Here is a 72,089-nt window from a genome sequence, read left to right on the forward strand (position 1 = left end):
GTAGTTGATTGTTTGCTTCAGTTGCACTACCGAGGACTGAAATGCTCCAGGAAAGACCTTTTCAAGCTGAGCTAGTAAAAATGAGCACAGCTGATCTCAGTTGAGAGTCAAATGATCTGTTGTGCCATTGAGAAGGTGATCAACACCTGATTGAGTTTACAAGTCATTTTTAGGAGGGGGGTGATCGTATTTCCAACTTTTTTTTTTATGTTGGTGTTTGTATATTTACTTGGATGCTATCTGTTGCACTAAAAAATTGTATTCAGTAAATACATTTGGATAAAACCAAAACTGTCCATCTTCATTTCAGGCTGCAAAACAGCAAAATGTGATTATATGTAACTGTGCATATGCATATACTGGTGCTATATATGTGCACAAACACACACACACATAAGCTAATTTCATATAAATCAATACATACATGTAGGTTCATATGTATCGGAAAAAAAAATTGATGGATAGACCGTTTCAGTGTTTGCAGTGAGCAGGTCCTCTGAAGTTCCTCTGAAAGTCAGCATCTGAAGATAAGTGAACGGCCTTTCATTATTTTTCATCACAAACTGTCTGCACCCTTATGAAACAAAAATATATTGGAAAATATCATGTAATATATTGGGCATATATTCTTATATATATTTATATTTTTGCAATATATTGCAATATATTAAAAGCGGCAATCATTTGTATATTTTGCAATATATTATATAATATATGTATCATCAATATATTATTAAATGTATTCAAATATATTAAATATTAGAAAATAAAAAGGGAAAATAATATATTACCATATATCACAATATATTTTAAGAAATATATTGGCAAATATATTTTCCTTTCGTAAGGGCATACTCTGCATTTGACAGTTCCCAAATAAACCATACACAAGGTTTAAACCTTGTTCAATATTTAACAAATTGTTTGTAAATGCATTTTACACATGCTAGTGTATAGCACGAGAGATGTTATGAAGTATAGATCTGACTCAATATGGATTTTACTCCAAATAAAATGTGTAAACACTAGACCTTTTATTCTAATCTACACAAGAAGCTCACAATGTCATTGTGCCTGCAAGAATGTTAAACCTCCAGCCGCTTTCTCTGGTTTTGCAATTCAGTGGTATTTCCAGATTTTAGTATGGTCTTATGTGTCAGCTGGCACAAATGGCTCTGGAGCAATGAGATCCAGCCTTTTCCTGAAAGCTGCAAGTAGTTTATAGACATTTTTACACCTCCGCTTCTATTTGTAATACATTTCAAATGGATGAAAAGCTAACTATAAAATATGTATTGTTTGTTGCTTGTGAAGTTTGAAGTAACCAGACAAAAATAAGTAAATAAAATAAAAAAAGTACAAAATTTGCATTGCTTTTTGATTATATTCAGAGCATGAAAATCATCTTGATTGCTGAGGGATGGTCACATGTGTGAATATGAGATACAAACATAGACATTTCTGCAAGCCTTTAACTCTTATTATATATTATTAGTAATGCAAAAAAAAAAAAATTGTGGATGTTAAAATCATGAAGTAGATGATGATTAATAAACTGAAGTTTGATCACAATACCAACACTGACCATAAGTACTAGTAACAGTGATATATATAGTTCAGGCATAAAACTATAGTTGTATTGTTTATTGGTTAGATTCCATATAACAATATAAGAAACCAGGCCAAAAAAGCAAACAAACAATATTTCATTTAAACTGCCATTGCGAGTGAGAGTATTGAGGAGGAATGTTCAAATGTGTGAAAATGGGAGAAAAAAAAAATCTAAAAAATCTTTATAAGGCTTCAACATACAGTAGCATTTTACAGATGCTTTTCCATTCGTATAACATTGATCCGGGCCAGTTTTGACACCAAATGGTAAGCGTGTGTGTTGCTGTTCCCAGACGTCACAATAAAGCCAAGTTTGCGGAAAAGCGAAAGAGCTGCCGTTTGCGGGGAGCTGATTTCTATGATAACTCGAGAAAGTCCCTGCTCCTTGCAAAACTCCACGGCCGTTTCGACCAGCTGGGTTCCCACACCTTTACATCTCTGGTTGAAGGACACGACCAACTGAAACACCTCTAGAGACGGTCCGTCGCCCGCATCTGCGTCCCATCCGTCTCTCTTCACCGCAGCCAGCAGCCCGACCACCTTTGACTTCCCGTTCACCTCCATCTCCACCACCCAGAATCCATTCGCCTGGCTGTCCATGAAGTTGGCCTGAATGTCAGCCATTTCTGCCTCTAGCTTCCTCCTGAGGAAAGCATCGTAAATCTCGTGGCAGCAATAGTAGACCAAACAAGCCCAGGCTCCTGCGAAGAGCACGGCCAGGAAGTACGAGGATCCTCCGAGCACATATCCAGCCACGGAGACGCTGAGGGTCATGCCGATGTGGTCCGGATGACTCATGGCTTTGAAGAAAGCTGGGTAGACGTGCTCCAGGATCCCAAAGCGGAAGAGAGAGACAATAGCTGACTTATCTGTGGGCTTGTAGGGCCTGATTATGCTCTTCACTGCAAGAGAGGTACAAAAAACAGGGATTCAATGACAACTTCAGTCATGCAGAGTTACAGGCAGGAGGAAGCAAGTACAGAAAGAATGCTTCTCATTAAAACCAGGGTTTAACTTGGACCATGACAGCAGTTTCATAATTTGACAAAATTTGAAGGAGTTTAAGGTTTGTAGAATTCTTTTTAGTTGATATTTGTTTCTGCTATTTGTTATGGCAGCATTATACATTTTCATGTAGTTTAAGTAGATGTAGTAAGAAGTTACAGCAATGCAAACTATGTAGACATTTAAAAATGAATAACAATATATAAATACAAATGACAAAGCACATAAAAAATGAAAGTGCAAATAAAAAATGTTAAATAAATAAATCTAATGCAAAATATTAACAACAAATGTTATATATAAATTAACTTTAGTAAATGAGATTAAAATAACCAAAAACTAAAGCTTAATAAACTTAATACATTATATGTAATAAAATAATAAAAAAAACATAATGACAATCCCACAACAAAATAACAAACACAAACAAAAATTAGAATGCAAACAGAAAACATAAAAATTTGATCTACTTCAAAATTGTAACAAAAGTTATAATGCTATATTAATGAAGCTAAAATAACATAGCTAAAACTTAATAAAATATGTAATAAAATAGAATAAAAAACGAAAAAAAAGAAGAGCAAATGAAGCTTTAATTTACAAAGGTGAAGCATTTCAAAACTAATCTAAATAAATAACTGGTGGTTTGTAAAAAAATTTAATATGTGAAATGTGTAAAATTGTATAAGATTTAATTGAAAAAAAATCACATATGAATAAAATCATAATATACTTAATTTAATAAGTTAAAAAAAATAAAAAATTATTTTCAATATATTATTTTTTTTTATTTTTTTTTTTTGAATGTCTGTATGTTTTATACGATCAACAAACTTCAGACATTATAATAAAAGAATGTTTCACAATTGGGAAACATGACATTCAGTGTGAACCCCTCAACAGCCTTGAATTCACAATCTGAATCTGAAAAATGATGAATTGTGCCGCAGCAAACTGCAGTTTTTAATAATACGCCATAGCATAAGCTATTCCAGTCCTAGCATGATAATTGCATTAGCACCTTTGAGACACCTTTCTCAACACATTCAGACAGAGAAAAAGTTGACTTACAGCTGCTTTTCTGTTCCATCGCTGCTGTTCAACGCCGCCTTACCTCCTCGCTCAATCTGTGAACTTTAGCACAGTATGAGACAAATACCCATTTACAGAGCAGCTTAGGGAAAGAAATGGAGCATGTTCAACACACACACACACACACACACACACACACAGAGGACCACTCATACCTGTCCCAAACACTTATTCATTTATTAGATTTCAAACTATCCATCATTTTGATGTTTTGTTTTCTTAAGATCAAAATCCACCTATTATTCATAATTACCAGAAACTGAAACATGATTATGATAAAAAAAAAAAAATCACAAATATTTGTAATTGTGAGATTTAAACTCAAAAACATTACCAATAATTTATTGCATTAGAGATTTAAAGCCACAAATATGCCAAATAAATTTCAGTTGTGAGCTATACATTCATATTGTGTAATGTTAAATAATAAAAATGAGAAATAACTTTGCAATTGCGAAATACTGTATAAGAGCATATTGTGAGATATAAACCCCAAAATAGATCAGTTAACTTTGCAGTTGTGAGATATAAAGCTTATTGCGAGTAATAAAGCCAAAAATATAACAAACAACGTTGAAATTTAGATATAAAGTCATAAATTTGAGAAGTAACTTGCAACTGAGATGTGAAATCATGAATATGAAAAATAACTTGTAAGATTTATTTACATTGCAATTAATTTAGATTGCAATTGTAAGATATAAACTCATATTCTGAAATATAAAGCTAGAATTTAAAGGAAGAGTTACAATTGTGAGATATACTGTAACAAACCTTTTTAAGAGATTACAAAACCATTTTAAGCGGGGATTGTTGACTGCATGGTCCTCACACTGTAGCTGATTGTTACATATGGATCGCCAGCCTCACACACACACTCATATTCAGCGTCTCGCTAGTATTTCATCAAATCAGCTCTATAATCTCGGCCCGACTGTGTAATGAGCTCCTCACATGCCTCGCTGGATCAGACATGGAGCTGCATATCTCCGTGACTTTGTAGGGCTGCGAAATGTGACCTGGGTTTTAATCACAAGAGTTCAGATTAACTAACTAGTGACATTTAATAAGAGCTGTTAAAGATGCATCACACCCAATACACTAGACTCAAACATATAGGCTGTGGTGCATATATATATATATATATCTGGCTTCTCGACCGAATTTATGATTTTTGATTTTTTGATTTTTTTTAATTTTTTTTTGTGTCCTATAGTAAGAATAACAATAAACAGGTTTTCAACAACATGAAGAATATTCATGTTTTTTTGGGTGAACTGTCGCTTTAAGAATAAATGATGAAATTCTGTCATTGAAAACAGTTCAGTGGAAACCCAGATGATTTTTGTGAATGATGTGGCTTCAAGGGCAGTGACAATGACTCAGAAAGCACTCTGAGGCTTCTAGGACCTTCGGGAACCTTACACGAGATTTAAATTAGAAATCCTTTAGTTCGTTCTGAGGTGCCATGGACCCATAAATTACACCTGATTGCTTGTCGCTCAATCACGCTGCATGCTACAGAGGACAGACAGCTTTCCAACCCATGCACTTCATTTAGTAACCGGCTTAGTGTGCATGTTTTACATTACAGGGGAGACCGGGGCTAGTTGTCACATAGGGAAGTTGCACCTGTGGCTGTATCTCAATAACTATAGGAGTCAAGTGATTTATGTATTTGGAATGTGCATAACAATTCCATGCATAACAAACTAATAAACGTTATGTGGTGCATGTTTTTCAATGCATAAGATTTCTGTAATAGTACTTATAAACGTAAAGTGTTTTAGATGCACAATAGCCAGATTTATCATCAGTAAATCCAAATGGTTAAACTGTATATTGCTTATTCCACATGCAGTAACTTTTTTTTTAATCACAATTAACAGATTCATGCAGATTATAGGCAATCTGAATAAATGCATTTTAATAAATGCATAGAAAATCAAATAGTTAAAACTATAATAAAACTGATTTTTGAGTGCAGAAATATATTTCTAACCTGATACATATGAAATTGAAATGTGAAATTTAATAGACATATTATGACACATAGAATCAATGTAACGAAACTTTTTATTTGTGATTTAGTCACAGCTATTACAAATAACTTTGCATTTGTAACATATAAAGTCATATTGTAAAATATAAAGACAAAAATGACGAGCAAATGTGAAGAAGTCTTATTGTGAACCTGACAAATATGCTTTGAGATTTATTAATTTATGATAAGCCTTTGTAAACTAAATGGATGTAAATATATAATGTACAATTCAAATACATTAACCCATGTAGGCCTTTTTGTGTGACAACATGCCCCAATGCACTGTTAGAAATCCCTCATTTTTACTAAACAGTTAATTTTCACTTTTTCTCGTTACATCTCTTCTGTTAATATTAGCTTAGTTTCAATTGTTCGTCAGTCTACTGTACGGTGGGCCTGAGCCTGGCCAGCAGAGTGTTAAAAGATTTAACATTACCTTTCACCTCCATTTATAAGCGCATAAAATGCACTCCGATCTCAAAATCTCACTGGAATAAATACACGCAATTGCTGTTAAGCTATGATGGCATTTCACAAACCCATGTGCTTTCTGAATATGTCCCGATATATTTATGTTCAGAAATCCAGTGACCTATTTAAGGACAACCAATTTCAACAAGAACATTGCAAATGTATCTCTTTGTGTCTGTGTGTGTGTGTGTGTGTGTGTGTGTGTGTGTGTGTGTGTGAGTGAGTGTGGTTATTTACAGAGCGTCTTAAAGCTCACTGCTGTTCTAACTATATTTTAACCTCTGATTATATGGTAATGATTTATATGAAGCGACTACACAAGGATCATCCTTTATTCCTGATCTTAACATTGTCAAGGTTTTTTATGACATTAAAGTGGTTCATTCAATGCATTGATCACCCCACGTTCATTCTGTTTGTGAAACTTGAATGAATTTCTTTCTTCTGGGGAACACAAAAGGAGAATCTTTTTCTATGCATTTACAGTGGAAGGGGACCAGTGATTTAATGCTTCAAAAAAGCAAAAGCTCCAACATAACAACGAACCAAATGACTAATGCGCTAAAGTTTTCTGTTGATGTATAACAGCTTAACAGACCTAAAGAGTCTCATTCACTGAAAGTCTTGACATTTGCATTTGCTCTACTTGATGCATAAGTTCATAATTTGTTGCTGAGACAAGTAGCAATTATTATTTTGAGTCCAAGACAATCAATGAATCATTGAATTGGACCAGTCTCAATGATTCATTCAGATTTAATGTTCCAGTCAAGGAAAGGAAACTTTAATTTAGGTGTGTCCATCACATAAGGTTTTTTTTAATAATAAAAAATTCTTACATGCAGTATGTAGCTCAGAAGTATGGGAGTTTCCGCCACAAAATAAAAAAAGGTAATTATGACCATATATATATTGTGTCAGAAGCCTGCTTCCATACAGAAGTCATATCGGCCACTTTTGATACTTTTATGGTCATTTTGCATCCTTTTGTAAGCTTGAAAGCTCCAGGCCCCATTAATTGTAATAGCATGGAAAAGAAAACATGAAAAATGTCTGTGCAGTAAAGTCAGTCATACCGGTTTGGAACAATAGGAAAAGATGACAAAATGTTATCTTTGCATGTGACTTTCTGCATCTCTTTCTAACTTTTGCTCATGATCTCTGCTGTACTGATACACACTCACAGCTGTTCACTCAGTCCATAAATATTCCCTTTTCCTCTCTCTTCTGTTTTTGACACTTAAGTTCTTAAAATACAGAGTCTCACAATAGAAAAACTAACAAAACATTGAAAGCTTAACTTTTATCCCTCTGGGGCTTCTTTTCTTTCTTTTTTTTTGCCTGTAATGCTAATTATTTTTGGGGTAGTTAATGAGTTTTGCACAGAAATCTTGGGAGATAATTAAAAGCAACTTGCTGTTTACCAAATAATGATGAAACTCAGCTCCTGTAATATAAACACATTATTTTCCACAATATCTGCCCCTAAAATAAAGAATTTAGAACTTTTTGTAAAAAAAAAAAAAGAATCTTTAGTTAAAGTAAATAATGCTACAAATAACTAAATTACCTCATTTTTAAAGAAAATGTTATGTTAATTCATGCTGTAGTGTAGAGCAATGTTAACAACAGACATTATTTTACACATAGCTATTATAAAAAGCCAGAGGAATTTCCCATGGGATCCCATGATTTGAAAATGCCAATTCTCTTCTTGATTTTAGGATTACAAACTGAATGGCTCTACAGCCAAACAAGCACTTTGTTTTCCATGTACATTTCTCATAGACATCTTTTCACAGAAAATGTTTAAACTGAAATATTAAATGCAATTTGATATTTTACTATCTAATAGCATTCAGACATGTTCAAGTGTCCAAATACTTTCTGGGGCTGTTACAGCTACCGGGATGTACAGTGATGGAGTAATATTTGTTGGCGGATGACACAATGAGACTGTGAGATGGTGAATTATGTCATTTGTTTTGATATGTGAGCAGCACAGGTTGTTGTGACAGCGTCTTGAGCAATAAACCCACCGATGTCAGGTAAGATTGAATCTCCGCCGCGGTGAGACAGCTTTTCTTACACCTGCTTAAATCAATAACGGCCCTCATGAATCGCGGAGGAAGCTGAGGGTCAAGGGACTCTTGATGTTTTGAGAATAATTTAAAGCATGTCGATGAATTTGGAATTCCTCTCCAGTGACACCCTTTTTCCGTACCTTTAATCAGATCTTGAGCAAATCGTGTTAGATTTGGTGAGAGTTGTGTTATTTTTCCCTTTGCGGGACAACTATAAAACCAGACTAAAAGTATTTTTAAAACCAGTGATTAAAAGTAGTTCTAGACTAAATTGTACTGGCCTAGATGGTTAAAATGAGAGAAGCTCTTCAATGCAATTCCATGCAATATCAATGCCATTTAAAAGAAACATTTGGGTATTGAGGTCTAATCTGTCCTGTTGGTTGAAGCACTGCCGTTTTCTGTCGTTTTATTGTAAACAATGTGATACAAAAACTGTAATAATTTTCATTTCAAAAACTGACCTGCATTCAAACCCTTTTTGATTCTCAAGCTAGAGAATAATCCCTTTCTAGGTTCTTTGATCAAGAAAATGCATTTATATTAATCTTTAAACCCTCTTTGCCCATGCAACCTTGTCATTGAACAAAGAAGCAAATTATAATAAATAATTCAGCAACCACTTTTAATATCTGCAATGTACATCTGCCATTAAATTTGATCATGTCATGATCTCATTTATTCGGAAATAAATAAATAAAGGGTTAAAAGACTTTAAATAGTGTTACAGAAATTCTTTTGCGCTATTCTATTTATTTCACTTTCCTTATAAAGAAGAGTTTGTTTCTTCACCAGAACAGATTCTGACAAAACTAGCATTATGTAACTTGCTCACCAATGGATGCTCTGCAGTGAATGGGTGCCGTCAGAATGAGGGTCCAAACAGCTGATAAAAACACAATAATCCACAGCACTCCAGTCCAACAGGTAACATCTTGTGAAGTCAAAAGCTGCGTGTTTGTAAAAGAAAAGAAAAATCCATCATTAAGGTATATTTATCTTAAAATGGTTGTTTCCGGCTAAAATACGAATGATCTATAATTTTGCTTTCTTACATAAAAAAAAAAAGTCACCTGAATAAGAAGAGAAATCATCACAGATCAAACACCGTTTACAAGGAAAAAACAGTCCAAAACAGTTCTTAACAAATATGTGGGTGGATTTTGATGTGAGAGACAATAGGAGATGGACTTTTTTACAGGAGGAAGTGTTATTATGGATCATGGAGCCAGAAGTGATGATTTACATTTAAACATATTTACATGACATTGAATAAATGTATTGATGGACTGGAGTGGTGTGGATAACTTGTGGATTATTATGATGTTTTTATCAGATGTTTGGACTCCCGTTCTGACGGCACCCATTCACTGCAGGAGGATCCATTGGTGAGCAAGGGATGCAATGCAAAATCTTTACTACTAAAACAAAATCAAAAACAATATTATTTGCATTGAAACACCAAACATTTATCTTAATAGTGACTTAACACAGAGCAGGGACAACAGCTCTGAGAAACCATTAATGACAGCATCAGACAACATCCATTGCGGTCCAACATAACCTTCACAACAATGTGAAAATACATAGTTTAACACACTGCAAAAGGTTTTTTTTTTTTTTTTTTTTTTTTTTTTAGATAGCCACCATTCACTCTTATCGTATGTGATCGGAAAAAAAAAAGATGCAATGAAAGCGATTAGTGACTAAACGTTTACCATTTACCAACAAATTACAGGTTGCTGTAGTGTTCAGTAGAAGACTCAGATTCAGAATAGTGTCTTACTCAAACAATGACATGAACAACATTGTCCAAGTTAAAAAGATTTACCCAAAGTTCAAGTATTGATATATTCCTTTTTCCTTCCTGACAATAACAATCTCTCTCTCTCTCTCTCTCTCTCTCTCTCTCTCACACACTCACACACACACACACACACACACGTGCATGCAAACACACACAAACTTAAAAGACCAAGAAAAATAATAATTATAAAACATACCTTTTGTCATAACCTGGCAGCTACGAAATAAATGTAAAAAATTAATACATACATACATACACAACGACAATAAATAACGATGGAAAAATTTACTTATGCTCTTGATTTGAATTGGAAATTTAATTAAACTATTTAAGTGATATACACAGACAAAGTTCTGTGAAAAACAATAGTATAATTTAATCCAAAAGGAAACATTCAGCACTTATAAGTGAGTAGCTGGAGGCTAAATAAGTCACAATTTGAACAGATTATAATATGCTTTAAATGTCAAACTATGGTAAAAGGTAGTGTTTTTTGTTGTTTTTTTTAACCATGTAATGATTGTACACACACACACACAGGTTGTGTCCGGGGTGAGAGGGGCCTTTGCTGATGTTACCTGCCCATTTCTTCACTCTGGAGTTGTACAACTCCTGAAGACTGGACAGGTGCACACCAATGATCCTTTCTGCGGTCCTAACAATCCACTGCAGACTTCTTATACCTGATTTGCTGTCTGACAGTTATAGAAGAACCCAGAACCGACTCTGTCTGTGCCTGGGACAGGTTGAACTTTTTCAGCAGATGAAGGAAGTACAACCTCTGAGAGATAGTGAGTGACTCCTGAATGAGTCTATGATGGTGAGTAGAGGGAGAGCAGGGGGGTTTCTCCTGAAGTCAATGATTATCTCCACTGTTTTGAGCGTGTTCAGCTCCAGGTTGTTGTGACCGCACCAGACAGCCAGCTCTTTAACCTCCTGTCTGTAATCAACCTCGTCACTGTCCTGAATGAGGCCGACGACTGTAGTGTCGTCTGCAAACTTCAGCAGCTTGACAGAGGGGTCTTTAGAGGTGCAGTCATTTGTGTAGAGGGAGAAGAGCAGTGGGGAGAGAACAGAGCCCTGAGGAGCTCCGGTGCTGATGGTGCAAGTGTGGATGTGAGTTTTCCCAGCCTCAGACTACCCTGACCTACCATGTGTATTAGCCACACAGGCACACCATATGGGAAACAATTGCATGGAAAATATGTGTATTAAATTATCCAGAGGCTACATGTGTATGGTGAAATTCCAGATACAGCACCATCATGCATATTTTTCATTTTCCAAATGGTGAAAATGGTGTAATATACGTGTCTCCATAAGTTGAGCTCACCAGCGGGTAAATTAGTGATGTGTTACATTCATTTCAGCCTAATTGAGTCCTACAGAACCTTGTGAGACTAGCCTCTATGCAGCCTCGCAAGTGGAGGAAGATAGAGCTTTACTGGGAATAATTTTGAGCAAGAAAACACGTCTAATTTATTTGAGTAATGCGAAGTAAAGCTAGCGTTGAACAATGAAGCATTGCACTTCATCTTCAATAAGCACGCGCCTCACAGGCACTATGTAGGAAGCCAATAAAAGCCTGAAACAATTGAGTCGCTGTAGATTGAGGGGAAACAAAAGCCGGCTGGAAGCATTATACTGCTATTCGATGGCGGTCTCTTCCCCTCCGGGAGAATAAGGACACAATGTGGACAGTCAAGCAGCTCCAAACTCCATCTATCATACTTAAGAAAAAAGCCAAAGGCCTATGTCTGTTCAACAACATGCAGGGATATTCGGAGGTTTACGGAAACACTCTGAAACGACACAAAGGACCAGAGCTGTCACTGTTACAGCGATCTTTCTAAAGGAGAACTGCATGTGTGTGTGTGTGTGGCACCTTGGTTTTGTTTAAGTGGAATTGTCGGCCGGGTAAACTGTCGACTTTCCGTGAACGGAGACCTCAGGTGATGCTGTATTAATAATTGATGGAGGAAAGTGAAAGTACACTCTGAGGATCAGAGTTCACAGGTGCTCACAGAAGTTTGTGAGTGGATCTTCTCCGCTAAAGCACAACAAACCTGATGTTTTTGCTATTTCTGGATACGGTAAAAGCTACAAACCTCTGCGGCTTGTGCTGAAGTGGACACTCAGCAGGACTGCACTTACACCCACCCTAAAATGCATTCAGAATCAGTTTAGTCCGTAAGGTAATTAACTTGCATGAATAGATGCAAGGGGCAGCGCTCTAGCAAGTACTGAAAAATTATGCATAATTATAGGTTATGTGTCAAAATTTGACTTAATTAAAAGTCCTAACCAAAACCATTTGGCCTACTTGAGTGAAAAGTAAAAGAGGCTCCATTTAACTGTACTTAAAAGTAAAACAGTAGGCCTAAAAAGACTGTTTTAATGCACAAACTTTGCAAAGCAGTTTTTCTCAGTGTCTTAATTATAAATACAGAAATCTGTCACCTGAAACTGCAATCATACTCAAATTAAATGTTAAACTGAGTGCTGTAGGTATGACATGTTTTTGTAGGCAAAAAGTGTATTCGAGTTCGAAAATTAATGCGTTTTTGGTTTAATGTCCATAATAAAATCTGTGGTTAGCAAGGGTGTAAAATTTAGTAGAAATGCTAGGGACATGTCCCAACCAATATTCAGCAACTACTATTGTCTGTGACGAGTGGGCCGGTGGAGTAAATGATAATGAGCGAGGAGCTCCAGAAGATTAAAAGGAGGAGTGACGACAGTGAAGGACGAGAGAGGACCAGGCCTGGGACATTTTAGTTGTGTTTTTGTTTGTTCGTGTGGCAGTCATCCGTCAGGGGCTGCTGCTTAAGGCTTGAATACACTACACAATTTTTGCCCTGATTTTCCGCCAATTTAATGTCCGGAGAAGTTGACGCTAGTTGCCGAAATTCAGGGCCAGTCGGGAGTTGAGTAGGATGCTATAACATGTCCCTACATGGTTGCATGGTTTTAAAATCGGTTAAGATTCGTGTGCAGCCAGCTTAAAATATTTACCAGTGACTGTAATGAAGTGTTAGCATGTTGACACTTGCAGCGAATGCTAATTTACAAACTCCTGATCTGTGCAGGCCCTGAAATTGTTTCCGAATAAATTCCTAGTTTCATAATTTTCCTTCAGTTCCCTAATGACCCAGAACAGGTATTATGCACTAAAAATGAATACTCACCACACACTTCTACGATCTCATCTCTGAAATGAATTATGAACATGTTTCTCTAGAGGGAATTAGGCTTGGAATATTTAGTTCAAGCTGCATTTAAAGGAAGGCATTCACTGGTAAATGAGAAATGATGCTTGGCTCTAACTACCTTCTCACTTTTAAACGCACTCAATGGGAGGCCCGTGTGAGATCCAGGCAGCTTTTTTATAAAATGCTTTGCCAATGTTGACAACAGCTCTCAGAAACTCACATTACCACCCACAACTATTGTCAGCCGGGTCTATAAGAGGTGCAACGCACGGAGACTAATAATCAGAGGCCGGGTCAAACTGGAGTGCCTATTCAAACGTTTGTTTTACTCTCGCTGGATCCATTTCTAAATGGCACAGCATGCTTTTAAAGCAACCTGGGCTTTGCATTCCTTGAACAACAGCCACAAATCAAATACTGTTTTTTAGTTAGTCAATATGCACACTTTGGTAATTACTGTGGCTGTTGCATGCATACACGTGTCATGTCTTCCTCAAACTGACATAGTCTACACAGAATTTGGTTTCTGAAGACACATTTAATCCTTAATAATCAGGTATTACACAAAGACCGAACAGTCTCTTTGAAATGCACTTTTCAGTTGCAGGTAGAAATGGCTTCTCGTTTCATTCCCTTATCAACTTAATCAACGGAAACGAAAGAACATCCAAGGTTTTACCTCTAATCAGGTTGGAAATGTATTACCGGTGGAGACTTTAGGGAGATGCGGACTTTTCTCTCTATGCAAGTCATTTGTATTTCCATTAAACTCTGTCGGCCATGCAGAAGAGAGCAGAAGTACAGGGAGACAAGTTTCAGATAGAATCACTGAATTATACAGGACAATTTCATGGAAATGAATCAATAAACTTGGCATTACAGGAATAGTTTGTCTTAAAATTAAACTTTGACTTTACTTGTTAGCTCTCGTGTCATTCCAAACTTGACAAAAAGTGAATTCTATTAAAATATCTTGGCTGCTCTTTAAAATGAATGTGAAGTAGGATGAAAAAGTGGTCCATCAGAGTGTAGAGATGATGTATTTTTGCTGGCAAAAACCCAGAAACAAGTGCATTTTAGCACTTCTGGTTCCATTGTCACAAAGGTCAGTGGGTTTTTTGATTAAATGCCTGAAATAGGCGCTCTTGCTAAACATTGTAAAAATCTCTTGTTTTCTAAAGCTTAGAGACAGTGATGTTGAAATCATGAGATTATATTTAATTTATAGCTTATATTTAGTTTTTTACTTCTAGTGATACAATAATACAGTGGGGATCGAAAGTTTGGGCACCCCTTGCAGAATCTGTGAAAATATGAGTAATTTTCAAAAAATAAGAGAGATCATACTAAATGCATGTTATTTTTTATTTAGTACTGTCCTGAGTAAGATATTGTATATAAAATATGTTAACATTTAGTCCACAAGACAAAAGAATTGCTGAAATTATAAAAATAACCTCACTCAAAAGTTTGGGAACCCTTGGTTCTTAATACTGTGTTCTGTTACCTAATGATCCTCGACTGTCTTTCTGTTTTGTGATGGTTGTGCATGAGTCCCTTGTTTGTTCTGAACAGTTAAACTGAGCAGCGTTCTTCAGAAAATCTTTAAGGTCCTGCAGATTCTTCAGTTTTCCAGCATCTTTGCATATTTGAACCCTTTCCAGCAGTGACTTTATGATTTTTGAGATACATCTTATCACACTGAGGTCATTTGAGGGACTCAAACACAACTATTTAAAAAGATTCAAACATTCACTGATGCTCCAGAAGGAAACAAGATGCATTAAGAGCTGGGGGTGAAAACTTTTGAACACGATGAAGATGGCCAAATTTTTCTTATTTTGTTGAAATATAATTGTTTTCCATTTAGTTCTGCCCTTCGTAAGCAACAGAAGATACTTGTATGTTTCCCGGTACACAAATTAAGTACAATTTACCTTGATCTTCAAATTCCAAAAGTTTTCACCCCCCAGCTCTTAATGCATATATTAATACAATATGCTTTTAATACAATATCTTACTCAGGACAGTACTAAATAAAAAATAACATGCATTTAGTATGATCTCTCTTATTTTTTTTTAAATTACTCATATTTTCACAGATTCTGCAAGGGATGCCCAAACTTTCGATCCCCACTGTACATTGTTTTGATTTATTTGTGATTGAATAATTCGTTTTCAGTCAAATCTTTTAACGAATCAATTGATCCAGTTCACAAAGCCAGTCTGAATGATTAATTCATAAATCAAACTGACCTGATTCTCAAAATCAATTCTTACTGATGAGTATTAATTAATTTTAGTGTTTTTGGTCTTTTTTGGACAAAAGGCTACTTCAAAATAAATTGAATAATGCATTATATTTTATTATTTGTCTCCTAAATTCTCTGGTCTACATTTTTTTTGTCATTGGAAAAAATTTAAATATTGAAAACGTTTTTCAAAATTTGTCCCATCTGTGAATGAATAAAACTTTAGAGGATGTTTTTTTTTTTTTTTTATCAGCAAATCAGTATCCGTTTTTAAAAGTAAATCAGTTTATAGTGCAAAGCTTAAGAACTCTGATCTACATTTATTGTTTTGGGGGGAAAACACAAATATTTAATAAAATTTATCCAATTTGTGATTGAATCATTCTTTTGAGTTAAATCTTTTCAGTGAATCAATTGATCCAGTTCACAAAGCCGGTCTGAATGTTTAGTTCACAAATCCGACTGATCTGATTCTCAAAATCAACTCTTATTCATTTAGTTTTAGTGAATTTTAGTGGTTTCAGTCTGTTTCTCACACAAAGCTACAAATGTAGCTCAAAATTCGGAAGATCTCTGTCAATATCCTTTTTGGAGTTAACAAAAAAAGTAAATGATGACTGAATTTCCTTTTATCCCTTTAAATTTCTCTGGGTATGAAATTAAATATAACTATGAATATTAGTTCAACTCTTTGTCGGTAAGCGTCCCTGAGCAATGACCTCTGTGAGATGTGACCGTAAATATTTCCGAAAACAACTCCTGAAAAAGTATGTTGCAATTGGAGTCAATTAGAGCGCTCTCTCCCAGTTCCAGGCGCGATGGGAATTGAATTAGAATGGCAAATGAGACAGCAGATGTTACAGCCGACCATCAGATGCTCAGGGATATTGGGGTGACAAACAAGTCAACCTTCTCAAAGCGGTCATCTAATACAACCGACTCTGGGATTGTGTGTTTATTAGAAGGAGTAATGCTGCTTTCCACTAGACAGAAGAAAGAAACAAATGAAAACAGAGGCCACCTTTTACACCTGACATGAACATGCCTTTGCAGGGATGCAATTTACAGTTAGAAGTCACTTGGCTATACATTAAATGGCTATAAGTATAAAAGCATTGTGATCAGATCACTGAAATGCATCGAAGTAATTGTTTAAACAAGCTGACACTTACTGGTACATGAAAATAGAATCAAATTAGACTTAAATACAACAGAAAGAAGACTTAAATTAAATATAAAATGTTAATAGATATGAAAAAATCTAATAAAATATAAAAAGACTTGAATAAATAAAATATAATAATAAAATAATATATAAAAATACAATATCAAGTTAATTTTTTTTTTTTATTTAAGAATAAAATATAAATGCAAATTGATGCAAATTGTGAATTAAAAATTAATGCCAAGTGTAAAGGGGCGCTTAATGACATCCATTTATCATGATTTATCTGTCCATTTCTAAGTAACCTACTGTGTGTCTATTGTTCCCCTGTCTTTCACATGAATACTGGATATGTCTGGGACAAATTTGGGAGTATCATGGGCATCAGAAGCAATTTTTTGATGCAAATATGGTTGCGTGTGAACGATGCCAGAGTAAATTAACAAGTTGTATTCAGAAAACAGCATTTGTTGCATATTGTTGATTACCACAATAAAGAAATAAATAAATATCAGCATTGCAACTAGAGTGAACAGAGCCGTTTTTGAAGAGTTACACACAGAAATGTGAAGCTTAGAATTTTATGCTCTTTAAAAAAACAAAGAGCAGATTTAGGGTTTTATTGTTTATTATGTTAAACTGCCATAGTGACAAAGTAGTAAACATTGACATTATTAATACATAGGAAGTGATCATCACTTAAAAGGACAGTTTGCCGCCCCCAAAAAATAAAAATTTACCCTCATGTATATCTAAACCTGTATATGCATTTTTCTTCTGTTGAACACAAAAATAATATATTTTAAAGAATGTGAGTAACTAAACATTTTCAGGTCCAACTGACTTCCATAATATGGACCAAAAATATAATGGACGTCAATGGGACCCAAAAATGTTTGGTTAACAACATTCTTCAAAATATCTTATTCTACAGTATAAATGTATAAATATGTAAGTGTATTTTAAATTGACTGATTTACTCCTTTATTTATATAGTAAGTGTAACTGTAACTCCATTCATTCATTCATTTATAAGAGAGAGGGACAACTGAAGTTTTATTTCATTTCATATTTCTTTGGTTTAAGGCTCTCATTGCTGACTAAGCAAACCTGTTCTAAATCTAAACTGAGCAGGATCTAATATTTACTTTTCCAATAAGGGGCAATATTTGCCACTGGAACTGATTTCCCAAACTGGCCAGAGTTTTCAACACTGACTAATTTAAACACCTCTGATTGGCCAGTTTTCAGGACTGACTAATCAAAAATGCCTCTGATTGGCCATCACGTTCTTATCCTCAAAAGAAAAGTGTGTGATTGGTTATTATACTCAACACATGAAAACAATGAATAAAAAAGTGATCTGATGCAATATGCACAGATCTAAATACTAAAATCACGACAGCCGTTGTAGATGTAATATAAGTGTGCATGGGCAATATTCGCCCCTTCACCTTGAATTTGTGGATCATTTTTGCCACAAGGCCCCATTACCTTCTGACTCTGATACTGAGTAACTAAACACACTCATACATCTGTAATACATTAATATGTGAAGATGAAATTCTGGGCCCATTGTGCCCTGCAGTACAAGCCGAAAACATATTTGGAGGAAGCAGTCGCCCAGGCAGCCGCCGGCCAGCTCACGGGAAGAAAGCAGTTACCACACTTACTAAAAGAAGATTAATGTTTTATCCCTCACCCAATAGTGCTCTGTCTCAGAGCGCTGCAGATGGGAGAGAACGTTCTCCGTGCTTCCCCTCTAATCAGTTTAGCCCATTTCTAATAGCAATGGATGACTGATACAAAGAGGAACTTTGATTGATTACATGCCGCAGATGTTCTCGAAATGCATTTGCTTCCTCGCTCGCAGCATCATGAGGCGCCCATGAGTCATCACAGGAGGATGAGCCGGTAAAACGGCACAGGAGAGAGGAAAACCCTCGACTCAAATTCAAGTGTGATATCAGACCTAGTCAGGCACAACTAAGTTTGGCAGGTTAACATGTAGAGGTTGTCATTCATAGAGTGTTATTACTGTTAATTAACTAAAGCTATTATTATTTCCTGATATAAACATAACATAGAAATATTAGATGAAAACTTGCTTTGGAGTCAAGATTTCAAATCTAGAACTTTGTTGATTGATTATCAAGTTGCTGAACAATGCTCAGTGGCTCTGGATTCAGCGATCCTCATTATTTAGAAGAGGGCACACAGAAAACTGTGTTTGTTGAGAAGTGGACACGAATGACAAAGTTTCCTGTTGTAGAACTCATGATGTGACTGGACTGAGTGGAAGCCGGTGTCTGTAATGTTATGCTGAGAATGAATCAAATGCGGGCGGCAGCAAATTATCAGTGACTCTGTAATCAGAGAATCTTTGGAGAGTTGCCCTTGAGAGACGGAGGGAAGGCTGGTGGGGCTCACACATGGATGTGGTCCAATCTGAAAACAATGGTCATTGATGAAGGAAGAAAGAGCCAAAAATACATTATTCAAAGCAACATTTTACAAAAAAAAAAGAAAGAAAATTCTGTGATTTGATACCATCAAATTGGTGCGATCTAAACTCAGTCTATTCATAAAATTTCTTTTTTTTCCCTAGGTTTTTTTTCTTCTTCTTTTTTTGAGTTGAAAATGTTTAGGAGAAAAAAAAAGAAATGTACAATATCAAAAACATTTTCAGGAGATCTGAAGATTATTACAAATTTGATTGGAGGAAAATAGGGTCTAAGATTATTTGACCAAAATATGGAGAAGATACATGATAATGCAATACATAAAGTGTTGTTTTTATATTTAAAGAAACCATTTACAAAAAAAAAAAAAAAAAAAAAAAAAAAAAAATCCTGTAATTAATTATTTATATAATTATATATAATTATATATTATATATTAGTATATATACATCTAGCAACTGCTTCAAAGCCACGTGGGGCACTTTATGATGGATCGATGATTTAATTTTGCTTCAAAATCTCAACAGCCATTCTCTGCCATTATAAACCATTATAAATACATTCAGTATTGTTTTTCAATTTAAAGAAATAGTTTATGCAAAAAATTTAAATTGTCATCTTTTACTCTTTTTGATCCAAATTCATTTTCATGGTGTATGTAATTTTTGTAGTGGTTTCAGGACAACGGTTTGGGATATCAAATTACTATACAATTCATTTTCATTGTGTTTTTACGTAATCTTCGGAACTTGACAAGCTTATGAATTCTTATTAAATTAAAAAAAAAAAAAAAAAAAAGGATATCCATCCTCCATGTACAGAAGAAAGAAAATAACACAAGTTTAGAGAAACACAAATGCAAGTATACTTATAAATAATGACATTATTTAAAATTGAACGGGATGAACTATCCCTTTAAAACAACACTCCCTCTCCCAAAGGCAATGAAAGAGTAATGATGAAAGGCCCGGCTCTGAAACTCTGTTTCAAACAGTTTGTTCCCTGCAAAGTTCAAACACACATTAATATGACTTCATTCAGCAAGCCCTCAGCATCCTAGCAGAGCGTCCCGAGCCACAGTGATTGAAATATAATTATTGGCAAATGAATTCATCTCCAAGTCCCTGCCAGTGATTGGTTCCTCACTGCAAGTCCATCTGGGCCAACATAGCGTCTCTTTCACGCCGAATCCTCAATGAGTTCTCTTACACGGCCCACGCTGCGCGTCGTATCACGTGTCCCTGCCCTGCCACAAATCCCCTGGTGCTCCGGTACATGTCAGGCTGTCATAATCTCTTCTACATGGGCTGTCAAGTGAAGGCGCTTGTTTTCCATCAAGTGCACGGAGGATGTTGGATTTGCCATTTGTCAGTCTGAATGTCCTAGATGCAGAGAAGTCATCTTAAGAAAGCCGAACCATGCTACACACCTGTCTGAAAATATCAAGTGTCTGTGTCAACTCACTGATGATACTACATATTTAAATGTGTATACACCGGTGATGGGAACAGTACTGAGGAGGTTTGTGCTAACAGATAGCTGGCCTTTGAACTTTGAGCTGTAATGTCAAATGCAATATAGTCCAAAAAAGTCACTTATATAACTCTCGTTACTGTTCAGATGTTTGGGGTCAGTAGGCTACAATTATTTATTTTATTTCAAATGTGATGTATTCCTGTGTATTTTCAGCATCATTCCTCCAGTCTTCAGTGTCACAAGATTCTTCAGAAGTCTTTCTAATATGCTGATTTGCTGCTCAAAACAATCTCTGATTATTAACAATGTTCTAAAACATTCTTAGAACAATTTTTTTGTAAACTGGGCTCGTACTTGATATCCTACTAGAAACAAAACTTGGCAAATGTTTTGATGATTGTTTATAAAGACGTCTCTTAGCAACTAAACTGCAGAAGATAAACAACGCTAACAACATTAGCATTTGTTAGACAGACGTACAATTAACAGCATTGAAGATGGTGTACTGTTTTACACACCTGTCTTTGCAAACATTTGCTGAACAGGTATTATCATGTGTTTGTAGAAACTTTGACTCATTGAAGCATTTTATTTGTTTAGAAGTCAGTTAGCTGTGTACATCATACATCTAGGTTTCCACATGCATTTTAAGTCAGAAAAACATTTTATTTATTTTTTTACTTTTTTTTTTTTTTTTTTTTTTGTGGAAATCCGGGAATTCCAGCACAAACTCTGCAGGGAGACGGATCTCCAGGACTTCAAACCCCTGCTGAATGCATTAGATATTTAAAAGATCAGGATCATTTTGCAGCCTATCAGATTTGGGCTTTGAGATGGATTGCTGCAGTATATCTTCCACAAAATATTTCTTATACCTAAGTGTCTGGATTTAAAAAGAATTGAAAAAGTCTGTTTCATATTTCAGAGTGAGTAATATAATACATCCAGATACCAGACAGCAGACAAGGATAGAAGGCAACACTAGGAAAGTGCAGCTTTTTCAGACCAGGGATTCTCATACTCCTAAATAATCCACAAGTAGCAGCATGCAGCATAAAAGAGCATTAAAAATTAGTGATGTTTGTTCCTGGGCAGTTGTGATTACCTCTGACACAAGAAAGAGCGAGTGTGATAGGTCTCTGTGGAGATTTATGTTTTACAGGGCTTGAGGGAGATATTGAGCGATGACTATGAGCTCCCCAGAGGAAAGGAGAGAGTACTGGGAGACAGATCTGTGCTTGTTCTCCCATGGGCGGCACAGCGCACCGTGTGTTTGCAATCTGTTTCGTAGCTAATTACACTGCATGGTGATCAAAACGTATAAACAAGACACGTTTCAGTGGCTTGTTAGAATGAGAGATTCAATCAGAAATCTTGATTTGCTGGTGGTGACCTTTCCATGCAAACCCCCATAGACGATCTGGTGTGAAAATTGGGCGGAAGTGTCTAAAGTACTGCGCCAAGCATGGAATTACTTGAGAAACAGAGACCCCTAGTGGAAGGATTGTGGAAGTGCATGTCAAGTCATGGATCATAACTATGGATCATACCTTACAGTGGACATTTGTAATTACTAATTCTGACATCACAATCGGCATCAATATGAACTTAAAAATGTGGATCCCATAAAGCAATTAAGTCTCTTTAAAGCAATAGTTAGCCCAAAATTAACATTTTCTGAAAAAGTACTCCCTATAAGACCATATAAGATGTTGATGAGTTTGTTTCTAATAAAAGAGACATGCAAAATGTTTCATAGCCAATAACACTGTGTGGTGATCAAAATGTATAAAAACGGCATGTTTCAGTGGCTTGTTAGAATGAGAGATTGAATTGAGAACCACTGTCTTAATGTACAGAAGTTTTGACCACTCAGTGAAAGTCTATGGGACTTTCCATAGATTTAGTAAAAAAAAAAAAAAAAAAAAAAAAAAAAAAAAAAAAAAAAAGATATGCATAGCCAGAGTCAGACCAGTCTGAAGATCTCACCTGAGTTTGGTGGTTGTGGCTTGAAAGCTGTGTGAAGAGACACATTTTAAAATTTAGTCTCAGAAGAAGAAGCTCAAATTGTAGATCAGTCAGTGGGCTTTCTCAAGACAATAAATGAACAGAATGAAGGATGAAAAGAAATGTAGAGATGGGGAAAAAAGGAAGGAAATAAAAGTTGAACGAGAAAATGAAGGAAAGAAAGGAAAGAAAATGAAGAAAGGAATTTAATATAATGAAGAATGTAACAACTGAAATGTAGGAACGATGGAAAAATGAAGGAAGAGAGGAAACAAGTAAAGGATTTTTTTTAAGAGTGGAAAGGATGAAGGAAGGAACAGTGGAAATTAAGAAAAAGAAATGAAATAAAGTAAGAAAAAGGAAAATTAAGGATGTGGAAGAAAATAAACAAAGGAAAGCGTGGAAGAAGCAAGGTTGGAAATGAAGAAAAAGTCAGAAGGTGTTTACTCTGTAATGATGCAATTACAAAATAATAATTATATTTCTTGCTCAGAAGAATAAACTATGAAAGTGATTACATATGATGATATCTTGTGAAAATAATGCATGAGGGTCACAGCTTTTTAACGCTCAATCTGGCTGTTTGTATTTACTCTAAAATATATAAAATACTGTCTCCCTACCAGAGTCAAGCCAATGAGTTTTTCAAAGCTTCCTGCTGAAAATCAGTACAACATATGTAGGGGCGGATCTAGAAAAATATTGATGGGGTGGCGAGAAGGGGGCAGGAATTTTTGAGGGTTGGCAACATATGGCAGACGTATACATACTGAATTTAGTCCCAGTTATCACAGTTTGATGATAAATATATATGCACACTACAAAGGGACAGGCTATCATTTACAAACTTAATCTCATGCAATCAATGTCTTGCATTTGAAACAGTTCATATAAGGAATAAGTGACCATACCCCTTAAGCACCACCACACTCACTAATGCATACAGTATGCATCGACATGTAATTAAGAGCGTTATAAAAGATTCAGTGTTATCAATATGTCAGTTTATTATAAGAAACACAAGATTTTAACAGCCAATGACATTTCCAGCTGGGGAGACTCAACTGATTTTCTACTGTTTAGTGTTAATCATCATCTAACTCAACCAGTCAAGAGCTACATTTAACCTTAGATGTTATATGAATATGGTCCCTGAAGCATAGGTTTTATTAGCTGACAATAATAATAAATAAATAAACATTATAGGCACAAATACAAATGTACTTTTAGAAATTGTTCTTGAAAAATATGGTGTTATTGTTTTGGCAAGCTTAAATTAAAACTTCTATGAAAACTTGTGTGATATTCCTTTAAAATAATGTTTTAGTATATCTTTTTTTAAAGTATAGGCTATATTTTACCAAGCAATTTCTTACATAATTTCTTTGAGTTAGACCAAACTTTTATTTTGGTGAGTTGTAGACAGAGTTTATGTGTTTTTTTAAATAAACTATTATTATTAGCTAATAGGCCTATTTGAAGTATAGCATACTCTACTGTGCAATAGTACTATATTTCTGTTTGAATTTCTTCAAGTTACACCAAAATTTTATTTTGACAGGTTGTGGTAAAGACATTGCCGTTTCTGTCAGTCTGTGTATACGATACGAATGAATGACGATAGTTTTATCAAATGAAATGGTGAAATCCTCTCATAGCTCGCTGATGTGCACATGTGTAGCCTACATCATTTGTTAATATAGTGAAGAGCTGAAAACACCACGCGTGCTTCAGTGTGTGTGTGTGTGTGTGTAGCAGAGCACACATTCCCAGAGACGGGTATAACAACACCTTAAGGGTTCCCATTAGCAGGATTTATTATTGTGCCCCCCTACCTCAAATATGATGATGGAAAAAAAAAACTACTATGGGGGTCAAAAAATAACTTTAATCAAATAAAAAACTAAATGAATAAATTGTATTATTTACAAATCACAATTGTAGCTCTCGACATTTACCTATGGCTATAACTTTATTATGATTCTAATTTATTTTATAGTCTCAAGCATTCAGAAATCATGCAAAGGGAAACTAAGCAGTTTTACTATGATAAAACCATGGTTTATTTTTGTAAGGGTTGTGATATGCAGTTTTTCGCGAATCATTTGAGTCAGTTATGGGGATTCATTTGAGTCAGTTTGGGAGTTCGGAGCGGGATCGCGAATCATTTGAGTCAGTTTGGGAGTTCAAAGCGGGTTCGCGAATCATTTGAGTCAGGATCGCAAACCATTTGAATCAGTTCGGGAGTTCGGAGTGGGTTCGCGAATCATTTGAGTCAGTTCGGGAGTTCAAAGCGGGTTCGCGAATCATTTGAATCAGTTCGGGAGTTTGATGCGGGTTCGCGAATCATTTGAGTCAGTTATAATGGGGATCGCGAATCATTTGAGTCAGTTTGGGAGTTCGGAACGGGATCGCGAATCATTTGAGTCAGTTTGGGAGATCGGAGTGGGTTCGCGAATCATTTGAATCAGTTCGAGAGTTTGGAGCGGCTTCGCGGATCAATTTGAATTAATTCGAGGGTTCGGAGCACTGATCTATATTATAGATCAGTATAGATCTATATATAGATCAGTATAGATCTATACTATAGATCAGTGGTTCGGAGCGGGTTCGCGAATCATTTGAGTCAGTTCGGGAGTTAGGAGCGGGATCGCGAATCATTTGAGTCAGTTCGGGAGTTCGGAGCGGGATCACGAATCATGAAAGTTTCACGCTCGTAAATTTTGCCACCCCGGTAGATCCGCCCCATATGAATAACTTGTTATTCATCTCTGATTTTGAGATGAAATGCAGGCTTTTTGGAAACCTTCTGGATTCTGAATGCTTCTCACCATTTGTGTCCCATTTTAACAGCCCATAGTTTATGTTATATAAAGGTAATAATTTGTTAAGAGTTGGTTAAAAAAAAAAAAAAAAAAAAATATATATATATATATATATATATATATATATATATATATTTTTTTTAATAATTGCTGGTGATTTGCATAGACTGTCTAGGAGGCATTAGAGGAGCACTGTCATTGAAAATGTAAACAACAGAAAAGAATACATTGACTGGCTCCATAGCTCAGTGGTTAGAGCACTGGTCTTGTAAACCAGGGGTCGTGAGTTCAATCCTCGCTGGGGCCTCTGGGTAAAAGTGAGCATTTAGCTTCACAACTCTAAAAAGAAAAAAACCTTGTTGTATCATAACACTATTCTAGTACCCCTGTCCTCCTTTGGAGAATAATCTGTAGACTCCATTTCATGTATCCAAATATTTCAGATGTAAAAATTATTCACATTTAAAAAAGCCATTTTGACTATATTTAAAAACTTAATTTATTCCTGCTATATTTTCAGCATCATTGATCCAGTCTTCAGAGTCACATGATCTTCAGAAATCATTCTAATATGCTGATTTGCTGCTCAAGAAATATTTCTTATTATTATCAATGTTGAAACAGTTGATGCTTCATGTTGTGGAAATCATGATGCATTTTTCAAGGATTCTATGATTAATACAAAGTTCAAAAGAACAGAATTTATTTCAAATAGATAAATCTTTTTTTAACATTATAAATGTCCTTAGTGTCACTTTTGGTCAATTTAATTTACCCTTGCTGAATATAAGTATTAATTTCTTTACAAAAGGACCTTAAACTTTTAAATGATAGTGTAACTTTAAATAAATATTAAATAACTTGCATTACACAAATCCTTTAGCTGACACTTTTATCCAAAGCGACTCACTTAATACACTATTATACTAAGCATACATCATTGCACCAATCACACAACAAAAGTGAATAAGAAAATTGAAACAAAGGAATATTTAGCTTTTTATTTTTTTAACATCAGTGCCTCTCATTCTCTCTTGTTGGATGCTTCATGCAGCTGGCCCCAAAACCACCTGTATGCAACAGCTCAGTTAATTCACTAAACATAACGACATGTGAAATGCAACAAACAACACTAGTATAAATGGGGCGAGAACTTGCTGTCAGAGTAGAAATGCCATTTCCTGTTGGAGACTGATAGTCTATGAGGTCATGCTCCAGGTCTCAGCTCTCATCTGCCTCTAGATTGATGTTGTTTCCGAACTTGGCATATAACTGAACCTTCAAATCTCCGAGGAGCTCCTGTATGGACGACACACGACCCTCCAGAGCTTTGATCTCATCCTGCAGAGCTTCCTGTGGATAGCAGAATACAAGAATGGAAATGTTGAGCAGTACAACAAGGGCTCAAAACAAACACTCGGCAAGCAAGAAACACTGGCTAGATGCCAGTTGGCCGGTAACTTTTCTTTTCTTAGAGATTGAAAAAATTAGATACAAAAAGTCCAACAAAGAAAACCTTTTTTTTTTTACATCTAACAATTCTGAGAAAAATCCAACAACGTTAAGATGCTGTGCGGTTTTACGTTAGGTTGCTTTGTACATGATGTGCAGCAACTCAATTTGTGCTGATACTAGTAAAATCTATATATTGAATAATGTGTGTTAGATATTACAACCATCTGCAATAAACACCTTAACGCAAAACAGTCGCAAAATCTAAGATCTCTTAAAATGATTATTAAGATGTTTGTAATACACTTTTAAATTTCTGCAGGGAATATATTTGCATTTGCTCCTAAATACATTTTTAAATGTATTATACATTTATATTATTTTTTATACAAAGTTAGCGTGTGTTAGACATGCAAAATGCACAACACCGATGTATGCTGCTTAAACGAGCATGTTGCTCTGATGTAAACAATCACGCATGAGAAGCACATGGAGGAACACGTGAGAGACGTGCTGAATGAAAGCACATTCACTCTCTGACAGAAGATGGCGCTAAACTGCAGAAAATGCTGCCCAGAAACCCCATAAATAAAGCACTACTTTCTAAAACATATTAAAATAATTTTAAATAGCCATTCAGGTTTGTGTATTCACTATGATGTTCATCACAGCACCAACTACTTAAATATTTAGACTTATTAGGCTATTTAGTTTCTTCTGTGGCAAATGTAGCTGTTGCTCATTGTGGATGTTAATGGTTAATTAATGAGGTCTTATCGTAAAGTGATACATATGGGTCTTTATAGTTCTTTTGCACTTTAATCTGTCTAAAGCTTTATAAATATTTTCTGTATTGCTTTATTGTATTTAAATGTTCAGTTATTTTTGTTATAAGAAAAAAGTTAACCTGTTATACTGTATTATGACCATGTATTTTTTTTTTATTTTTTATTTTTTACAAAATTTCAATACTGTGTTAATACAGTGTACCGTGATAAGATGAGCAATTAATTGCAACAAGAAAATTTGATACCCTAGTGCAAGTATGCTCATGCACACACACACACACACACAAACACTCACACAAAAACTGCTATTCGAGCAAAAAAATATATATATATATATTAAAAGTTGTGTGCAAAGACCACAATGATTACACAACTCTTGTGAGATTTGAGCCTACAAACTTTCCAGCCTACATGTTCAACCTTTAGGCTACAAGGTGTTCCAGATTCAGGCACAACACACATAAACACACAGGGTTTGGTTTGGTTTGTGTGGCTCACGTCACCTTGGCTGCCTCCAGCATTTCCTGCGTCTCTTCCTGCGAGTGACTGATGAACACGTCTCCGATCTGATACGGGATCAGCATTGCATCGTCCTCACACATCATGAGGTCATCACTGGCATCCTCGAGATTCTGTAAGGATTTCTACAAAAAAAAAAAAAAAAGAGAAAAAGAGTTAGATCAGCGTCTGCCTGAACAAAATACAACCCAAAATGTAGACAAATCAAAACAATTATTTACCTTTTTGGCCTCGATTTCGTCTTTAAGTTCAGACATCCGATTTGTGTTCCTGGCAAACTTGTTGATCTTTTGCTGGTCCTCAAATGTTACATTGACATCTTCAGCTGCCTGTTATGATTTGAGCAAGATTTATAATAAAAAAATGCATTTATAACAATATAAACAACTAATTTTGCTCTCTATTTTATTAAATGCTGCTTGATATAAAAATGCTCAGCAATTAATATTTAATGTCATATAATAAGGTTACTTTCTGTGGTGCACTTTGAGAATATATAGCTGTATTCTTATGAAATAACCACACAGTGACAAAAACAGGTATTTACTTGTACATGATCTGAAGGCAAATGGCCTACTGTAGAACGATAAACGTAAAATGTAAATAAGAATTAAATGTCAATGGCAGAAAAATCCCGATTCATGTGACGTTAGCTATTTAGCTGCTCTCGGAAACAATGAAAACAAATACTCTCCGGAGTCACTCATCGCTATTTCTCTTGTGCACTGTTTCACATCTTTCAGCCTCACTTACAGGTTACTGCAAAAACAGCAAAAACACGACGTTAATCTGGACAGAAAGACGTTTATGTAAACACATACCACTCCTTTCTTCATGGTGGCTGCCATCTTGAACAGGAAACGGACCTCGTGCACGCGCGTGAACTTCGGCGGAATGGAGCACGTGGGTATTCATGAGTTTGTTGTTTCCATTTCGGAAATGTGCTGCCTTTGTAAGAGGGAGAATGACACGGTTTAGACTTGAACACTTAAGTTGTGCATTTATTATTATTATTATTATCCGCAGTGTTCGTTGTGGTCAGGATTTTCACAGTACTTAGCCTACTGACATCTTCTGGACAATAGTAGATTTGTTTCCACATAGACACATATACATTTCATGATGATGATTTAAACCAGTATATCTATACTTTTATGTCCCCAGAGACTGATTTCCAAATTCCTTTCCAAAGAACTTTATACTTGTAGATATAGCTTTGTCAAAGAACCAGAAATAAAAAATAATAATAATAAACATCTTGAAAATATGAAAAATGTTTACCTTCTAAAACTCCACAGGGCTGATATGAAGAAAAACCCATGCACTTGAATTCAGCTTGGTCAACTGACTTGTTGGATTATTTTAAGATCTATTGTAGATATTTTGGTTGTTCCTATGCCTATATTGCATAGCTATTTATGCAATTTGTGATTTATAATGTGCTTTTATCTGATGCATTTTCTGTTGCAATATAGTCTTTGTATTGCTAAGTGAAAAAATGACCTTCAAGACATCTCAAACTAAATTATTTAAAGTTTTTAATAAATCCATGACAGAAAATGAAGACCAAATCTAAATTTTTGGGTGAACCAGGTCTTTCAGCTTCATGATAGCCATGTGAGCGGGACACAAACTGTTGAATATTTAGTTAACATAATGACAGCGGACACAACCTGACTGAACAAACTCACTCTGGTTGCTAGTACTAGTTTCTTAAACATCCTCGTTGTAAACAGCGTTACACCCAAAGACAAATATTCGGATGATATGCAATTTACCCCCCTTTTCCCAACATTACCATTCAAATGATTATTTTTAAAAGCTATCTTTAATTTCCATGTGTGCATATTTGAGCATCAGTGACAAATATTAATTTGATATATGTAAAAACTATAATTGCAACTTGTTTGCATTCCGTGCGTCTTAAATCTTATTGAAAATATGCTTCATTTGGATGATTTAGTGGAATGCCTTCAAGGTTTTTCACCGTTAGCATGTTGCAAGAATTCCTCATGGTGGCAGATTGAGTTCACAGTGACCACGGAGGAATTTGATTGTTCGCCCCCAGTGTGTGCATTTACAATGTGTCTCTGTATACGGAGCTTACATGGCAAAATCTGCTCCTTTGTTCGTTGTCATGCTTTCTGATGAACAGGAAAACACAGCACACTTTAAATATTACAGTGTTCTGTTTGACATTCATTTAATGAGATATTAAAGACGAGTTTACTGTACGTTTTGGCAAAGCGAGAGGATTCCTCCGCTCAAACATCCATTGAATAGTTGCATTTAGTGGGAATGGACAATGACTGAAACGGCTGAGTTGGGCCTGTGGGAGACAATCGGCATGTGTTTAGCCTGTATTTATGCATGTCGTGCAGTAAGAAGAATTATATTATGTCGAGAAAATATCGTAAAGGTCAAGTAGATTGATAATTTATGCTAAAACGGTCAAGAAAAGGGAGGGCCAGATCACAATGAGATGCATTTTACATCAATTATGCTGTGATTACATCACAAGATTAATGCAGGAGAACAGTCAGCTTTATATTAGCCTACATTTGCTGTCAATGATAGTATTGTGTCATATTAAAGCATTTTTTTTCTATATTAATGTTCCATTATTTAGCTAATAGTCTAATAATGACAGAAGAATCATTGTTAAAGTCAAAAGGAGATCTGTTGATCAATTTTATTTTTCAATCAAATTATTATTTAAATAATATACTGATTAATTAATCAAATTAATTGCAAAGCATCTCATGTGTCAATATTTGATTCAAAGAATTCAAAATCTAGTTTCTGTATTATTGAGCGTACTGTAAGCCTACCACAGCAGTGTATTGTACTAATACTTTGAATTTAGATGTAGTTTGCTGTAGGATTTATTTTACAATCTGGAGCTGATGATCAAAACACGGGTCCATCAGGATTCCCAAACACATCTACACAAATGTTTGATGATGAGCTTAAACTGATCAGTTTAACAGGCTGGAAAGATGAAACGGTCTGGACAATGAGTGTGCTGTGAAGTCCAGAGCAGGGGTTTATAGTTAATACAAATAATACCGTTTAAAAAAAAGATATTTTATAGAATATAAATCAGAGTTTATTTTTTTTATTGTGACTTTTCAAAAAAAAAAATTGACAAAAAAATGAAATAAAAAACCTAAAAGCTTGAACTAAAATGAAAACGGAAAGTACGAAAAATGAATAAAATCTGACTCAAAATATAAATAAAAAGCATGATATTATCTCACATTGAAAATGTAGGTTTTTAAATCTATTTTAGACTTTAAAGTGAACAATTTTTTGGATGTTTCTTACTTCAGTTGAAGCGCAAGATGCTCTTTGAAACATCTCTGGAAAATATTCTTAAAAATATACATTTTTAAAGCAACTTGCAGTACCTTTTAAAAGTGTATTTATTTATTATAAATAAATATAACATATAATAATATAATATAATATTAAATAACTTTTCTTTATTTTGATACATTTTAAAATGTAATTTATTCCTGTGATACAAAGTTACATTTCAGCATCATTCCTCCAGTCTTCAGTGTCACATGATTTATCAGAAATCATTCTAATATGCTGATTTGCTGCTCGAGAAACATTTCTGATATGATCAATGTGGAAAACTGTTGTCCTGCTTCATATTTTTGTTCTTTCAGCATTCTTTGATGCATAGATAGTTCAAAACCATTCCTAATTGTTTTGCATGTACCTTTCCATGTATTCTGCAATTAAATCATTAAATAAATAAAGACTTAGGTTGGAAAGCTTGATGTCATGTACTCTGTACTCAAGCCCTGGATGAGAGTCATGCTGCGCAAATAAACTTGTGCTATATATCCTCTACACACATCCTGTTTGGGCTCAACCACACCTACAAAACGAGAGCTGTTCTCAGATCAGGCCTGACACTTTCTCTGCTTCGGCGCTGTGACTGAAGCAATGGATGATACTGTCTGATGCTTATCTGTGATGTGGGTGATAATCGTATCTTCTGTATTTAGGTGGAAAAGCTCATCAGTGAGAAACAATAGGACACGATCATGAGTTCATCAGTGCTAACAGGTTTACAGGCCATGTCTCATCCACAGTTTATCTCTCAAGTATCTTCAGGTAATACGTTTTGAGCCCCACCCTCTCTTAGGACAGGTATATGTGTACACACGCGGGCTCACACACAGCAGACTTGCTTTCATCGAGCTTTGGAAACTGTACACAGACGAAAAATTTGTCAGTTTGGGGCAGAAGACAGTGGAAAGGTAAATACAAATACTTTGAATTCATTTAGTTTTTATTAATTCCAGTATTTTTTATCAAATCTGTATATGCAATTTTCTGTAAGTTTTATAGTAGTCAGAAATATTAATGGAAAATGTAATTTTCATCTGTGCATGGGACTGAAGCGATCTGTTTTTTTCTTATTAGGACTTTTAGTGATATGATTAAATGTAACTCTTGTAACAGACTTTTTTTTACATATTTTCATCATATTTATGTTTAATAATTATCAATGTCAATGCCGATATTTAGTTGCTGACTTGAAGTGAACATGGGAAACGAGCAATCAACTTCGAAAAAACGGCAGAAGGTGAATTTTTTTCCTCTTTTATATATAAATATATATATATATATATATATATATATATATATATATATATATATATATATATATATATATATATATATATCTCGACCTAGCTTTATTTAGCAACATCTATATTATAAGTTAATTATACAAGAAAATCTATAGTAAATTTTCAAACATTTTAGCAATATCATTATTATATTGTTAAAAGTACAAGTATTCTGTGTAGTTCTAAAAAAAAACTATTTTGTTCAGATTAGTCGTAGATTATAGCAAATGTTATCAATGTAGCAAGTCATTTTATGGCAGCTATGTGTTTGTTTTGGAAGATATTTGACTATAATCTTGATTCAGAAAAGACATATTATAAATTATTATACATTATGCATTATAAATGATATATACATTAGGTAAAATTGTTAAATAAATACATGGAAAATACAAAAATATAAGCAAATTTTATATAATCATATTTTTTATGTAAAATAACAGATTATGAAACTAACCAGTATAATTCACCAGGCAAATGCTGAGAAAAAAGTCCAGAATGGAGAGCTGAATGGACATGCAGCAGCAGCTCCAGAAGAAACTGAACCTGGTATGTATATGATATACTCCACGTTTATTCTGTACATGTAATTTAATTTCTCTCATTTTATAATTTCAAAGTAAGCATATAAAGGAGTAAAGCTAAACTGGCTGGCATGTAGATTGTTTGGATTAACTCAGCAAGTCAGCCAACAATCGAGAACATGACTCAAAGCTCTGTATAAACTTTGGGTGTTGTAGTCAGGTGCATGGTGGATAGAGCTATGTTTAATTTGCATTTGGTGTGCAATGCTAGTTTGTACTTTCACAAAGCCTTTATTAAAACAAAATGTACTCTTAAGTACATTTTCCTTGAATGCTTATGCATGCATTTATTCATGCACATATCAAAAGAGAATGAAAGTTGTACAATGCACATAGAAATAAGGCCAGAAACACACTAGTATGCTAGTATACAAACGCATTCTTCTTGAATATAATTGTACTCTTGTGTCATTTTGGCTGTAACCTCAACTGTTCTTTAAAATGTCGAGTGTGTAGAAGAAGTGGGTGTGTATTATGATTTATAACTGGTCAATTCTATTATCATATTGATAAGGCAATAGATATTATTTGTCCCTGTACATTGCATTCATAATAAAAAAAAAAATATATATATATATTTCCAGAGACAAGCAAAGAAGCAGCAGTGGAGCAAAAGAGTGAAACCCCACCAGCCCCTGTCACAAATCAACCAAAACCACCAGAAAAAGAGGAGGTAGACAGCAGCAAAGCCAATGGACCCACACATGTGGAAACGACCCCTGAGCAAAAAACAACTAAATCATCAGATGCTGAACCACACAAAAAAGCTGCAAAGCCCAGTGGAGATGAGATGTCTAGCTTCATTGGTAAAATGTTCAAAAAGAAAAGCGAACCTGTGAAACCTGCAGCAGAAAACAACGATTCAGTGGACGCACCGGTCAAAGCAGTGGATCTGAAAATCGACATGAAGCCTGTAAGTAGAAGTTGCACAAATTTAAACTTACACTTCCTCAGGCCATACAAGATGTAGAGGAGTGTGTTTCTTCATCAGAAGAACAGATTTTGAGAAATTTAGCAATCCATCTTTTGCTCAGCAATGGCTGCTCTGCAGTGAATGGGTGCCGTCAGAATGTGAGTCCAAACAGCTGATAAAAGCATCACAATAATCCTCAAGTAATCCACATCACTCCAGTCCATCAGTTAATGTCTTGTGAAGAAGTGAAGTCTTGTAAGAAACAAATCCATCATTAAGATGTTTTATCTTAAAACATTATTAAAAGATTTTTTCTTTTTTAAATTGTTGTTGCCAGCTAAAATACGATAATATGTGCTTTCTCCAGAGTAAAAGTTTTCTCATCTGAATCAGGAGAGAAATATGCACAGATCAAGCACCGTTGACAAGCCAAAACACTCCAAAAAGTCTAAAAATGTGGGTTGATTTTGATGTGAGAGGAAGAAATGGGATGGATTTTTTTAACTGAAGATTATGAATAGAAGACTTTTATTTTAGCCAAAAGCAATGATTTAAAGTTAAAAACATCTTGATGGATTTGTTTCTTACAAATCATGCAGCTTTTTTTGCTTCACAAGGCATTGATTTATAGACTGGATTGGTGTGGATTACTTTTGAATTATCGTGATGTTTTTATCAGCTGTTTGGACTCTCATTCTGACGGCACCCATTCACTGCAGAGCATCCATTGCTGAGAAACTGATGCATTGCCACATTTCTGATAAACAAACAAAGAAACATATATACATTTTTCAGCAAATTTTCATTTTTTGTTGAACTATTTTCCTGGCCACTTGATTTCCCTGGCCTCGTCTACAGTGAAACATGGCTGTATTTTAAACATCAAATATTGCTAATTAGCTATGATTTGTTTTTTGTTTTTTTTTTTCGCTGTTAGTTTGGACTGAAACATTATTTGACTAAAAATTATTGGTCACACTTTATTTTAGGGTCCAATTCTCACTATTTACTAACCATTAATTATGACTTTTGCCTCACTTAACTCCTTATCTGCTGCTTATTAATAGTTTATAAGGTAGTTGTTAAGTTTAGGGTATTGGGTAGGATTATGGATGTCATGCATTATAAGTACTTTATAAGCACTAATAAACAACCAATATGTTAATAATAGACATGCTAATAAGCAACTAGTTATTAGTGTGAATTGGACCTTATACTAAAGTGTTACCAAAATTTGGAATGCAAAAAAATCTTAAAGTACCAAGAATGCTTGAGTACGTTTAGCTGGTTTTAACCTGAATGTTTTCTACAGAGCATCTACCAGGTAAAAAACAAATCCAAATAAATGCACTTTGACTCTGACCTATTTCTCATTACAAAAGGATAAAGTATTAATTAACGCAGACCAAAAGGAGATTCTTGAGGAAGTCGCGGAGAAGATCAAATTGCAATTGGTTGACTCCATTCCAGTACAACCCATAAGTTTAGGTTTTCTGACAAAGCACGTCCCGTTGGAGTCCTCAAACACAGATGAGATCCTTCCAGACCGGCCTGCTACACAAGAACAAGTAGCTGAAGAGCCAGTTAAAAGAAAAGCCAGTGAGTTACATACAGGACATCTAAAGTCTGAAGAGGAACTATTGGTTGATGCCCAGGCTGTAGAAGATGAAGAACCTAAGACTGAGGATGCCGAAAAGGCCTTGAAAGAAGACACAGAACTCATACAACTTGTTGAAAGCATAACGTCAGAAGAAAAGAAACAAGCATGTGAGAACAATGTCGATGTTGAGGAACCAGTCGTTGGAGCTGAAGAGCCATTGCTGGTTGCTGAAGAAATTGCAGACAGTGTTGAGGAAATCTTCCACATCACTCAGGAGCAAGAAAGCCTTGATGCAGAAGAGTCAGAGGAACATCAAGGGAACATGTGCAAGGAGACATTGGTGGTTACAGAAGAACCATCTGTGGAAGCAGCGCTGATTGCCGGACAAGAAATCGTTCCTGCCACTTCTGAGTTCATCTTAGCTGTTAATAGATCGATGACTGTAGATGAGGACAGTTGGGTGATCATTCAAAAACCGGCTCGACTGCTAAACACCTCTGGACTTTTAGAAGAACCTGCACTCACTAGAACTAAATGGTATTCAGAAGATTCTTCTCAATTGCTTTCCCAACTGAGGTCCACATGCACTAAAGTTTTAGAAGATGCTTCATATAAGCCGCTCAGTGTCGATGTATGTGCTGATGAAAGCACTATTCACATCACAGTTGAGCTCTGCCCGGATGAGCTCACATGTCTGAATAAGGTCAGCTAATACCGATGATGTTTCGAGAAGAAAACCGCTGCATGGACAAACTCACCGCATGCGATTCACTCGGCGTGGAAACTCACCAGCTGCTTTACTCAAGATGCTTGTCATTTCACTTGATGCTTGTTGATTAACACAAAATTAACATCAATTACTTTGTTCCCGAAAGTGACGTCGACACTTCATATAATTAAAAAAAATCCCGTAAATGATTTTTGAGCATGTTGGTTTATTGTTTGCTCTCTGTATAATGTACACTTCCAGACAGATTTTGAAATCATTTATTAGACTTATTTTATTTTTTTTAACCAAAATACAGTAAAAGCAGTAATATTGTAAAACATTATTAGAATTTAAAATGACATTGTGTTTGAATATATTTCATATTTGTGATCCTGGACAACAAAATCAGTCTTATATGTCAATTTTGAAGAAGTAAAAAAATCTGAAAAGCTGAATAAATAAGCTTTCCATTAATATATAGTTTGTTTGGATAGAACAATATTTGGAAAACTATTTGAATATCTGGAGTCTCAAAATTTCTAAATATTGAGAAAATTGCATTTAAAGTTGTAAGTTGTCCAAATGAAGTTCTTAGCAATGCATATTTCTAATCAAAAATTAAGTTTTTATATATTTACGGTAGCAAATTTGCAAAATATCTTCATGGGGCATGATCTTTACATAATATCCTAATGATTTTTGGCATAAAGAAAAAATCTATAGTTTTGACCCATAAAATCTATTTTTTGGCTATTGCTACAAATATACTTAAGACTGCTTTTGTGCTCCAGAATAACATTTAGTGCTTAATTATTGTCAATTATCATTAGTCCTTAATTATTAATAATAATGGACCTATTATAAATATTGAAAGCTGCCTAATATGTAAACAAAAACACAATATTTCAAGTTTTTGTAGATGAGTAGAATCTTAAATGAACAGCATTTATTTCATATTTTCATTCTTACTAATAATAATATCTAAAACCTTATAATAATCGTATATGCTTCAATTTATCAATATTACATTGTAATAATATTTCACAAAATTCATGTTTTACTGTATTTTTGATCATAAGAGGCTTCTATAACAATATATTCTAATATTATTCCAAACATTTGACTGGTAGTTTAACGCTCTCAGACATTTAATGTGTTTGTTTTGTCTTTATAATTAATTCATTAAAAATAAATAAATGTTTATTCATTTATTAATTCATTAATTCATTCCAAACATTAGTACTTTAGCTGTCTTAGAGGTAAGTGTTTCTTTTGTCCTTTTCTTGTGCATTTTAACATTTGCATGCAATCTAACAACTAACGAAGAGCTACTGTAACTCTACTGTACACCAGTCATCACCAACCAGATGTTGTTGAGTTACACCTTTCACATGTTCAACTTTTCACAAAAATATAACAAGCAAATCACATACTGTACATTCTAAATATGACACACTTTACTGCCATATAAGACACATGCAGACTTTAAATCCAGCACATTGCTGAATATCAATGAGTGAGGGGGGGAAACAGGCGTTAATAAAAGGATGATTGTTGCTGCTGGCTGGAGTAGGCAGAGGCATGGATGGAATTGTGCCTCTATTTCAATGCATCTATTGCACATCAGCTGTAAGGCTTGTAACACATTCCCAAGGGCTTATTCTCTGGATTTGTCTATAGGATCCAGTGGACATAAAGAGCAGCACAGAGCCGGAGCCGGAGGCTGAAGCTCTCAAACCCAGTCCAGTGGAAGCTGCAGAAGAAAATAACCCGTCAGAGGAGGCCAAAGCAGCAGAAAAGACAGTTATGAACTTTTTCAAAACATTTGTGAGTACATTTTCATTGCTTTGGGTGATTCGAATGCTGTTCGAATTCTCTTTCAAACTACATTTCTGTTGTAATTGCACCTCATTGGTGTTTAAAGCTAAGCAGCAATCAGAAGTTTCAATATTATTGAGAAACACAAGCATGCAGTGTTTATAGAAAATCATTTATAAGAATAACAAGTGTGTATTTGTCTATAACTGAACTATCTAGACTTGTTGTTCCAGACTAAAATTATGCATTTTTACTCTATCTTTGAGGTATTTGTTACACTGCTGTATTTTTTTATCTGTTAAACTCTGTTTGGCACTCTGTTGAATCAATCTTCTGGACGTGTCAAACTGTGGCAGGCTTTTGTTTGCTGCATAATGTGAGCTCACAAGGGAGGCCTGTGCGTTTGGGGTTGTGATAAAGCACGGGAAGGCCTACGCCATCTCCAGAGGACAATGACTCACTCAACACCAGAAACATGCTCAGATCGGCTCCTGCCAGCCAGATCTTTGTGTGCCTGTGGCAAAGCAAGCCCGGCTAAACTGTGTCTGGATTTGACAGACAGGCTTTATCCTCACAAAAGATGCTTTTTTGATATCTCTGTCTTAGAGTAGGTCCAGTTTGGAGAGATGGAGTACCTGAAGGAGCAGTATATGATGGTGTTTCAAAGTCACTCTAATGTTTACGTGTCTCCGTTCTCTTTTCTGCATGTGAAGGTCACTCCGACCAAAACAAGCAAAGAAGCCAAAGCCACTCCTGATGCTTCTAAAGAGCAGGTAATAAAACCTTAAATTATATTATATTATATTATATTATATTATATTATATTATATTATATTATATTATATTATATTATATATATTATATTATATTATATTATATTATATTATATTATATATTTTCTTATCTTATAATATAATTTTTAGTAATAGCAATCTACAGTACCTATTTCATACTTTCTGCTTAAGATTTTTATTTCTGCATAGGATTGCTTTTAATGTTTATTATAGGGATGAACATTTTTCTCCTATAGGGCTTCAGCTTCATTCATTCATTCATTCATTTGTCCATTCATTCATTCGTTCATTCATTCATTCATTCATTCATTTTTTCATTCGTCCGTACATTCATTTGTTTGTTTCTTCATTCTTTAATTCAAGACAGTTTTATTGATACATTTATAAATAAATATAAAATAATGTAATATATATATATATATATATATATATTTTTTTTTTTCTCTGCAGGCTTTATTTATACATTTATGAACAAGTAAATTTTTTCTTTTTTTTTTTTTTTTTTTACAAATGCATGAATGAACAAATAAAATTTATATGTATTTACTTATTTATTTGTTTAAGCATGCATTATTTATTTAAGCATACTTTATACATTTATGAATAAATAAATATAAAAATATATTAATTTATTAAATTGTTTATCTATCTAAGCTTTATTTTTAAATGTGTATATATAAATGAATTAAATATAAAATGCATTTATTATTTATTTATCATCTAAGGATGGTTAGTTCATTACATTTATGAATAAATAATAAAAAATTAGGAATACAATGTATTTATTTGTTTATTGATTGATTGAGTGATTTATGTATGTATTAACATAAGCATGCTTTATTTTTAATTATTTATAAATAAACATAAAGAAATACAAAAAAATAAATAAATATATATATATAATAATTCAGACTTAGGTTTATTTGCAAAAAAAAACAAAAAACATGTCAGATTATTGTCCTAAATACAGATGATGCTTGGTATTTATTGTCTTAATGTTTGTTCTTAAGTCACAGAAAGAGACCCCACCAGCACCATCTACTAATGTGAGCCATTTAATTTGCATTACATATTTTATTGCTTTTATAATATTTCTACCTTTTGCATCATTTCATTTCATTCATAAGCAAAAAGTTGGTTTTGAGGTGTGATTAGTTGACAATAAAGCATTATAGAATAATAATTAAAAAAAGTATACTCGCCTGCTGTTTTGTGATTGAAATGAAACAAACTGCACTCTTTTCTGAGGTACAGGAAGCACCCAAGGCACCCCCTCCTCCTCCCCCAGCGCCACCTAAGATGGAAAGCAAAGCAGAGCCGGCGGTGAAGAAAGAGGACACGTCTGCAACAAAAGCAGCCGCGGCAGCTGCAACAAAAAGCAGAGGGATCTGCCAAGAGCAAAACTAAAGACAGTGCATTAGGCAAACTCTTCCGTTCAAAGGTAAGCTCAAACCTGACAGCAGCAACAATAAAGCACATTAATACAACTTCATTTAAATAAATAAACACATTAATTAATTAAAGCATCCTCAACAAATTAAGGAAACACAACCAATTGCAATTATATTATTATTTAATCAAATGATAAAAAAATTTACTCTAAACTACATCTATAAAGAAGTCGCTATATTACTATTGAATTGTAAAGTATTTCATAATTATATTTATTCCTTGTATATAATAATAATACATTTATATTATTGTAATTGTTTATTATTATTATTATTATTATTATTAAATCAAATTATTAAAAAAATTAAAACACTTTAGGTAACAACTAATGGTTCATTAGGTAATGTTAGTTAATTCATTAATTAACATAAACAAACAATGAACAATACACCTATTACTGTATTTATTCATCTTTGTTAATGTCAGTTAATGAAAATACAGTTATTCATTGTTAGTTCATGTTATTCACAGTGCACTAATTCACTAATGTTAACAAGCACAACTTTTGATCTGAATAATGCATTAGTAAATGTTGAAATTAACATAAACTAAGATTAATAAATGCTGTAGAAAAATTGTTCTTGTTTAGATCATTAACTAAAATAGTTAACTAACATTAACTAATGGAACCTTATTCTAAAGTATTACCAAAAACTTTGTAAAGAAATATCACTATATTATTGAATTGTAAAGTGTTATTATTATTGCTGTTATTATCTTCATTATTATTATTATTATTATTATTATTATTTTTATTATTATTATTATTATTAATAATAAAATTTAAAATTAAACAAATCAGTAATATATATATATATATATAATAATTATAACACCATTGAATTGTAACATAGAATTTAATATTTTAACGTAAATAATAATAATAATTATTATTAAAAGAAGTATTGATTAAAATGTGCATTTTCAAGCTTTTTCAGCACTTTTATGGTTCAGAATGTATTACCTGTCTGAATTGCATATAACATTGCATAATCTAAATAGCCAACATAAAATATATAATTAAAAAAAGAAAGATTTTATCATAGGATAGCGCTGCAATATTATGAGATAATCATTATTTTTTGATCGCTCTTGATATTGTAATACAGGGTATCTGTAGGATTTTTTAACCCAAATCGGTCACACTTTATTTTAGGGTCCAATTCTCACTATTAACTAACCATTAACTATGACTCCTTATTTGCTGCTTATTAATAGTTTATAAGGTAGTTGTTAAGTTTAGGGTATTGGGTAGGATTATGGATGTCATGCATTATATGTACTTTATAAGCACTAATAAACAGCCAATATGTTAATAATAGACATGCTAATAAGAAACTAGTTATTAGTGTGAATTGGACCCTATACTTAAGTGTTACCCTCAAATGTAAGGCTTTTAAGATCATTTTAAAACAAATAAAATGAATATTGTATAAGGGGGGCAGGGCAATGTCTATGGTAGCATATTAAACTGTGAAATGACTGCAGAAAAGCAGGATGTACAGTTCAGAGACCGGTTTTCACCACAACAAAAAGAGTTATAAAATTATAATTTCCCCATTTCAGCCTATAAACCATTTTTTTTTTCAATAGAAATAAAAAACATGTGACTGGTTCTAATGCTCAGCGCTAAAAAAAAAAAAAAAAAACCGTCAGCAGATCAAAATGTAATGCCACAGTCAACATCTTCATTCATGTTTACATTTAACTTAATAACGACAGCCTTCTTAGATTTAGTTTACTGAGCTGGGGCAACCCTGCACCCTTATCTTGAATTTGGAGGGCATTGGTGGCAACACTGACTGAAGCAGGAACCTCCCGATATGTTTTTATCTCCCTTCAAAAAAGACTGACAGATTACACCACAGCCACACACGAGTTGTTCTCGTTTCATATAAACGGCGAAAGCAATTAGGCTTATTTCATCTAAAAAGTGAAGTTAATAAGTAAAATACACTACATTGAATTTCAAGCATTCAAAAGCATTATAAACCCTAAGCAGTACTACTATTTATGTTTTTTTTGGTCACACTTTATTTTAGGGTCCAATTCTCACTATTAACTAACCATTAACTATGACTTTTGCCTCAATTAACCCCTTATCTGCTGCTTATTAATAGTTTATAAGTAGTTGTTAAGTTTAGGGTATTGGGTAGGATTATGGATGTCATGCATTATATGTACTTTATAAGCACTAATAAACAACCAATATGCTAATAATAGACATGCTAATAAGCAACTAGTTATTAGTGTGAATTGGAACCTATACTAAAGTGTTACCTTTTTTTTGTTGTTGTTTTTTTTGTTTGCTTTCCAATGTTAAACCATAGGGCTTTTATTTTGGTGGAAAACAGCAGAGAAATGTTTCTTTTGAAATGCATTTCTTTCGTTAACAACGTATTTATAAACCATTGTCATTACGAGTTTGGGAAGATTTTTTATGCATGTTGCATTTAAACTCACAGTTTATGTGGAGCAGCATTTACTGCAGAATCAGATTACATATTTCTACCCAGTCTTTGCAGTGTTTTCACACAAAGGCATTATACCATGTAGCATTTATTTAATTAGTGGAAAACTCATTGGAAATAATGAATGAATCAGTGAAGGTCCATTATGGTGATATCATGACATCACAGCTGCCAGACAAACCATGTGACTCACCGATTCATAACTGACATCAGATTTATTCAGCGACTGGAGGCTCTTGTAAAGGCTTTGTGTAACCGGTGACTTAGTATTTGTCCCTGCTAGAATAAATGGCCAGCGTAAAGTGCCGTAGGAATTGTAGATTATTGCAAAATTTAATGCCAATATGTGCTTGCCTGCAGCCTGTTGTGGTGGAAGAGAAAAAGCCGGTTGAGGTGCAGGTAAATACATTCAGCTGATCGATTGTCTCTTTGTGGGCTTCACGGTGGTGGGACTGTCTTCCTGAATAAAACCATTCATCTACTATTTACACTTCTGTGCATGGCACTTTCTATGAACAGGTTATAAAACAGTGTTGCATTACTGAAGATATATCGGATGAACTATACTCTAACGTAGCATGATCATTTGTCTTTTAATTTTTTGTTAATATCTATCAAATATTTTAATTATGTGACAGTGTCCGAACCTTGGTGGAGTGTAAATTTTCACACAAATTATGGTTTTGATTGTTTTCATAAAGATGAACCATTCAAACAAGTTTATGGGTTTATTTTACTTGTAACATATATTCAATTATATTTTTAAATATTTTAAAAAATCTAAACGTAAATATATTTTTAACCAAGATATTGGCCATTTTTTGCATGTTTTATATATTTTTTGCATGTTAAAAATGCATTTACATTTGAAGAAAAGCTGAATCTGTTAACACATGCAAACATTTAAAACATTTGAATAAAAATCAGCGAGCAAAATAATTTAAAACGCTCCAAAAAATGCAATATTGCAATATATATAAAATATTAAACATTATTAATAAATAATAAACATTTTCTTTTTAAACTCTAGAAGACCATCCACCTTTGTATTTAGCCTAAATGTAGACTTCTGTGAGACTGGAAATGTATTTTCTTGCTCCAAATAAATTTAGAAATATATTTTAGAAATATATAAATATATGAAATAAAAAACGAAATATATTTTATATTTTAAAAATATATTTCATTGATCTTTGCAACATATATATAGCAAATATTTATGCCATATGGGTTTACATGCAACTTAACAATTAATTTTGTTAACAGGGTTGCAAACTAGAGCAAAGGAGAGGGAAAGAGAGACTGAGCGTCTTCTTCAGTCAATCACTGTTCTGTGTATATCTCACACAGAGTCTTCTCTGATCTTTCTCTGACACATCAGGTCGACGCGTCTAAGAGCAGCACTCTCGAGGCCGCTGCAAAACCTGAAGATCCTCCAGCACCAAAACCAGAGGAGAAGAAACCAGAGAAGAAATCCACTTTGGAAGCATGTTTAAACCCAAGGTAAAGCCCAGATGAGTGTGAGTGTATCAGATGTGTTTCTGCGTGCTTTGAGGTCCTGCTCGGTCAGGTGAGCAGCGTCCAGCATCTTTACCAGGCCCTTTATACACTCACCAGCTGTGTGTGTGTGTGTGTGTGTGTGTGTGTCTGTACTCTCACACTACAAGTGCAATAGAGTCAAAACACACACAGGGTCAGTGGCACAGTTATTAATCACATTAATATTTCAGTAGTGGAATATAGACTGTTTTCTGAATAAATAAATTACACTAAAATCCTTTACTTTCATATGACATTCTTTTTCTTTCTCTTTATTATTTCTTTCAAACTGTCAAACTTTCAAACTTCCTTTTTTCTTTCTTTCTTTGAAACTTTATTTCACACTTCCTTCCTTTTCTATCTTTATTTTAAACTCCCTTTTCTTTCCTCCTTCAAATTTCCTTCCTTTTCTTTCTTTCTTTCTTTCTTTCTTTCTTTCTTTCTTTCTTTCTTTCTGTCTTTCGTTCTTTCTTTCTCTTTTCTTTCTTTCTTTTCTTTTCATTTGAAACTTTTTCAAAATTCCTTTTCTTTCTTTCTTTCTTTCTTTCTTTCTTTCTTTCTTTCTTTCTTTCTTTCTTTTCTTTGAAACTATTTCAAACTTCCTTCCTTTTCTTTCTTTCTTTTCTTTTTATTTGAAACTTTTTCAAAATTCCCTTTCTTTCTTTCTTTCTTTCTTTCTTTCTTCCTTTCTTTTTCTTTGAAACTTTATTTCAAACTTCCTTTTCTTTTTCTTTCTATCTTTCTTTATTTCTTTCTTTCTTTTTCTTTGAAACTTTCTTTCTTTCTTTCTTTCTTCCTTTCTTTTTCTTTGACACTTATTTCAAACGTCCTTCCTTTTCTTTCTTTCTTTCTTTCTTTCTTTTTCTTTGAAACTTTCTTTCTTTCTTTTCTAATTTAGTGCCATTTTATTTGAGATTTGTGTTAATTTATTGTACTTTAATTTTGTGTGTGTGTGACTTCCTTAATATATTGATATATTAAAAGTTTATGTGTGTGTGTGTGTGTTGTTTTATAAATGTTATACATTTTTATTAAAAATAATATAAGATAATACAGTATATAATATATACACTACCTTTCAAAAGTCAAAATTTGAAGTCAAAGTTTTTATAATATTTTTTAAAGTCTCTTATGCTCAACCTTACAGTAATATTGTGAAATTTATAACAACTGAAATCATTTAATATGCTGCTCAAACTAAATCTTTAAATATTAGAATTGTTTAATTATTAAAGGGTTAGTTTATATAATTTTAATCATAATTTTGATTATTGGGTGAACTAACCCTTTAAGTTGCAAACAGCTGTGCTGCTGTTATAGTTTGTGAGGATTCTCTGATCAATTTTTATATTACATTACATTATTAATTGTAATACCATCTATTTTGATAATTTTAAATGCTAAATAAAAGCATTAATTTCTATGTTTTTTTTTTTTTAAACGTTACTAACCTCAAATTTTTTAACAAAAGTGTACAAGATATAAAATATAATGTGCACAAGAATAAAATATTCATCTCATTAAGCCCCATTTATTTCTATCAACATAAGGCACCAGAGCCCAAGAAGGAGACTCCAGCTGCTCCTCCTGCGGCAGAAGCTGCTCCACCTGCGAAGGCCAAAGAAGAGTCACCGCAAGCGACCCCGGACAACAAATCAGCCGAAAGCACAGAGAACGCCTCCCCAAACATGCCCCACAAGCTGGAGAAGAGGAACTCCTTCCAGCTGTTCTTCAAAAACCTGGCTAAGTAGAAACGCAGAGATTCTCCAGGGCTAGGGATCCCACTCAAACCTGTGAGCATTTGCAATCTGTGTAGTTTAACTCTTCAGCTGTATGTAGTTTTCCGGTTAAATGCTGTCGAGAAACATTTCGTAATTCTGTCCGATGTCTAACCATCCGGAGTATTTTGATATTGCTGGCTATTAATCTTAAAACAGTGATCTGTGAGGTGATGAAATGATTAATTGCATCCAAACAAGTGTTTTATTATGTAAACAAAAACTTTATTTTGGATGCGATTAATCGGCAATAATTACAATACAAAAATCAACATTCACAGGGTGTGAACACCATATGGCATCAATTGCCAACCTATCTAGATTATTAAATTAATTCCACATCAGTTTATTTGAATTTTAATAAATGCTGATTTAAAAAAAAAGTGATAATATTTAATTAAATTGGGCGCAAATATATTGCATGTACATTTTTTTTATTGCATGGAATCTAATAATATTGCATTAAATTTAATTATCTAAATATGTAATTCTAATCTTTGTTGCAATGTATAACTTCTCCATAAATAAACTATTTTTTTTTGTCATGTAATATGAATATAATTGTCCCCAATTATTGTTATTTCAAGTGGGATCGTCCCTGTCAGTTTTCTCAGAAAAAAAAACATGACAACTAAATTAGCGCAGATAATAAAGCACAGAAATTGTCCAAAGTTGCTCTGGATTCGCTTTAGTAAATAAAAGCCCAGTTGTCAGGTGGGTTGCAAAGGGTTTTGCTTCAGACACCATTATGGACGAGTGGTAAAAAACACACACTTTCTTGCTAAGTTAGGATCTCTAATGTTGCGTTATGCGTTGGTGTGTCTCACAAAAACGCCATTCTGATGCCGGAGTGCAAACGGAGCCTGCGGCACCCGAGAAGGCCAAATAAAACCCCACCTTTGTTTTGATCGCTCATCTCTGCCAAAACCATTGCGCATAAGAACATATTTGCCATAGATGGGAGGTATTATGCTGATTTACGAGGCCCAAATTTGAAGTAACTATCAAATAATAATCCCCATGCATTTAGTGAGAGCAGAAGCAAGTGTAATGATATACACTGTTAAGCAAGTGCCACATGTGTTTTCGACTGGAGGGAGGAACTTGTTTGTTTTCCTGCAGAGAACCGTGTCAGAGTTGTGTGTTGTGGCATGAGATGGAAAAGTGAAAGTGAAAATGCAATCCTGCATTTCAGATAAACTCCCTTTTCTGTGCATGATAAAATGTCAAATATGTTAACTGAACTAACACTATTGTCGTATTGCATTGCAATTCACATGCATTATGCATTAAAAGCATTGCATTTTCACCTGGACAAAGCAAACATCATGCATGTTTACATGTGAAAAGAAATTATTTATGTAATCATACACTATCTGATCTGAAAACAATGACCTGTTGTCTGCTTATTTCAATCACTGAAACCTACAAAGCCAACTTGAATTCCACTTAAAGCGCAAAACTTCTGAATCACCATAGAAATCAAAATAGTTTATTTAACATAATGTCAATCAAACTGAGCACCGTATATTATAACAACTTACTTGGTCATTTAAGTTTTCAACAAAAAAAAAACCTACACTTTGTTTTCATTTCCACTTAGAAGATTTATTTATTTATTAATCATGACTTACTAACTAAACCACATTGCAATTATTGTCTTGTTATTTGCTTGGCCGTCCGGTTCTGATCAGGGGAGACTAAAAAGAAATTAATCTAGTTAAATATTTTATTGTATTTCTTATTTTTATGAACAGTACAGTTTGAGATAAATTTGTGGTATACAGTTAGGCCATATACAATGTACATTCAACTCTGCAGTCGCATTTACTTTATGATTTTCTTCCTAATTTTCTCTACATTTGTAAAGAGTAGAAGGGCCATATTCAGAATTCAGACTATATGCATGAATCTTATACTGTCTGTATCTTCTTTGTTGCATATTTCTCTATTTAACCAATGTATAAAAATAAAATAATAATTTCTCTCCTCTGTAAAATGACTCATTCTGTATTTAAAACTATGAAGAAATATATATATAAATTGATTTCTACATTTTCTGAAAAAAAAGGTGTAAAACCACTATGCAAAGAAAAAACAAATCTACTAATATATTTATTTAACCTTTATTTTTATTTTATTTTAATATTAGCTATTTAGGCATATTTAAATAGGCTATATTTTACCCTCTATTATACTTTAGGTTAATAAAAGACATTCACATATCACATTTAAAGAAAAACTTTATTCAGCCTAAATGTTGAATACTCTATTAGAAAGTTGTTGTTTTTTTTAAAAAAAAATAAGTTTCTGAAATAAGTTTTGAAATATTTTTGCTATCTGCTTTTTTATTATATTTCTGGTATATTGAGCACTGAGCTTCTCTGTTTGCAACACACACACACACACACACACACACATATATAATAGTTTACTTTTACAGTAGCGGAAGCCACAATTGCATAATTGACATTTGTTTGATACTACAGAAAAGCAGTAAAACGTTTTTTTCAGCTAGTGTTTTCAGCTTGGTAGTTTACATATAAAATATGACATGCAGTTGCTTCAAACAACATTGCAAACATCATGCAAAATAAATTGTGATAATCGTTACTAGTAATCGCAATGAAAATTTCAAGAGAATAATCAACAATTATGATTTGTTCATAATCGTGCAGCCCTACAAAAATGCATTATTGAGAATGCAGTGTGCTGCTGCATGCTGGTGTTTTCCCACGCATACGCACTTTCCCAGCTGTGTGTGTGTGTGTGTGTGTGTGTGTGTGTGGGATCACGGGTTTGGGGCTGGAGAGGGGTTTGCTGGAGGACCCCTGTCAGCACTAATGTGGGTCACAGCCGACAGACAGAAAGATCAGAGTCTGGATCAGATTCAAGAGCCTCAGGGGGCTGAGACCTTCCCAGAATCTTAACTCTTCATTATTCTTCCACAGTTATCTGATTTCTCCAAAGCGCACTTATATATTTATAAACCCAAGAATTTGGGGTTGGTATGTGTCTGAAAGAATACTCTTCTGCTCACCAAGGCTGCATTTATTTGATTAAAAATACAGTAAAAAACACACTTACAGTTTTTACAGATTGTAGTATATTTTAAAATGTAATTCATTCCTGTATTTTCAGCATCATTCCTCCAGTCTTCAGAGTCACATGATCCTTCAGAAATCATTCTAATGTGAAACATTTAGACACATACACACTCTCAGACAGATATGTGCGTTCTTGGGAAGAAAATGTCGTTCTGTTATAGTGTTCCTGCATTAGTGGTAGTGCTTGAGGACGATTTGTTAGTGTGCTATCTTGAACTTTTTGTATATTAAAGAGAGCTGCTGACAGAGAGAGGTCCTGCAGACTCATGACCGCTCTCATAACGGTCACAGACGCTTCTCTAAAAGAGATGTAACACTAACCTTACACAAATGAGCATGAGGCCTGCTAAAGACCATTAAAGACACAGCTCACCACGAAATGAACCATGTGCCATCATTTACCCAACCTGGTCACTTTTGAGACTCAGATGAAAGATAGTCATAATAGTGAGCAAGGGTGTAGAGTTTTTTAGCGATGTTAGGGACATGTCAAACAATGAAATATATGTGTAACCACAGTTGTCATAATTTTGCCCTCGTCTGAAATAAGTCATAATATTGATACTGCCTGAGAAGTTAAATGCAAGAAAACGGTACGCCTTCAAGGATGTGCATTTAATACATGTGCGGAGTAAGAACAAGGAAGCAGAAGTGTTTAAAACACACAAGCACAATGATGACGTTTACACTCTTGAACTGTATGTTGTTAAACTGAATGCACAAAGCAAACTGTTAGATTATATGTCCACAAAATATAAATAATAATAATGATAAGAGAGAAAGAATATAAAATCACTGAAATCAGAGTGTGTGGTTTATCTGTGAATCAGCTGTGGTTATGTTTGCCTAATAAAGACACCCAGTGCTCTGATGCTACTGAAATATATGTGTGTGTGTGTGTGTGTGTGTGCGTGTGTGTGTGTGTGTGTGTGTGTGTGTGTAAACTGCTTATTATCGCTTATTTAACTTATGCATATTTTTTTTATTTAGTTGATAATGATGCATTTAATTGATCAAACTCTTTATTAACTCTTTAGTTCTAACATATGCATATATTTTCAATAAAGAAATATTCTTCTTCTTCATCACTTTTTCATTATATTTTATTTTATTTGAGATAAAAAAGCATCTGGTAAAAAGCCTTGCTCTACCACAAGGTGTCTCTACAACAGTGACCCTCAGCTGGTGTTTCTCCAGGACTCAGATTTCACATTAGACCATGTTTTCTAACCTCTTTTTTCTTTCTTTTTTCTTGAATACTCTCACAGCTCCATGTGTAAGTCTCTGTTACTCCTTCTTCAACACCAAACCAGAGATATGTTCATTTTTACTCACATTCTGATGGATATTATTTAGCATTTATCTTTAAAATGAATCAAAAAGAAAAGACAGTGTGGCTTAAAACTCCCCGAGCAGCATATTTAATCTTCTAACAGTTTCATCCACATTACACACATCATACTGTGTCGTTTGCTTTCCTTTAAAAGGAACTGAAACAAAGCTAAAACTTTCCAACAACCCTCTTTAACCTTTTTATTTTATTTCAATCTAGTTTTTGATATACATGATTAGTTATGATAATGGTGTTGATCGATAAGCAGCACATCCGGTTGAATTATTTCTTGTGCAGGCAGATCATTTCACTTTACAGACATATTTTTCATTTCTCAAAGTCCACCACTGGGGAAACTCTATTCTGAACAGGAAGTTATTTTCAAAGGTGTTTTCCAGACTTCTGTCACTTTGCGTACGGGGAGTAGATTTCAGTAGAATCCACCCTCACAAAAACTCAATTCTTCAAAAGCGTCGTCGTCAGCAGGATGAGGTGTGAAGCGTACTCAGTGAGGCTGAAAGCTGTGTCACATCACGGACACAAGCCTTGTGTTTCCATCTCAAAAGATCCAAGATATTCACTCTCAGTGGGGCGTTTGCAGGACAAAAGAGCACTAACCTGCCCAGAGTCTTCACTGGAAAACCCCACCACCTTCAAAATCTATTTGTTTACCTTGGCAAAATAGAAACCAAAGACTGAATGCTTGCTTTACATAAGATGATTTTTAGAGAGATTCAACTTGATGGTAAATATGATCTGATGGTTTGCCAGTCTTTATTAAATTTTCTTCTTTTCAGCGAGCCCCATAACTAACCAAAAAATAAAAATAAAACAAATTAATTAAATGTATAAAAAAGTATCAATTATATTATAAATAGTCAATTATCAATTAGTTTATAATTGGTTATACATATATAATATAAATTGTTATTATTATTATTATTATTGTTGTTGTTATTATTATTGTAAATGTATGAATAAATACATGTAAATTTATTAATAAAACAAATCAATAAATCGTGGTTTATGTTAGGAGTAGAGGTGTTTTTGTTTTTGTTTTTTTTTATTAAATGTATTTCCTTTTGCCAAGAAGAACAGCAGGAAGTAATTAATATCAAATGTAATTTATTTATCATTTAAGCAACAGTTTTAAATTATTTGCTTATAATTTATTTTATTTTATTATTTTAGCATGGGTTTTTTTTTTTTTCAAACAATGGTTTAAACAAATAAAATCAATAATGATTAAGGATAATAACTTAGCATTAATATTAATAATATTTCTATAAAATTAAAAGAATAAGAGCTATAATGTCTTTAAAAAAATTTTTTACTATTTGTTTGTAACTTAAACGATGGTTTATACCCTTAAAATCAATAATAATAACACCACACACACACACAAAAAAACACAAAATGATATAAAAATAATATTGCTCTAAAAATGAATCAAATTACAGATTATTTGCTATAAAAATAAAAGATTTACAGCTAGATTATTTTATTTTATTTTACTCCAAAATCTTCATGATATTCTTGTCCCCCCTCCAATGTATTCGCCGTTTACAAGTGAAAAGTCTTTAATTATTTTTACATGTGCTTATATATATATATATATATATATATATACTTGTTTTTTTTTCCACATCCCTCATGTTTAGTATGAAATATGAATCATAGCAAACATGGCAGACCATAATAATCTCCCATATCTATCTTTGCATTAATGGAAGAAACACATTTGTGTAGAACAATGAAGTCAGCTGCTCCTGACACATCGAGACAAAACCAGGCTTCAGCAAACTTCACAATCCACTCAGAGCATCACACGTGTGTGCCGTCAGCTCAATACACACTCACACACACACACACACACACACACACACACACACAATACACACTCTTAATGAACTCCATTTTATTCTGTCAGCTGTGCTGTTATATCAGCACCCGTAACATTTACAGTTTTGGTTTTGTTTTATTTCAGTTAATGTTTATTTTATTTCAAGTGAAGAGAGTTTTTAATGATTTTAATTAACTATTTTATATATATATATATATATATATATATATATATATATATATATATATGTATATATATATATATATATATATATATATATATATATATATATATATATATATATATATATATATATATATATATATATATATATAATTTTGGTGCATTTTCAGTAAATGTATGTTTGCGTCACTCTTTTTAGCAGTGATTTATTTTTGTGTAGCATCGTCTAAAAGTTGTAATGTAAAAGCTTTCCTTTCTCCAAACATTGTGCTGATGCCTTCTGCCCTACTTCTCTCCATCATTATTGGCTGACTGGCCATTTGGCTTGATATTATCCCCAGGGGAACAACACAACCCCCTCCCAGCTAACGCTCGGGACGCTGCCATTTATTACCCCTGCAAAACTATAGCTTGAAGTGCAACTATCAGAGGAACACAAAGGAAACTTATCTCGTTGGACTGGATGGTCAGGATTGGATTGAGGAGGATCCAGGAGAAATGTGTTGAAATGAACTTAACTCAACAAACCTGTCATTTCCTCAGAGAAGCTAATCTGAGCCGCTCAAACAAACACACTCACTAATGATGAGAGTTTGATGTCATCTATTCATAACAACATCACGAAAGCTTAATTCAGAGTAGATAAGAATCAGATTATAATGGTTAACTAAAATTAAAAAGTTAATAAAAAAATAATAATAATAATAATAATAATAATAATAATAATAATAAACATAAACATAAATATATATATATATATAATTTTATATATAAAAATAAATATTATATTAGCAAATAATTAAATATAAAATTACTAAAATTATATATATATATATATATATATATATATATATATATAAAGATAAATAAAAAAACTGAAATAATATAATATAATATAATATAATATAATATAATATAATATAATATAATATAATATAATATAATATAATATAATATAATATAATATAATATAATATAATATAATGAAACAATTATTTCAGCTAGCAACATTTCTTATCTTTGTTTAGTTTAACTAAAATACTGTATCTTAACTGACTAGAATAAAAATAAATTTCAAAATGAAAGACAAACTATGTCGGCTATAAAAAATTAATAAAAATGACAAAACACACCACAAAAATAACTACAACCTTAACTGAAAGGAAGGCACCTGCTGAAGGCATTAATGGCTCATTAGAGCTGCTTTGAATAAATCTATTCTGTATAAAGCTCTATAAACTATGGTGACTTAACTAAAAATCAAGTGAAAACAAAATTATAATATATGTATATGTAACATGTAACAATAAAATAAATATTAACCAAAACTATAATCGTATATAAATTATTCTAAAATATTTCAGATAATAATGTTCTGTGTAAAACATTGCACAAAAAGAAAAAAATAACTCTCCCCTCAGTCTGGATCTACAAAAGGTCTTTAACAGGCTTGTGTCATGGCAGACTTAATAATGGCGTTCCAAAGCCTTTGTGATGTCAGAACAATAGGAAGTGAGCGGGAGGCCTCCCAGTCAGTCACATGTGCTGATTCCACACTGGTCTGTGGAAAATAATCCAGGTGAAAGACAATTCAGATCAGTTTGCTATAATATCTTCACTTTACAAACATAAACAGATGCATACAGTCATTCAAGTCATAAAAAGGACATGTAGTTAAGAATCCTCTCAGTTTAGATTAAGATAGTATGCAGTGGTTTCAAATCTTATGTCAATATTTACACCTGATGAATATGTTTGCTGTGAATTTTAAAAGTATCTTATAGAGAAAGAGATGAGATCAGAACTCGTTAATATCTCTCAGTCTGTGTAACCGACCACACAACACTGTGATAATGTGAATCATCGTCTATATAATCTACAGTGAGTCGGTCATTATCAAAAAAATACACCCTGATGAGGATGATCTGGTAATGACCACCTGACTGTACATTCTTGCACTTATTAAATAGTATATTGTATATGTAATAAGTATAAATATACGTAGTATAGTTCTATAAAAAATTAAAAAACACAACATTACTCAAAATTGAACCAAAATTAAAGTGAAAATATAAAAGACACATAAAATTTAAATATATCAAATGAAACTAGAACAGTATATCAATGATACTAAAGTAACACTGATTGAAAATACTGTATGGAGTGACAACTTTTTTGTTACTTGAAATATAATAGACATTAACTGAAAGTAAAATATATATATTTCAGCTTGTTAGCTAATAAAATAACTATAACTAAATATAAGAAATTATATAAATTAAAATCTGAATAACAAAACAAATTCTTGACATTTAATTTTACTATGTTTGTGTGTGTGTGTGTGTGTGTGTGTGTAAATACAAACACTCTCTCTCACACACACACACACACACACACACACACACACATATATATATATATATATATATATATATATATATATTAAGGAATGTATGTATATGAAGACTTCAGATGCAAAAACCATCTGATATGTTTTTTTATCATATCTATGTTCAGTAATGTAAATTTAATGTCTAAGAAGAGGTTATTAGTGGGTAATAAATAAATGACTCATTAAATATGTATAAATATTATATATATATATATATATATATATATATATATATATATATATATATATATATATATATATATATATATATATATATATATATATATATATAAGAATTTAGGATGCACTGAATTCAAATATCAAGACTGACAGTAAAAGACAAAGTAAAGTGTTACAAAAGATTTCTATATTTATTATACCTTCTATTTATCAAATGAAAACAGCTTTGCATCACAGGAATAAATTACATTTAAAAATATTTTCGGATAGAAAACAGTTATTTTAACTTCTATTAATGATAATTGTAATAAAATGTTTGATCAAATAAGTGCAGCCTTTAAAATTGTAGTGAAAATTGAAACAAAAAAAGTAATACATTAAGGGGGGGGGGGGGGGTGAAATGCTGGTTTTCACTCAATCTCCTAAGCTAAAGAATCACGAGCGCGAGTAGGCTTTTGCGTTGAGAGCGTTTGGAAGCTGTGACATTACCCAGAGCCGTTGAAAAACATATTTAATGGCTCTGACTTTACCTTGAGTAAAAAACCATCACCCAAAATAAACCATGGCTAACAGTCAGATTCAGCCGTTTATTTATGATCCAGAATCAGATCCAGAGGCTGAAACTGAACGAGAGCAGCAGCAGCAACGAGCTCGAACCCGGGTCTCCAGCATGGGAGGTGGACGCACTAACAAGGAGGCAGAGATCTTTTAAAAGGCCTGTTTTGTAGACTTACACCCTTCATGCTGTGCAAAACTTTCCATTATTGAAACCAGCAACTAAGACTTAATGACTGGGTTTAAGACTAAGAATGACATCATTTAGCGTGTACTAAACATTTAATCAAAAACCTCCCTTGAGCTCTTTGGACAGTAACTGTGTGGCCCTCCTGACAGATGTGAGCCACAACTGAGAGCCTCTCTCTCAGAGAAATGATTGCAGTAGAGCATGCGTCTGTAAGCCGGCATTCAGAGCAGAGATGAATGGGACGCACACAACACAGCACTGCCTGGACACTCTACAATGGATTTACTGTAGCTCCAAAAGAATGGGAGGGTTGACTTTGGAAACTGAAATTAAAAGTGCCTGCCAAAGATATCCTTTATGACACTACAAAGGTTTGTACCAATAGTCAGTGCCTCATTATCATGAGCCAAATTGCATATATATATATATATAATGGATGGATGGACGGATAGATGGATGGATAGATACATTATATGTATATATATATATATATTAGGGGTGTAACGATACGCGTATTCGTATTGAACCGTTCGGTACGACGCTTTCGGTTCGGTACGCGGTACGCATTATGTATACCGAACGGTTCGTTGGAGTAATTAATTATATTTGAAAAAAAAAAAAAAAGAGAGAGAAAGAAATATAATGATATGCGTTCAACAAGGTAGCCCAATAACCCAAACAACGTAACAGGCAACGCCCCTGACACTCCCGAAGAAGAAAAAAACACCATCTTATATGTTTATGTTAGGCTACTCAGCAGGCGCTCGCTCACTCAGTACACGCTGAAGGCTCGTTGCAAAATAGCCAATGCGTTTAACAGACTAGAAATGAGAAGATCCTCCAATAACCAACAGGTCTGGTGTTTGGGTGCACTTTGGATTCCCTTTAAGCTATAATGGTGATGGCAAGAGAGTGGTGGATAAAAAAACAACGGTATGTCGCATCTGCAACATGACAGGGTTACACCAGCGGGATTACAAAAAAAAAGAAAAAAAAAAAAAAAAATACAGCGGGAATATCTGGGATATATGCGTCAGTACTATCTGGGAAAAGACGAAAAAAAGGAGAAACATGCACGCAGCAAACTATCCCTGCAGCATTTAGAAACTATAGCTTACAGGGAATCCAACCCAAACACCAGACCTGTTGGTTATTTTAGGATCTTATATTTCTGGTCTGTTAAATGCATTAGACATTTTGCAACGAGCCTTCAGCGCGTGCTGAGTGAGCGAGCGCCTTTCACATATCGCGCCTAAAAACGCATGGAAAACGCTAGGCGCGTCTTTCTCCTCCTTTCCAAAGCGCTCGGGCAGAAGCGCTCATGAGGCGTCTGTCTTTGCTAAGCAACAATGACGTGCTCTCTCCATGAGACGCGGAAATTTCAGCGAAGGATAAATGGATTTGCAGCTCTAAAAATCGCTTGCAGTAGCTCTGCTACTGAATTTATTTCAAAATTGCAATCCATATACAACTATGATCAGCTGTTCCTTCATCTTGGCTGAGCTCTCAACGTTGTTACGGGAAAGGATGAAGCTGATTGGTTGGTTCTTGTCACATGACCCGCGGTGCGCTTGCGGCATTCTGAAAAGTTGAGATGTTTTTACATTTTGCTGTATCTAAAACGTATCGAACCGAACCGAACCGAACCGTGACATCAGTGTATCGTATCGAACCGAACCGTGAATTTTGTGAACCGTTACACCCCTAATATATATATATATATATATATATATATATATATATATATATATATATATATATATATATATATATATATATATACACACACACACACACACACACACACACACACACACACACACACACACACACACACAATATGTAGTATAATTTTTATATATTTTATTAATAAGTTTATTTCAATCTTTTTGAATCTTTGTTTTTTTTTCTTAAAATATTTCAACTTAATCTCATATGGCTATGACTTTATTCTCACAATTTTGCATTTATTCTTAAAAAATATATATTTTTATTATTATAATTTTATAATTTTTATTTATTTATAATATTTAAATCTTGTAATCTCCGATTATAATTTCTTTACTTGACACTAAAATGCAGTTGTTATTTATATTTAATATTTATACGGAGTTGTAATATTCACCATCATATCAAAATGGTAATTAAAAAATATATAATAATTAATGCCTTAAATTGCATACAATTATAATTTCCAAACTGATTTAATAATAATAATAATAATAATAATAATAATAATAATAATAATAATATACAGTAGTATTATACGATTATACAATTTATTTATTTTTATTTTTATTTTTACGGCAGCACCTGAATTTAAGTAATTGCATCAATTATATGAATAAGGTAACGTAATGAAAAAAAAAAAAACATCAGGCTCTCTTTTATTTCTCTTTTCAAAACCATAAAATAACAAAGCATTTAAATCCTGAAGAACAAGCAAAAGCAAAGAGCCTTAGGGAGATTCCCAAGAACTGCATCTTCCTTTCCATGACGGCTGGGTGTGGAAATATGGGGGATGGGGACACTGATGCTTCATTCACATGCATAATATACAGCTTAAAAACAAGAGGAGGTGAACCTGGTGCAGAACGACATCCAGCCTTAAATATACAGAATCTGTATGGAAGTTGTTGCACAGACTTAAGCTGAAAGCTCTTTTTTATGGTTTGAAGGTCAGATTTTTTATGGAAACACAAAGGCTTCAACAAATGCGTTAAACCGACTTGTATAGGTCTTTACATTTGAGTAATTTCAGTAACAAAGTTTCCCCAACTGAATGATTGCACAACCTAACAGTTGTCTGTCTTTCGCCTGAGGGTGTTTACAGTACTTCTCACTTCTGATGAAGCTTTACATCCCAACTCTACTCCTGTGCTGGTTTCTGTGTCACAACAAAAGCACGGTGGATTAGCATTAAGAGTCATAACAGCTACTATTCTGTGGAGAAGACGACTGAATCAATATCATTTCCTTGAATGATTGATTGTTCTGCAAAACCTTTAAATGTCAAAGTTCATGCAACCCACAAAGTTTTATTTGCTTATCTGAATACAGATGCATAACAGCATGCTTTTCTTGCACAATTAGCTTGAATACTGTAAAATTCAGTTCTAAATATGCTTATGATTCTGACTTTTAACCATTAAAGTAACAGTAACAAACCCTGATCTAGGCTTTACATTCATGTGTTTTCTTGTGTGAGTTTTTCCCCTCCCCCCACTCAACATGGTGTGTGTGTGTGTGTGTGTGTGTGTGTGAGAGAGAGAGTTAAGGGACGTGATAGGTATCTACTCTCTCAAATAACAGACAAATTTCCTGTAGTTACATGCAGTTGCAGAATAGTGACGATTCAATGCTTATCTGTTTATGAAAGAAATAATGAATGAAAATATTAAAGGAGGAGAGAAAGCAACTCTGTCCACCTCTGTCCTCATAAAACTAGGACTTTTAAATGCACGTTTTTAGGATGATGCCATCATGAGGAGGGGCTATATATATATATATATATATATATATATATATATATATATATATATATATATATATATACATATATATATATATACATATCAGAATCAGAATGAGCTTTATACATGCATACTATGTATACAAACTGGCATAAACACATTTTTGCCCTCATTTGGCACACAAGCCTGAAGGATAAAAGCAATGAATTTTTGTAGTGCAGAATTTCCATTCAAATCATGCCATTTTAAGCACATTTAAGCTAACAGTGAGTATTAGGATGAATAAAATACTATGAATTTAACCTTAGCAAAACATAATTTTATTTAAAAATTCCCAGAACAGAGACTGTTAAATATAATGCATCTTGATTTGGTGGAAATTTTAATGACTTTTGAACGAGCATGACCTTTTTATTTTTTAAGGGATTTTTAGTAACCACGTCGTGGTTTAAGAAGGGGCATTTGTTTACAATGCGGGCTAAAGTGACTACTAACTACTTAGTGTTAACTTCCTTCACATTACTACTAACGGAAGCCATCCTCACACGTCAGAGCCTGTGCATAACTCTCATACCACAGTTCATAATAAGCAACAACCGTGAACCACAATTCCACTCGAACACTTCTAGATGAAGAATAGTTGAGAGGGTCATGTGATCAGAGGTGGGTTGCGTGAACGCGCATGTGTCTGCCTGATTTGCGTGAACGGTTCTTTCGAACAGTTCGTTTAAGCAGTTCATTAATTATTTTACGTCAGGATGATATTACGTCACCGCGTGGTCACTGATGACCCAGCTCTTAAAAAAGTATTTTTGTTTAATACTTTTATATTTAGTTTATTTTCGTGTCTACCAGAACATTTTGGTTCCGCTCAGATAAACACTTAATTCAGAGCCCATATTTAATAATATACTTATATTTCAAAATTCCGGAATAACTTTTTTATGTTTTAATAAAACCAAATTCGATACAATACTTCCACTGCATTTTATTTTAAACACGTCTGCTTTTTTGATATTGGCGTTTTTATTAAAGTTTTAGTTCATGACGAGTCGACAAAAAAAGTGATACATTGATGAGTAACCGTTGGGACTGGTTGATTCATAAGTGTTTTGATTCACTAAAAAAGAACGGGATCCTACGAGTCACTTGTTCATGGGAATCAAACTCAACATGTATTTGATTCACTTAAATGAACCGACTCATTAGAGTGATTCGTTCTAAAATCACGCTGAGTGTTTTTTTTTTCCCGGGCCAGTTCGAGTGATTCATTTCAAAGATCCGAATCACAAAGAACCGCGCTTTAACGAATCAGACATCTACGGCTCCCCACGGGAGCGCGCCCCCTCTCTCTCTCTGAACGCAACAGCTGCATAGTGAGTGATTTGCAAACATTGAAAGCAAGGCAATTCGTCCGGCTAACAATTGGCTAACTCAGCTAATCAGATTTACAGAAAGAAAGAAGCTACCAAACTAACACCCCATAGATATCATTAGTTACTATTTTGATTGCTGGCACACAATAAGAATACCTGACGAAGTCTGAACATAATGGTAGGTATGGAGGGTGAGTTCCTTATTTTCTATATCACTCATCGCTAGCGTGTCGTTAGCCAAATTTTTATAATCAGCACGAGCACAGGTTGATCAAAACTCACCAAAGTTAACGAACTAACACGTACGCTTTAGTCAGACCCCTCTGTGATATATAACGAAATAGAAGAGGATGATAAAGTTGGTGTCTTTTTTTGTTTTGTTTTGCATTGAGATCTTCTGGTGTTCTTCCTTAACATGAAAGTTGAAAGAATAGAAAACAACTTGACAAAAGTTTCAGCCATCCCCCAAAAACAAAGTTCTAAAGTTGTATTTTGATATCCGCCCTGTTATGTGGTACAATAATAGCTTTAACAGCAAAACAAGTTATTCTAATAGTTACAAAGAAGAAGGGACTTTTGTATAAGTCTGGTCTAGTTTGTTATAATAATGAATTTATATTATTATTATTTTTATTATTTGTTTGAATAGCTATTCCGTCTTGTTTGTATTGTTTCTTCCTTCAATCTATACAACGACCACATAGTGATCTCATTGTTCTGTAGTTAAAAAACATCTTAACTGTAGTTAGGGAGGAGTTTTGTATCGCATTCCAAAAAGGAAACAAAAAGAAAAAAAAAAGGGCATATGCAGGTATATTGGCGAGGAGGCATGTAGTAAAATAACTACATAAGCTGCTGATCAAGTTAGAATGATCACGTGTCAGGAAATTACAGCCACATTAAAGACACGCTTCCACACGAGGCATTATTATTTATATAAAGCGTGATTTCGTTTATAACGCGCGTCGTTTGCATGCTTTCTATTATGTTTTTGAAAAACCGATACTTTTTTATTAGGTCGGTAACCGTCGTTTTAATTAGCAGCCTTCACCACATCTCTATTTGTTCTCGACGTGATGACCCCAGAAGTAGTTTGTGTTTGAATACCGTGTGTCTCTGTAAGTGCATTCATGCATGCGTTTACATAAAAAAACATGATTTGCATTAACTTTTTATATATATATATATATATATATATATATATATATATATATATATATATATATATATATATATAAATATGCATTCTGTTCACAAGAATAGCGTGTTTGTTAGCACCCAAACCATCCTAATTTCTCAAAAGAAGTTATTAAAAAGAGACTGTGTCAGCTACACTTATAGCAGTGGCCTTATAGAACAATAAATGGAGCGGCTGGCTCATGCAAATAACTCAAAACAGGTTATTATAGTAATAAAAATAAAAAAAAAACACCACTCAATTATTATATCAGAAAATGTTTATAAGTGCTCATAACATTGTATACATACAGTCTATGCATAAAACAAAATAAAACATAAGCAATGATATAGCAAATTAAATTTATGCATATGATGGTTTATTTGAACCATGCAAACTGTTGTTTTTTTTTATTATTTTTTTTTTTATTATAATAACCAGTTTTTGAGTTATTTGCATGAGCCATCTCTCCATTTATTGTTCTATAAGTCCACTGCTATAAGTGTAGCTGACACAGTCTCTTTTTAAGAACTTCTTTTGAGAAATTTGGATGGTTTGGGGACTAACAAACACGCTATTCTTGTGAACAGGTTGCATTGCAAAGCCCAAACAAGAGAGTAAGATAAACAGCAGCTGGTCTCTAGCTGTTTCTTCTTCAGCATGTCAACTCACTGTGTTCTAGGCTATTATAATTACCCAAGCATAGGTGGGCCCAATAACTTTATCATTTTGTACTATTTAGTTACCTAAATAGACCTTTTCTGCGTCTGAAAGTAAATGGCTTTGCTCTGGATTACTATCTGAAGGATTCTGAGAAGCAAACAGCATTGTTTGTTGAAATCAGCATGGCGACGCATGTCATTAGAGAATGACTGCATAATGTAAAACAATTCAGATGGTTTTCTTTTTTTTTTTTTTCTTGCTTTTTTTTTTTTAACAGTGTTTATTCAGTGGATAACTGATGTGCTAAAGCTTCCTTTTCAGCCTCCGTGTCTCTCTTCTTTTTTTCAGCTTCTATTTCTCTTTTTTTAGTACCTAACCTTAGCAAAGCTGTGTGTGTGTTTCCCTAAAAGTGAGATGAAGTAGTTGTGTGTATCTATGAAATAGCAGGTGATTGTTGGTGTTGTATGATTGCGATTTTGATTCCTTTTTTTTTTTTTTGTGGTGTGTTTTAGGTATTGCTTTGTGTTGTAAAAATAAGGACTTTTGTGTGCAGTTTCAAAAGATTGGCAAGATCTTGCATTTAGGCTTCAACAGTTTGTATTGGGAGTTATATAATATCCTAAGAGAAAGATAAATGTGGTTCCTCATATTTATTGGCTTGTTTCAGCATGGAAGATAGGCTAAACGGTTGCAGAACAATGCTGTGACTCCACCTTAGACCTCATGAGTGAGGTTTCACAGATATTGTGAAGGACACAGTTGTAGATAGGCATACGACTCTGGCTTCCTGTTGCCTCAGAGTAATGCATCTAAAGAATGCCATTTCATCAGTTATGTCCCTGAAGATCTGTCTGAAAGATCTGAAATAGGGTTTTCCCTTCATGTTGTGTTAAAGTTGATGCTGGATCTGTGTGCTCCCAGATAGTGTTTTCTTTGTTGGTGATGTATTCATATTTACTGAAATAATACTTTCATTAGGCATTTGGACACGATGTATGTGTGTATGTATTTACACTGGTGTTCCAAAGTTTGGGATCAGAAAGATTTTTTAATGTTGGTTTTAAGAAGTCTCTTGTACTCCTCAAGGCTGCGTTTATTTGATCAAAAATACAGAAAGAAAACCGTAATACTGTGAAATATTATTTCCAGCATCATTACTCAAGTCTTCAGTGTCACATGGTCCTTCAGAAATAGATGTGCTGCTATATATAAATGTATGTAAACAAGACAAATGACATCAAAGGACTTAAAGGTCAAATGCTAGTTGGCAGCATTAAAGCTATAAAATGGCTACTTATTTTTATAATATACTTTTATAATGTATTATGATTGTTCATGCATTTTTTTTTTTATGACCTCTAATCAATTGAGATTGCTACATGGATGTTTGTACAATTAAAAGTTGGTTTGTCACTCTCCTGGACAATTAAAATTGAACTAGTGAAATAATAAAGTTGATTAAAATTTGTGAAGAACAATAAAATGGAGACCAGTTACAGCATCTCTTATACAAACCTGTGTGTGTGTGTGTGTATATCTATCTATCTATCTATCTATCTATCTATCTATCTATCTATCTATCTATCTATCTATCTATCTATCTATCTATCTATCTATCTATCTTAATAAAATGTCTTTGTCATGGTGCAGTGACATTCCCATTGGAATAACTTGGCAAAGAGGACTTTTCCTTAAGGGTACAATTATTAAAGACTAACACTGTACCCAATTCAGATCACTTTTAATTCCTATTATAACTTTTGGCTTTTGGCCCAGATGTTTAACCACACAAGGTTACTATTGTGTTTTAACCAGTCTGTGTTCCCTTAAATAATGATGCATATATTCGGAATCAAAACAACACTGCTATAACAACAAAATGTCCAATCCATTTTTTCATGTTATATTTGCTGTATGACAAATTGTAGTTACTTAAAACAACTTTTCTTTTGACTCCGGTTTACTTTAGAAACTTAAGCTAAATATCAAATTTAGAGCCCTATGGGGTTGCTTATGTTTTTTTAATGAATTGTTTTCTCTCCCCCGTTAATGTAATCATCTGTATTTGTATGTGTAGTCCTGAGTAGATTACATTCCAGAGAACTGGCCACACCTGATTTTGTCTTTGTTTTATTTCAGGTTTTGCCTGTCAGGACAATTCCTCTGTGTGAATCACAAGAAATCAACTGATCGAGTTTATGCCCCATTACCTGGCAGTGACTGGCAAGCCTCGACTGCTTCTCTTCCACAGGATGGATCATACGGGTTTACTGAAACTCTTAGCATACACACTGAGCTGAAATTTAAAAAGTGTTTGGAAAAATTTAGCGTGTTCCACGGTAGTTATGAGTATTTGGTATTTCTAATGCATGATGTCCTTCATGAGAATTTCAAATGAATGACTCCTCTTTCACATTTCATATTGTATCATACAAGCTTTCAACTGAAACGAATTAAGAAAGAAATAGCCAAGTAAATTCCTGCTGACATGCCTACCCACCCATTGATCCAATATGTGGAAAGTCCTGATGGACTAGGTCATGATATACTCAACCACAGCGGCGCAAGCATGCCTGGTACTGGATCTAGCATGACGCCCCACACTAGCGTGGTGGAAAAACCAGACACGTTGGCAGAAAGTATCTTACCTTTAGACTGCATGTTTTGCGAGGAGACTTTCCTGCATCAGGAAGACCTGGGACCACACCTTCTATCTCAGCATCCCACAACATTCCACGCTCCTGCAGTGTTGCGCGTGGAAGCGGAATTCTTAACTCCCAGTGAAAGGGCTCATTCTAAAACCTGCCCAGCTGTGGAAAAGAATGAGGAGCTGTGTTGCGTTGTGTGCGGCCAGGCCGTTGCAGATGCGACCGAGCTGGAAACGCACATGCGGAAACACAAGGACTCTTTCACGTACTGCTGCGGCCTCTGTGGACGTCGTTTCAAAGAGCCGTGGTTCCTTAAAAACCACATGAGAACCCATGGCGGAAAGGCTAAAAACAAAAACCAGGACCTGGAGAGCCCAGCCTCCATTAATGAGGTCATCCAAGACCAGCCCCCATCACCTGTGGTCACATCGTACAAAATGTGCATGGTATGTGGCTTCTTTTTCCTGAACAAGGAAGTTCTGGCTGAGCACAGCAAGGTCCACAATCGTGAACTGGAAGTGGATGAGAACGTATCCTCCGACAGCCACCCTGATGAGGAGGTTCCTGTTTCTCAGAAGGCATTTTTGCAGACCCTACAATTGCATCCTTCGGGTGCGAGAGAAGAAGACGAACAGAATCACCCATCTGGACGCTGGATATCCCAACTTGATCCCTTTAACACCTACCAGGCCTGGCAGTTGGCCACCAGAGGCAAGATCGCAGCAGGTCCGAACTTGGCCAAGGAGCTCAATGCTGACTCCAACTCTGACAACGAGGACTCTGGTTCTGAAAAAGAGGAACTGGGAGCCATTTGGGCTTCTGATGGTGGAGATAAACCTAGACGAGGCCTACGAAGTGACCTCAAGCCTAGCGAGACACCTTCACCATCACCTGAGCAAAAAAGTCTGATTCGTAAAGACAAGCCAACAAACTGTGAAGAGTGCGGCAAGATCTTCAGGACGTACCATCAGTTGGTCCTCCATTCTCGAATCCATAAGAAGGAACGAGGAGGAGTAGAGAGTCCCACCATGCCTGTAGATGGTAGGGCCCAAAGCGTAGGCTCTTGTAGTAGTTCATCTCTTGACCGAGCAGAGGAGTACTCCGAGGATGGCTCCGAAGAGGGAGTGCCAGTTGACGCCTTTAATCCAGGTATTATTACCCATGTGCTCAGAATTGTTTTTGATTTTAATTCGTTTTTAATTGCTTTGTAAAAACATCTGTCAGAAGTTGATCCACAGAGCGCTTGAGATTGTGATCTTTTCAAATGATGTACACCGTAATTACCCAGAAATGAGCACTCTTTACTACAGATGAAGCTACTTCTGTCTCAAGGGATCGATTGCATGTTTTTATGCCAGTGAAGAACTTAGGGCTCCCTCTGCTGGTCAGAGAAAATGCTTGAATATTTGGCTTAAAGGGTTAGTTCACCCAAAAATTAAAATTAGACTGTTTTACTCAACCTTGATGCATCTTAGGTGTATATGACTTTCTACTTTCAGACGAATCCAGTCGGAGTTATGTAAAAAATTGTCCTGGCTATTCCAACCTCTATCATTGCAGTCAGCGGGTGATGTAGTTGAACAATCCACAAATGATCAAATAAAGCATGCGTGTTCATAATAAACGTGCCTCACACATCCTCGGTTTGTACTTCTAATTCATGACCGGCGTTTTTAGTTTTGTTCTTTCTCCGTGTTTGTCACTAATCACGTAATGCTAACATCTTATGTTAACGGCTTCGCATATGACCGATAACAGAAGTGACCGAAAAGTGTTTATTGCTTTTGGAATTTATATATTTGTCTTTTGGAGGCATTTATTCACCCCCCAGAGCCGTGTGAGGCACATTTTATTATGAATGCGCATGCTTTATTTGACGACAATTCAACTGGAATAGCCAGGATTTTTTTTTAATATATAACTTCGACTGGATTTGTCTGAAAGAAGAAAGACATGTACACCTAAGATGCCTCAAGGGTGAGTAAAACAGTCTAATTTTCATTTTTGGGTGAACTAACCCTTTAAGGATATTTCCTCAGTGCAGCTTATAGTTTTAAATTTCTATTCAAGAATACCATGCATCATTTAAGGCTTAAACTAAACCAGTCACTTTTCTTACAGAAAAAGGTGATGATGGATCGGGAAAAATGAAGCTGAAAATTCTCGCTCCAAGAAAATGTGGTTACTGTGGCAAGACTTTCCGCTCAAACTATTACCTCAATATTCATCTCAGGACACATACTGGTTAGCTCTTTGTTGCATTATCTTGCCTTGTTTTATGTCTCCAATGGCTTGTATTCCAGGATGAAAGTAGTTTGCTTATTTTCTTTGTCTTATATAGACATTGACGTCTTTCTTCTCATTTTACAGGTGAAAAACCTTATAAATGTGAATACTGTGACTATGCTGCAGCACAGAAAACGTCTTTGAGGTACCACCTAGACAGACGTCACAAGGACAAACCTTTCACAGAAATCCCGAACATTCCTGCAACACCATCTGCTAGAAATATCATCAAGGTCATTGAACCTCCCAAGAATGTAGATGACAAAAAAGCCTTAAAACCAGCCAAGCAATGGCTTGCTCCTAAACCTCTGCCTGCCAGTGTTAAACACGATCCTGGCATGAGCAAAGCCGTTATTAACAGCACAGGTCCTTCCATTCAAGTCAAGCAAGAATATGTTAGTTCTCCCGTCACAACTCCTTACACCCCTGTGGGTGAGGTCAACAAAAAATACATGTTACCGGTAAACCCGAAGATGGAGGAGGAGAAGGCTACCGAAGCACCATTGAATTTGTCCCTCAAAGGGCCACTTCCTGTATCTGCTACCTCAGTACCCAGAAGCCTGTTACCAACCAACACGTGTACCTCTTGCTCCTATGAAACCCTTTACCCTGAGGTTCTCTTGATGCATAAAAAGCTCATCCACAAGGAGAAGTTGGATGCCAAGAAGAATGGATACAGGGGACCACAGAAACCGAAACGGTACACTGGTTGCCCTCCGGCTCTTGAGGGCAAAGATGTCACTCCTTTGCCTCACATCAACAGGAAGCATCCCCGTCGGACCAAATCCCCATTGCGCCAGCCGGAAAAACTTGTGGAGAAGCTTCCAAAACAACCTCAGATGCCTAAGATTTCTCCTGCAAAAGATCACTGGAGGGATCAGAACCAGGAGGGCCAAAGGAGCAGGGAATTGGACCAGCTTTCTAGAAACTCAGAGCAAGAATCCAGCAGAAAATCAAAAGTGCCATTGGTAATTGATCGAGAGTTCTCCAAGCAGAGGCCTGGTCTGGATCAGGAGGTGAATCAGAGGGCAAGCTTGGGCAAAAATGGAATGGTTTGGCCCACAGATCCAGCTAGGCTTTGCCTTTCAGACCGCTTCCGAAACTTGACACAAATGGATTTCGGCGAACCGTCTAGCAAGAGACACAAGTCCTTTGAGCCTCTACATACTGCGTCTGGGCGGCTTGGAGAGGATTTCACCCAAATTGTGCCCTCCAGCAGAAATGCAAAAACCTCGTTGCAGGCGAGCTCACCCTTGGGTTCAGTTAAGGTGACTCCCACTGCGTCTCCCAACAGCATGCAGGCCGACTGGAATGTCATCAACCTGCTCCGCACCTACACGCCCAACAACCTGTCCTCACTCTATCACCCCACCACTGCAGGTTCCAGCCACACTGTCATGGCCTCACCTGTCTCTGGTGAGTATTTACTGCATGGATGTCGGTAATTGCTCAATGGGTAAATGAAATGGATTTTACTATTAAGATATGCATAAAGAATTTTATACATTATTTAAATTTACTTACTGGTATTTGTATTTGTTTCCAAAGTATAATACTGTACTATCAGAATAGTCACGCATCTCAGAGCAACACACAACAGTCTTGAGTTGCTGAATAATTCATCATTTTTGAACGAATTTGGTGAGTCAGTGATTCAGTGAGCCATTCATAAAAACAGTGTCTGGTTTCATTTATTGAAGGAATCAGATGTTTGTATGAATCCGTTAGGGCTGTGCAAAAAATTGAATGCTATTTTCATGCACATCTCATCAGTAAAGACGCTCCTGTAATTAGAGGTATATCTCCAGCACGTGCGTTCAGATCATGGTTGCCAGGTTTTCACAAGGAATCCTGCCCAGTTGCTTCTCAAAACTAGTCAAAAACTAGCCCAATCGCGTTTCCAGGAGGTTCCTCGATAAAAAAAAAAAATTGGTTTCCAGGGTTAAAATATAAGTTTTATGGCATGGTTCACTAGGTAAAATTCGCATTTTAGGGTCTAAATGTCACGTTATTGGTATTGTCGCTTGGACCCGCGGACATGAAAAACAACCACAGACTTGGCAACACTGGTTGGCATTTACTACACCGAGCCATAATTCACTCACGATCTACACAAAAACTATTTTAAAATCGATTTTTTAAAGTTGATTTTGAAAGCGATTTTGTGTTAGTTGTCGGTAGACTACGGCTCTGTGTAGTAACTGCCGCTCCACCTGAACCAGTGTTGCCAAGTCTGCGGTTGTTTTTCATGTCCGCGGTTCGAAGCAACCCCAATACCAATAACATGATATTTAGCCCCTAAAATGCGAATTCTTCAAAGACAACCATGCCAAAAAAACAACATAAAAAAAAACGAATATTTTAACCCCAGCAAGCAATTGTTTTTATCTGGGAACCTCCTGGAATCGCGATTAGTTTTGGACTTTTGTGGAGCAACTGGGCAGGATTTGTTGTGAAAACCTGGCAACCCTGATCTGAACACACGTGCTGGAGATATACTTCCAATTAAAGGAGCGTCTTTACTGATGAGGTGTGCATGAAAATCTCATTCGATTTTTTTTGCACAGCCCTAGAATCGGTTGAATCATTGACACACTCATTAAGACCGAGACTTGAGACTTGAATACATATTTAAAAGTACCATTGCATCTTTCCAACATTTCAGATTTGTATGTCAAAAAAAGTGAAACATTACAGGGTTAGTTCACCCAAAAATACAAATAAGGCCATAAATGACTTATCCTGAAGGCATCCTAGGTGTATATGACTTTCTTCTTTCAGACGAATCCAGTCGGAGTTATTTTAAAAGTTAAAAATACACAAAAAATACACAAGAATGCCTTTGTTCACCCTCCGGAGCTGTGTGAGACACTATTTACTTATTATTATTTTTTTAAATTAAATGGCTGCACTTTTTATTAAACTTCTCTTGGACTGAAGCCCTGCAAAACTTGCTGAGTGGCATCAAACATCTTGAACGATATAGAAATAACTCTGAATAGTTTCGTCCGAAAGAAGAAAGTCATATACACCTAGGATGCCTTCAGTGTAAGTCATTTATTGCCTAGTTTTCATGTTTGGGTGAAATAACCCTTTAATCTAATAACATTACTTATGCATTTGCAATTTTGAGTAAAAGCATTTATGGAACCACTTATCTTCATTAAACAGCCTGAGTAAATGCATCTAAATACCACTTTCAATGCATCTTCTGTGTTCTTGAACTGTGGAAAGATGGAGTAATTTTAATGGTAACAACCATATAGTGTCATATTCTAACTGCATGTATTGATCAAATTTAAGAATTTGACGTAAATGGTGACATGCATTTAATATGCCCCCCCCCCCCCCCCCCGGACAAATATTTTTTTTTAATCTGACAAGTGAATGACACATGTCAAGGCTATTTATCTGCATATAATTATTTTAAATATTTATTTTTAGAATATGTTCTAGCATCCTTTAAGAAAATGAAGGCAGTAGCTTTGAAGAATTATTTGAAGACTTCACCATGGCCTAAATGGTCTTGGCAGTTGTTTAGTGAGATCATGACTGAATACCACCCCGTATGCTCTTCTCTTTAGGGAGCAGGTCCTTGATCTTCCCTCATTACTCTACAAGTATGACTCAGAGGAGAATCCAAACCAGCCCTCTGAGTAATGAACGCTGTGGACCTTCAGAAAAGAGCTCTTAGACCTATCCAGGGTAAATGTCTTCAGCAGACCTAGCTCTCTTTTCACAGGTATTGCATTCTGGTTTTAGTAGTTAAATCGCACTCTTTCTCCTCCACAGCTTCGAAATACTCCGATTAAGCGCTGATGGCGACGGTGGGGTCCTTGGCTGGGATAAAAGCTGAACTGATTTGATGTTGCTCACTGTTCTTCAGACACTAACGCTGAAGGGATTGACATGTTGGAAGGATGTACTGTGGATACGGGCCTGAGCTCTGAGAACCAACTTGGACTGCAGCCTTGAACAGTGTTGTTTTGATTCAATTTGCATTCCATTATGGCAATAGATTAATCTGCGGTGCACTTAACACGAAGCTGAACGTCAGATGCACTCTGTGCATGACAGTCGACTTGTGAATCTGTTGTGGGT

General features: G+C 34.5%; 4 protein-coding genes, 1 long non-coding RNA gene and 1 other non-coding gene across 7 annotated transcripts in view; 4 read left to right on the forward strand and 2 right to left on the reverse strand.

Moving 5' to 3' along the window:
• Nucleotides 1-1,723: 1,723 nt before the first annotated feature.
• On the reverse strand, nt 1,724-3,819 carry LOC113065360 (N-acetyltransferase family 8 member 7-like). The gene is made up of 2 exons (XM_026236583.1): nt 3,688-3,819; nt 1,724-2,513 (listed from the first exon to the last, which is right to left on the reverse strand). Exons 1-2 carry the CDS (start codon nt 3,704-3,706, stop codon nt 1,822-1,824), a joined length of 711 nt encoding a protein of 236 aa, XP_026092368.1. The 5' UTR covers nt 3,707-3,819; the 3' UTR covers nt 1,724-1,821.
• A 21,928-nt stretch (nt 3,820-25,747) lies between these two features.
• Nucleotides 25,748-25,820, forward strand: trnat-ugu (transfer RNA threonine (anticodon UGU)). The gene has a single exon. It is a non-coding gene; the product is annotated as a tRNA-Thr (tRNA).
• Nucleotides 25,821-26,499: 679 nt separating this feature from the next.
• Nucleotides 26,500-29,156, reverse strand: LOC113065669 (prefoldin subunit 4-like). The gene is made up of 4 exons (XM_026237115.1): nt 29,094-29,156; nt 28,494-28,601; nt 28,257-28,397; nt 26,500-26,866 (listed from the first exon to the last, which is right to left on the reverse strand). Exons 1-4 carry the CDS (start codon nt 29,118-29,120, stop codon nt 26,735-26,737), a joined length of 408 nt encoding a protein of 135 aa, XP_026092900.1. The 5' UTR covers nt 29,121-29,156; the 3' UTR covers nt 26,500-26,734.
• A 3,261-nt stretch (nt 29,157-32,417) lies between these two features.
• LOC113065670 (tropomyosin-1, isoforms 33/34-like) lies at nt 32,418-40,713 on the forward strand (the record flags this gene model as incomplete). Its single annotated transcript, XM_026237116.1, has 9 exons — nt 32,418-32,549; nt 32,821-32,878; nt 33,398-33,473; nt 34,093-34,421; nt 35,804-36,724; nt 38,411-38,557; nt 39,262-39,321; nt 40,353-40,388; nt 40,597-40,713. Coding segments are annotated over exons 2-9 (1,725 nt in total), but the record flags the coding sequence as incomplete, so codon positions are not given.
• A 2-nt stretch (nt 40,714-40,715) lies between these two features.
• Nucleotides 40,716-48,581, forward strand: LOC113065671 (uncharacterized). The gene is made up of 4 exons (XR_003279063.1): nt 40,716-40,783; nt 43,626-43,664; nt 44,647-44,768; nt 46,355-48,581. It is a non-coding gene; the product is annotated as an uncharacterized LOC113065671 (long non-coding RNA).
• A 12,566-nt stretch (nt 48,582-61,147) lies between these two features.
• Nucleotides 61,148-72,089, forward strand: part of LOC113065672 (zinc finger protein 217-like) — a 12,288-nt gene continuing 1,346 nt past the window's right edge. Inside the window, exons 1-6 of one of the 2 annotated variants that reach the window (XM_026237119.1) lie at nt 61,148-61,405; nt 65,194-66,851; nt 67,824-67,946; nt 68,073-69,404; nt 71,573-71,693; nt 71,781-72,089. The exon at nt 71,781-72,089 is cut by the window's right edge and continues 1,346 nt beyond it. In XM_026237119.1, coding sequence (XP_026092904.1) covers nt 65,543-66,851; nt 67,824-67,946; nt 68,073-69,404; nt 71,573-71,682 — 2,874 coding nt within the window. In that variant the 5' untranslated portion in view covers nt 61,148-61,405; nt 65,194-65,542 and the 3' untranslated portion in view covers nt 71,683-71,693; nt 71,781-72,089. The remainder of the gene's footprint in view (nt 61,406-65,193; nt 66,852-67,823; nt 67,947-68,072; nt 69,405-71,572; nt 71,694-71,780) is intronic. The other variant, XM_026237118.1, reaches the window with a different exon arrangement.

Source organism: Carassius auratus, chromosome 48 (assembly GCF_003368295.1).
Source record: "Carassius auratus strain Wakin chromosome 48, ASM336829v1, whole genome shotgun sequence".
Classification (NCBI taxonomy): Eukaryota; Metazoa; Chordata; class Actinopteri; order Cypriniformes; family Cyprinidae; genus Carassius; species Carassius auratus.

Excerpts from the sequence above, each read along its gene's own strand:
- LOC113065669 (XM_026237115.1), bottom strand. The coding sequence starts at position 29,120 with ATGGCAGCCACCATGAAGAAAGGAGTG. Across the intron at positions 28,602-29,093 it reads CCACCATGAAGAAAGGAGTG|GCAGCTGAAGATGTCAATGT; the intron begins GTATGTGTTTAC and ends AAATCATAACAG. Across the intron at positions 26,867-28,256 it reads AAATGCTGGAGGCAGCCAAG|GAAGCTCTGCAGGATGAGAT; the intron begins GTGACGTGAGCC and ends TGCTATCCACAG.